Source organism: Calypte anna, chromosome 2 (assembly GCF_003957555.1).
Source record: "Calypte anna isolate BGI_N300 chromosome 2, bCalAnn1_v1.p, whole genome shotgun sequence".
Classification (NCBI taxonomy): domain Eukaryota; kingdom Metazoa; phylum Chordata; class Aves; order Apodiformes; family Trochilidae; genus Calypte; species Calypte anna.
The window spans coordinates 133596553-133668641 of NC_044245.1; the positions used below are offsets into that span (position 1 = coordinate 133596553).

A 72089-nucleotide genomic window follows, 5' to 3' on the forward strand; every position below is an offset into this window, starting at 1 on the left:
TTGTGCAATGACCGTCCTTATTTTCCCCCATCTCATAGCAAGTTGAAGGATGCTACCATTGTCACATTATTATATTAACCCAATGGTACTAAACTAAAATAGGTTCTTGATCCTAATAGGTGATGAGCCCAAATACCTCCATATGCCCCATATCTTATCCACAGGACGTGGACTTGCAGGCTTTGCTATATTGGCAAGATGTAAATTAAATTACTGTGTTCTTTTTCCTTGGTAGTATCACTTCACTGAACCACAATTCTGCCTGAATTATCATTGAACTGATTGATGTGTTTCATAATAAAAGTGAAAGGCTTTTTAAATAGGAGAGAGAAAAAGGTATGAGAGTTTTTGTTCGGTTTTGGTTTTTTTAAATTTATTTTGGTAGTATGTAGAACTAGCTGTGCCACCTACAAAAAGCTTATGAATTTTCTACACTTTAAAATAGTCCCCTGGATAGACCTTGCATTTGCCATTATTGTGTGGGCTTTGGGTCATTATCTTCCCAGTTGGTTCTTGCAGAAGTGGCACAAGAGTAGAACATGACAAATCCAGAAAAGAGATTTCACATGACTATCCCCTTTTCAGAGCATTTTAAGCTTTATTAGCAAAATGCTTTAAACCTGAATCAAGCGGTGGAGATCCTTGGCATTAGAAAAGAGCTTTCAAGACCACTGTTTTAGTTTCCAAGAAGAAAAAGCTTAGTACCAAAACCATTTCTGTTTCCAACTATAACAGTATCTGGCATACTGGGATATTGTAACAATAATTCCCATCTCTTGGTGAGTGTGGATGGTTTTCTCCTCCACTGTGAGAGCAGAGGAATGCAGTGGAAGGGTCAGTTTTGAGCCTGGCAGAACACAGTGTATGTGATTTTAGGCAAGTTGTTCACAACTAGGTCCAAAAAAGGCAGCAGGCAACACTTAATGTGCCTAATGCAGGATCCAGTCTCCTCTTACAGTGCAGGTGGAGGGCTGCATGTGGAGGTCTGTGTGTTTTTGGAAGCAATTCAGCATAGCTGGGGAGCTGACTAAACCTACCTAAGAGAGACATCAGAACTATCACTAAGAACAGTAAATGGATCGAGTGCCTGTGAGGTCCTGTCTCCCATCTCCTGCTGAGACAGAAAGTTGTGGGCAGGTGCAGAAGCACAGAGGTAGATGCCCAGAGAACTGCAAGTCTGAACCCCTCCCAAACACTTCAAAACCACATTTCTCAAATTTCAGTTCTTCAGCATTAGGTGGCAGCTGACAGGGTTTTTTAAAAGCATCAAAATTTTGAAATCACATGCTTAAAAGTTCTGTCTGTGTCCCACATCAGGCATTACTGCTAGTTCAGCAATCCAGCAGCACCAAACTCTGCAGGCCAGTATCTCATTCTATCTCAGCTATTTCAGTGTTACCCTGTAATGTACATGGCAGGCGTGTGCTAAATCCTTTATGTATCTGGCATGTAACCAATTTGTATTTAATCATTTACTTGTAAAGGAATAAAACAGGAATAAGTATTCTCTACTCAGAGGAATAATAGGAGAATAAGTATATCTTTGTTAGTGTTTAGCTAATACAAACATTGGCATAGTAAAATTCGCTGGAAGTACAGCTGTGCTATACAACATCTAAATTATTAAGTAATGTAAAACATAAAAAACCATTTTTGAGGGAAATAAAGTTAGGCATATAGCCTTTCTACACCAGCATTTGAATTCCAGTTGAGGCCTTCTAGCTGTTGAAGTAATTACATGTAATTACCCTGCAGATTGTATTAAGAATTAGTAGTTCATTCTAGTTCAGAGAAAGCAACACATTAAATGCAGAAAGAGTTTCTACTAAGGTGCACTTGCTGATGGACATAGGGGACTGAGTATGGAATCTGAAGCATTTTCCAGAAGAGATCCTGCAAGAGCTGGATGTCAGACGAATTCCTGGTAATATTTTCTGAAAACCAATTCCTTCAGTATACCTGAAGTTAAAAAGCGCACCATCAATTTTTGAAGACTTTAAACAGAAATACATTTATTTCTTAAAAGCTATAGTGTTGAAAATGGGAGCTTTTTTCAGAAAGCAACCCTCCTGGCAGCAGGCCCCTGCAGGGCTTTTCCAACTCATCACCAGGGATTTGTCACTCTTGGTGGTTCACTGAACATGTGGTCACAGGAGCAAACACAGAGAAAGGGAAGGTTCATCCTTGATGGACACCCTTGGCATACCCAGGGACACGACATACGATGGCAGTTTGCAAGCTGAAACTAAACCCAAGCAAGCGCCTCCTCATTCAAGATGTAAAACCTTCCACCACGCCAACAGGATGTGGAAGGTTTCTGTGGATTATAAAATCGGAGAAATTAACCTGCAGCCCTTTGTGCCCTCTCCAGTTTAGGCTCTGCTTGTTTTAACTCCGCTAAACCAGGCCCCTCCGGCCGCGGGCAGCACGAGCACAGGGTGCCCTGAAAAGGCGACCACACGAAGGTTTCGCCCTGGTCACTGCGCTCTCGAGGCAAACGCAGATTAAACAAAGCCCCCAAGCCAGGACGGCAGCTTCTTAATGCTCCAGCCCTGCCAGCACCGCTTCTCCGGCGATTTAGGCCGTCTCCTGCCGGCCTGCCATGTCAGGGCGGGGGTCGGCGAGACCCCAGGGTTGCCCGGGCAGCATTGCGCAGGCTGGGAGAGCCTCGGGTGGCAGAGCCCCAGGGGAACCCGCGCCCCCCGGGCCCCCTCCCCAGGGCAGCCCCGCCGCGGGACACCGCCCGCCCCCCGCCCGCTGCCGCCAATGAGGGCCGGGCCGTCACGGGGCCGCGTCACGCGGGCGGCCGCCAAGATGGCGAAGGTGTCCGAGATGTACGACGTGACTTGGGAAGGTAACGTCGCGCACAGCCGGCGGCTTCCCGGCCGGGTCCAGGTCCGGGCCCACACCCGGACCGACCCACCCACGCGCTCACCGCCAGACGCAGGGTGGGGGCGGAGGTGCCCAGACCGGCCTGGTGCTCCCGCAGCCCCGCTGCGCGGCAGGCCCCGGGCAGGCCGGCGCCCGTGCCCCGGCAGCCGATGCCGAGCGGTGGCGGTAGCCGGGCGGGGCCGGTGTGGGCACAGGAGGTTGGGGCGAGGGCCGGCGGTTCTGGCAGCTGCCGGGCTCCTCGGGCTGTGGGCGGCCGGCCGGCGGCAGCGGGGAGGCGTAGCTGGAGGAGCGGGGTCGGCGACCTGTGCTGAGCCCCCCGGGGACAGCCGAGTCCGGCGGCTGCTAACGCGGCCCTCTCCCAGGGAGCGGAGCGGGCCCCGCGGCTGCCCCCAGCCCCACGGCCTGAGCTTCTCTGCCGGGGACGCTCCCCAAGCCCCGTACGGGTGGGGCCCTCCAGCCGCTGCCTCCGCTTCGTGGAAACGGGCTCCCCGTTTCCTCCCATTTCGGCGGCGGGGCCTCTCTCTCAGCGGTGCTTCTCGACAACCCTCACCCCACCACTGAAACAGTAAACAGAAAAATGGGGCTCATGGCTGGGCCAGCAGTTTGTGTCCTAGTTCAGGTTTTGGTGTGCCTGAAGATTACTCGATGTTTTCTTGTAACTTGGCGTTTGTAGAGGAACAGCCAGAAGCTCAGAAGTGACATAGAAGTTTTTGAAAAGCCTCCTCCCCTGGTCTTTTTAGCTTTCATATCTTTTTTATCATGATTATTTATTTTTTGCATGGCAGGATTTTGTTGACACTGTCAGTGGTTCAAATATGAGTTCCCACAGCAGTCTAGCACATTACACTTCTCCTATCAGGAATAAATTAATGCTTCTCTATAATTATGTCCATTAAGGGGAATCTTTAGCTACAGTGGTCCCATACATTACAAACATACAGTAAAAATATAATGTGGAGGGAACCTGTGTACTGTTTGGGGTTTTATTTATTTACTGCTAATTTGAAAAGAAACTTTCAACAAAAAGAATAATTCCCTGATCGTAGATTATTGGTTTTGGGAATTATTGGATTATGGGAATAAGAGGAGGCATGTTGCATGGAATATATTTTAGCAGGTACCAGTAACTTGCCCATGAGAAATAGTGCCTCTACTGTCTTTCATGCACGTTTCTTCTTTAGGACTCTGAAGCAAAACAAAATGGACTTTGAAATATTCAAGTTTTCAGCTTGAATGGCGTTAATCTCAGAAAATATTTTAGCATATTTTGAAGTAAATAGGGCTTTAACTGAATGATTAAGGATGAAGAAGAGGATGATCTTGCTAGCATGTCTGGTGGTCAGTTTATAGATAGGTTTATTCTCATACTCGGTTGTATCACTGTGATGGCATTAGACTAATGTGGCACTTGGGGAAAAGCTTGGTTGCCAATTCTTCTGTATCTTGTGAGAAGGTCTAGTGGGTTGCAAACCTCAGCTTGGATAGAGAGCTGGCAAGCCACTGTATGGAAAGGGAAGTTGTCTGCAACATTACTGGTGGTGCTGTTAGGCTTTTCCCAGGCGTTGCTGTGAAACAATTTGTGTAAAGAACTTTTCCACAAAAAAATAACCAGGACAAAATAAATCAGGTTTTCTTTTCTTTCTCTACCTTGCACAGAAGCATAATAGCATTAACACCTCAGATCCAACTGAAATGAAGCAGTGACTTTCAGCTTGGAGATCTTTGAATGCTCTGATGGCAGCTCTTGTTTCAGTCAGTAATTCTTCACTGGGTATCAAAATCAAAACATGAAAAGGATGGCATATTCTCTGGGTTTTCTTTAATATAAATTGAAAACAAGTGAAAATAGTATATTTGAAGATTTTTAATAGAATAAGATGACTTGCTTAAGTTACTTGAGTTTTCTGGATCATTTCATTAATATATTTTCTATAATAAAAAATGTCTGTCTTACAAAGTGGTACATTAGGAATTTTTGTTACACGTTCATATAAGGCTCTTTGCAAGGAGTTCTTTATAATTTTTTTTTAAATAAAAAACGCTTTGTAAAATGAAATGTAACAGTCTGTTAAGTCCCAAGTCATTTTCATTCAAGGGTGTGTATCAGGGAACATGAAACACAGCAAAGACAATCCCAAACAAATTTAAAAATAAACACTTATCTTTAATGTCTCTAGTCATTAGAGTCCACTTTATATTACAACATTACTTCCTTCCTATGGCTTAGAAACTGTATTCATATTTAGTTTGTATTGAAAGACTCTGAAGAAATACAGTCTTAACATTTTATCTCTATCATCATCATGTGCAGCTAAGTCTTGGTGAGGTGGTTTTGTTGTGTTCCATGCTGTCTTTCCTTGCTTTTAGGTATTCTTGATTTTTCAGTTGTAGTCAAAGGGATGGATCAGTTTGTTCTGGATTTTACATATGAATCTGTGAGGTTTCAACAGACAAGGGTAACAACATGCTGGAATTTTAGTTGAGGTCACTTTTAAAGCTGAGTTCTTAAGGCTAGAGACAGGATCTGCACTGCTCAGCTGAGCTGCCTCTGCCTGCGCCACCAAAATACTGCTGAGGTGTCCAGGTAAGGTCGGAGAGCAGTTGCCAGGCCATTGCATGTCCTGTGCATTTGGGTAAGCTTCCTGAATTGCTGGATTTGGGAGTTTTGGCTTGATTCTTGGTCTGTAAAATAAGAGTGGGTGGAGCTGAGGTGTGGTGGAAGATACGGTGTCTGTAACAGAAGAACAGTATACAGATAAGGGTTGGATTTGATGATCTCAGAGGTCCTTTCCAACCTGGCTGATTCTGTGATTCTGTGAAATGAACTATTACAGTTATGGGGTCCCTGAGTGATTGCTAGCAGTAGCAGCAGGTATCTCAAGGTGACATTTAGGAGGATATAATGTATGTCTCTACTAATAGGAGTCACTTCATTTCATCAGGTGCTTTTAGTATAAAGTACTTGAAAGCTATGATTCAGCTGAACAATCTAAATAGTCATAATAGGATTACTTCATATCTGGCTGCTCAGGCCAGCCAACTTGACTGATCCCTCAAAAGACAAAAATAAAGCAGAGGTTATTGCTTTTGGCCTGATACTGACTGTTTTTAGGGAACAGCAAACATTGTGGCAAGTGCAACTGCTCCTTTGAACTTCTGTTGTTTTGATTTACATGTGCAAAGCTTGCTGATTTAAGATAATTTAAGACTAAAACAAATCTATCAGTTGCTCAGGACCAGCTGTGCATGTGTTAGGAATAACGGTAATTAAAACTAGACATTTCTCTAACTTCATTTTTTCTTCAGTACCTAATTTCTACTGCCCAACTTTGTGATACTTGCTGTATTTAGATTTGTCTCCAAAAACTGAATGTTACTGGCTGAATCTTGGTAGCTTTCTCAGGAAAAAATGCATTGCAATATCGTAAGAGTCCTTGTGTAAGTTTTACCCCACTTTTTAACATTTTTTTCTTCTGCCTGGTACTGTAAGTTCGGTGTTTCTAAAACTGATGAGCCTCGTGCACATTATTGAGAACATTTTTTTTTTTCCTTTGCTTTTTGATTATCAGCTGATACATTGTTCTCTGCACGTTTTTTTTCCACTGCTGAAATTCTGTACTTGAGTGATGAATGGTAGATGTGCATTGTGCTAGTACATAATTCAGACACTATTCCATTTGCAGTCACACTGGAATGGAGGCATTGATAATCTCCAAGTAAATGAGTGGGTAGAAATAGGACAGCTTATTTATTTTTATGCATTTAGCTTGTCAGCTTTTGTGAACGTTTGTATTCTCTCACATTCTTGCTGCCTAACTTTGAATTTCCAGGGACCATCATGTGTCTAGAACCATTTAACTTTATATGTGCATATGAAATGTAACCCTGTCGTGGTTTTGGTTGAATTTCAGAATGTAAAATATAGCACAAGAACAGCCTTATGAGCAATCTGAGAGCACTTCAGGTAGATGTAAGAAAGCTCAGTGGTTAATTTTTAACTGTCATATTAACTATGCAAGGAAAGCTGACAGTGTTTAGATCTGTTGTTGTGTTTGATTTTCTAGATGTTGTAAAGTTAAATTATTGGCAACAGCTATCGTGGTACCCCTGTATTAGTGAAGCCCCTAACTATTAATGAAAACTGTTTTTCATAAGTTTCCTCAAAATTTGTTTTTGTATATGGAGCATGTGTATGAATGTATATGTGGATATAAAATCACATTATTACCAATTGCCTGATCCAGAGGATAAATAAACCTAGGCTAGGTGTTGCTGCCTAACCTAACTGACTTCATGAGTGTGTCTGCTCTCTTGGGTATCTAATTCATAATAAATGTATTCTAAAAACAAAAATGCTATTGCTGAAATAAAATGTCTTTTCTATCCTACCTAGGTAAATAATTTTTATACCTTTGGCCACTTCCCTGACATAGAAAGCCTTCACTTCCATGTTTGCCTTTCTTGAGTCTCTCTGCTGGAGTTTGTAGATGCTTTTTAGTGTGGAATTTTAGAGTATTGTGCTTATACTGGTAAACTTGAAGTAGTGGTTGAGTTGTTACATTTCTGATACTTCAAGTATTGCAGAAATACAGTTTTAGGGTTGCTTTTCAATGCAAGGGTGGAACTCCTTAGGCAAAATCTTTTATACTCTATACATCCTAGCTGTGGGTAATATCTTAAATCTTACTTTTTCTTGGATAAGTAGCTAATAAGGCATTTTTACCTTAGAAACTGCAAATGCAGAAATTTAACTGAATACATTGGAGCATGAGCACAGTTTATGTGACACTGTTCCAGAGGTCTGCTACACTTATCTCTTCTCTAGTAGTTTTCTAATATTAGTAGAAGTCACTTTTTTAGATCTCATGCTCTCATAACTCATTCTTCAGTGCATATTTTCCAGAAATAAAATTAAAACTCCTTTACTGTCTGGAAATCTCGGTATTTTATTTTCTTTTTTTTCCTCCCTTTTCCCTCAGATATGCGTGATAAAATGAGGAAATGGAGGGAAGAAAACTACCGAAACAGTGAACAGATAGTGGATGTTGGAGAAGAGTTAATTAATGAGTATGCATCTAAACTTGGAGATGACAGTAAGGAAACAATCATTATTTTAAAAATTTCCATTGCCTGATTTTGTTTTCTCTTTTCAGCTTCTCTTTTGTACTTCAGTGTTGCCTTTTGTATCTGCTGATGTTGATGACATATTTATCACTTTCTTTGCCTAATAGGCTGCCAGAATTCCTAGATGTTATTTCTTTCCCAAATATGGGCTGTGGTGAAAATAGATGGAAATATTACCTAGTAGAACTGTTCGTTTACCGTATTAGTTGTTAGACTGTTAAGTGAAAACTTGGCATGATGCTGTTATCTAGCAGTTATTTGACTGATTTTCTGTTCTTCAGCACCATGGCAGAAATGGAAAAGTATCTTTTTGTAGCAGAGAATGCTGTTCCTTAATCAAGTCATATAAACTGCAGGAATCAATATTAAGGCTGTTTTAATTTTAACATTACATTTGTGGTATTATAGTTGAAGGTAAGCCTAAGTTTCCACTGCTGATGGAATTACTATTTTTTGGGAATTTTAACTACTTTTTGCTAATTGCAGTAGACAAAAGCTTGGCTCTAGCATTTCATAGCAAAAGAGAATTGCTTAGAAATATGTCAGACTAGAATAGCAGTCTTTACTATAAACATAAAATAAACCATAACTAAGTGCTATAAAGATTGTGTAGGTTTTCATATTAGTCTTAGTGAGGTTTTAGTTTTAATGTTCATTCTTCTTTTTCCCTTTTATATAATTCTGGTAATTTAACATAGACATTGTTTAACATATTTCAAATACATTTATCTTGTAGGTATTTCATTTTATTACCTGCTGTTATGTAGCCATGGTGTATTTCAGCAGTTACAGTAATGCATTGTATTTGCTAGTAAAAGTTGCAATATTCCATGTGATTAACTTTGTTCAATTACTGAACTTCTTCAGTTAGTTTAGTAAGCTAACTGATTTCAAATACCTAACTTCATACAGTGTTTCATGAATTCACATAGTTGTTTCAGGAAGACACTTTGCCTCCCTTTCTTGTCAGTACTGGGTTTGGGGTTCTGCAGATAGGATTTATTTCATATAGATGCTTTGCTCTGGTTCTTCCTTGCACCCTCTGGGCTTTAATTCTGTCATGGACTTCCTTCCATTGTAAGGGGATTGGCCACTGCAAATGTTGTAGTATTCAGGCTACATGTTTTCCTCTACCATAATCTTTCTTTTCTGCAGCTTTTGTACCTACACTGTTAAGTTCTTTACACTGAAGAACTAGGTGGGCCTTGGGTGGAAGTAGTGTAATGTGTTAATGATTTAGAGAAGTTGTTTGTCACCAGGAAGAAGAAAACACTTGTAGGACTTCCAGCAGTGAAACAGTTAAGGGAAGTTTGTTTTCTTTCTAGCCCAAATGGCTGTTCTCCAGGTCTGATCAGAGAGCAAGTCCTAATGGGGATCTGTTTAGAAGACTGCAGCTATAATGCTAGAAAAAGTAGAGAATTAGAGCTTTTTCGCCTTTCAAGATGTCAAAAGGTACTTTGTTTCTAAAAGCAATAAAATTGCTTAAATGTGTTTTTAATTAATTCCAGCAGTTTCTTAAACTGTTCCCTGCTTCAGTAGTGATCCACAGGAGTAGAAGGGGAAAAATATACAGACAGAATTAATTAATCTTACATTATATGTGTTTCCCATTACCTTAAAAAAATTAATTATCTTCATTTAATGTTTCTTTTGTGTCCAGTTTGGATAATATATGAACAGGTGATGATTGCTGCCCTGGACTGCAGTCGAGATGATTTGGCATTGGTAAGTATTCAAGCTGACTTTTTGCTCAAAACTTAAGTCTTATTCCTGGGTATCTCTTCCAGATAGTTCTTTGGACAGTTGCAAGATACTCTGAACTCCATATCTTGGATTTGTAGAATATCTATCAAGAAATACAATGCTGGGAAGAAACTGCCACCTTCTCTACTGTGTAACTTTTGTTTAGACAGATCATGTCTCTTCCAATAGCCATGAAAATATTTACAGCTACTCTGGTATGGGCTAAATGTCAAAAATAATATTGAAGTTGCCATATTGTACAGACAGGGTTTGTTTATTGAAAACCTCTCAAATTATGTTGTTTTTTTGAATGTTTTGAGGTAAAATCTCCCATCATGCATATCATATTATATGTCATGTTGGCTATCATCAAAGTCATTGACATACTGGAGCAAGTCTTCCAGATGGAAAAGGAGCTGGACTGCATAATGCATAAGGAAAGGCTGAGATCTGGGTTTGTTAGCTCTTGAGAAAGCTAAGGATGGATTTGGTTGCTACCTTTCAATATGTGCTGATGAGAAGGTATAAAGAAGGTAGAGACAGATTTTGTAGACATGCAGCAAGAGATGTGAGCTGCAACAAGGGAAGCTCTAATTACATGCAAGCAAGAAGTTGTTAACAAAGGGAGTAGTGAACACTTTGGGAAAAATGGCACAGAGAAGCTGTGGAATCTTCTTAGGAAATGCTCAGAAATGGATGGGGATATGACCCTGCAGTCTCTCGGAAGCTGGCTGTGTTTTGAGTTGGGGTTTAGAGCAGATTATCTCCAAAGATCCCTTGCAATTCAAGTTATTCAGTGATTCTTGACAAAAATACTGTTAATGGGTATTTGGGCTTAGTCAATTTGTATGCAAATGTATTTGAATTATATAAATAAAAATTCAGATAAAATGAGTTTATTTAGAACTTGCAGCACCTGTTTGCTAGATTAAAAGTAAATAAAGAAAGACAGAACAAACAAAAAAAACCTCAATTAAGTTTAGCTAATACTTTAAAAGCAGCAGTTGAAAAAAATAGCAAAATTGTATTTTGTAGTTTAAGGTTTGTTTTTTTTTAATCATTCCTTCACAAAATGCTGGGGAAAATACCTTCAATTATCTTGTGCCCTGAAAGGCAACAATCTTGAGCTTACTCTAAATAAAAAGAGATATTTTCAGGAAACCAAGTCTTTAATGGGCATTACTCTTCCAGTGACTTGTTCTCTGTCAGGTGGCAGAATGCCTCGTAAAGTCTTTGAGCTTCATGTGATGTCATTTGGGTGAAACTTAATGGTCTGTTATATACAAGGGGTCAGACTAGAGGATGTAGGTAGGAGAAGAGCAATTTCCAAAGAACTAGACAAGTTTATCTCACATCCCATATGTATATGGTAAAAAAGAGTATACTGGAAAATGCAGCACAGCACTCTGAACTTGTCATGAACCCACTGAACTTCCCTTTCTTTTATTCCTCAGAAGAAAATACCATTGTATTATATCTGTCTGGTTTTTAGAAAACCAACAAATAGATTTACTGTATACGTAAATGTATTTCTTTGTTCTTATTTATGTCTCAAACAGTTTTGGCCTTATTTTAAGGGTCTTTTTAGGAAGACTTTCACAAACTTGCAGGGAGCCAGTGCTGAAAGATCAGTTGTGAAGTTCTGTTTGTTTTTACTAACCCTGGCAGGGATTTTAAATTTTAGTTTCTGTGCCCTCTAAGGAATATTTCTTGAGAGGAGGGAGTGCAACGTTTTATATGCAGCTGAGCTTGAAAGCTTAGAGGAAAAGTTTGGGTTTTTTATTTCTTATTTTGAAGTTTGATAATTATTATTAATAATAATAATAAAGAAGTAGTTAATTTGAACAAATCGACATCATGTGGCTTTTTACTACAGCTGTAGCCCCAAAGTAGGCAAACAGTTTTGGAATTTCTGTTTTTTATAGTAAGCTTTTGATAGCTGTGATGTGTTTTACTTAGGGGGATAGGTCCAAATGAGGAGGATGATATGGTTTGCAGAGTCATTTATCTGACTCTCATTTTAAGTTTTTCTTTCCTCTTTTTTACATTTGTCCTCTGTCCTACACGAAATGGCTCTGCATAATGTGTGCCCTTAGTGCAGTCAGCCAGTTCTTTCACACACGCTTTAGTGCAGTCACCTACTGTTGGCACTTCGTTGCCTTTGTCAGACCTTTAAAATTAAAACCAAATGTGATTTAAAAAAATCAAGAGAGCAAATACTCTGCAAATTCAAGTCTCATATACAAATGGGATTTGCCATTGTAACTGCTGAGTTTCTGAGAGATCCTGGAAGGAGATTATTGACATAGTGCAGAACCAGCCCTCAATAACATAAATTATTACAAGGATTACAACTTAAATTTAAAAAGAGGACATTCAGTGCTGCTGGGTCCCAAACATTTTGAGGATACAGCTAGTGTAGTTTACTCATGCCCTTCTGTTTTTGAAAGCATTACAGTGAAGTTGCTCATGACTGTCTCAACCTTTCATGTCACTTTATTGTGTCTGGTGTCTTAATCTACAGGAGTTTATTTTGGCCTTGTGGCTGCTGTATTTGGTTAAAAAATTATTGCGTAGTTAGATCTAAGGTGAACAGTTCTGGTCTTGTACTACTCCTGCACTTGAGAGCTACTTCATCAGCTTTTTTATGCTAAAGGGTTTCTCCTTGGTATAAAGGTCCATGCAGAGATTGCAGAGTTTAGTATTCTTGCAAATATTATAATTTTTGACATTTCAGCATTTTATTGGAAAAAGTAGTGCATGCTTTTGTAGTGAAAATCACTGTCCTTCATGATTCCCAGAGCACTGGGGCCACAGGGTAGATTTATGTGTCTGCTAAAGTTCCTTCTAAAATTTAGAAGGTTGTTTGAGATGTAAAGGCTGGAGTCAAAACACTTTTTTGGTGTTTGATGTAAATTTTCCAGTCTGTTGAAATTGTTTACAGATTATTTTTGACATCATGTAATGTGTTGCTAAGCTTGTTGTCCAGAGCAGCAGCAATTTACTTAGGCACCACTCAAAGAGTCTGTAAACTGTTTCTGTACTTAATCTGGACCTTGCTATATGAAATGGCATTGTTCATTGGAAATTAAGATAATAATGATGAAAATAGCCCGTGCTTACTTGAGACTAAGCATTACTTCTTTGATTACTGTTCCCTTTCTTCCTTCTCTGTTTTTTGCATCTGGCAGAGATGTATTTCTCTTTGCTGTGCTCTAGCAACCCATTTACCTACAGAAACAGACAGACCCTACTAATTTTTACTGATTTGCTTCTGTGCTTTCCTTTGACCAATGAATGTGATGAGATGGAGCAAACAATGTAGTTAGAGCTCTGCTAGAACCTTAGGTCTGAAGAAAAAGTTTGTAAGATGTTATATAAATAAGTGCCTGGAACAGGAGGGTTCTTTGTGAAGCATTTAATGTGATTCAAAACCTCTGGTCTTCTTGAGAGCTTGGGGACTGTCCTGCCTCCCTTCATAATGTCTGAGCTACAAACTTCTACAAACTTTGTGGTGCTATTTAGCCACATTCATGAGATGGCTAGAATTATTTTGCCCCAGGGAAGTTGGGAGTCATCTCCATTTTACTAATTCAGTGGAATCTGCCTGTTATAAGTTCCTTTCATCCAGCCCAGGAGTCTCATTGATTTCAGTAGTTAGGAGCTATTCCTATTCTGCCAGGAGGCTCAGCCCAAGCCAGTGACAAACATTTTCTTTGGATTTCAAACTTCTATTTTAAAAATAAACACAGAGCACAGGATTAGCATAGTTTTTCCCATTGTGAGATATCCATTTATTGAAGAAGTATCACATAAGGTTTTACTGTCTTTATTTTGTTTTTGTTTTTGTTTTTTAGTGTCTTGTGTTATTATGAGGCAACCAAGTAAACTTCAAATTTTAACAGTATCAGACTGTTTTTGTAGTTGAGTTTAATTTTCTAGATAAATAAATATTTCCAGGAAGGTTTGATGATCTAATGACCTGTATGGAAGATGTTTCTTAGATTTAGTCTTCTCACAGGGAGTTTCAGTTTTTGAGCTTTTCTTTATCTATACATTTTATTGCTTATTTAAAAAAATTGGTACTTGTTTTTACTCAGGATTGCCATTTCAGATTGTTGAATTAACAGCCAAGGACTTTTTTTTTTTTTTTTTCAATTTTTGTGTAGATAATTACATTCACAATAGTATTTTTTGTTTTATTTGTATAGTTTTGTCTTCAGGAACTAAGGCGGCAGTTTCCTGGGAGCCACAGAGTTAAACGTTTAACTGGAATGCGATTTGAAGCTATGGAAAGGTAAAACCTGCATTTAAAAAAAATACTTTCTATGTGGAAAGGTGTTTATTATTTCTTTTAAGGCATTCAGGCACTTTAAAAGCATAGTAAAGCAATGCTGGGCTGTTTCTTTATAGAAAATATTGATGTGCATTATTACTTTATAATGTTTAGGCATTTTATTGTGTTTTTGCATAAACTATGCAGTGGGACAATTTTGCAGTTTTCCCATCAGACTTCTATATGACAAAGATCTCTTCCTCAACAGCATAAGACGTTATATAGTAAAACAATAAGCATTTTTGGTCAAGTTTGTAAGGTATACTTTACATTTCACATAGCTGGGACAGCATAGGAAAAACAGTGCCAGCATTTTTTGCCTTATTTTCTCTTCTGTGCTTGTATTTACTGAGGGATGTAGCTCTTTCCCTCTATTTTCAAAGTGTGGATAAATCCAGTACATCTTAATAATTATAGAGTTTGTTATAGACACAACTCAAAAAAACATACAGAATTGGATGGCAGAACCTAAATCAGACTGACTTTTCTAAATTTATCCTATAGGAGAACCTATCCTATAGAATGAATCTATCCTATATTCTATCCTATAGAAGGATTATAACATATTAAGCTTAACAGTAATTAAAATAATGAAGAGCTTAAAACTTCACAGCTTTCTAAGATGAATGACCTCAGGGCTTGAGGTCCCCCTTTATTGTCCCCCTTTCTCCTTGGATACATCTTCCATATCAACATTCTGTTCTAAAGCACTTGTCTTGGATGTTAGAAGGAATTCCAACTTCCTTTGAGTGGTAGCAAATTTGTTCCATGCCACATTTTGCATACAGGGTGTGTGGTATTTGAATTTGAAGCCTTTGGGCCAACTTGATACAAAGGAATTACAACTTAGAAGAAAACCCTAAATGCTTTTTAAAATTATTTGTGTAACAGATGTTCTTCTTCCATTACATTATTATTATTGTTGCAAAATTAACTTTGATACAAGTCACCAATGACTGTTTTGTATGGATTGAAGAGTGGTTAACTTGACTACACAACTGCAGGAGCATTGTCAAGGCAACTTGATGTTCCGTGTTTCACATTGACTTTATATCAAATACACGTTCATGAGGAATTAAACTTAAACTTAGCTTTGATAGAGAGTAGGGAGATAGAGAATGGCAACAGATTTTCCTCCTCCCCCTAACTCATTTGTAAGTGTAAAATACAATTCTGTTCAGGCTTATGTGACTACATTGGAGATGTTACTTCATAGGAACAGATCTTTGTGGGAGATGACTGTTGCCCAAACATTGTCTGTTGTTTTAGCAACTGAGTGCTATTGAGTCACAGTTTTCTGAAAGTGCTCATAAAAATTCTTGACAAAATGCCTCTGTCAGGTTAGATCCTTCAGATTGGAATATCAGGGTTGCAGAGGTATTAGTGAAAGCTGAGGTTTCATCTTCACAGATTTTATCCAGAAGTCGCAGAAGAAAGAGGCTTTGTCTCTGAGTTGTCTTGAACGCATCTGCAGGGGTTCTAAGCCAGGCCCTGGAGAAGCCTGTCTCTCTCCAGTGACTATAAAGGAAGCCTAGGGAGAATAAAGCTGGAGGCATCACATTTTCAAGTACAAAAAGTGAGCTTCATGTTAAGTTCAAAGTGACTTAGAGGGTCTAAGAAGGGTGCTGCCTTCACCAGCAAGAAGAGGAAACCATGAAGAGAACATTTCTGCAGACTGGGATGTCCCTGCAGATTGAGGCATCCCTGTCGACCTCTGCTAATCAAAATAGTATTGTTCTGGAACTAAACTTTGTAAAGCTGGGATTTTGGCCATCATGTTCACTCTTATTAAATGCTTTTGATAAAGCAGCAATTAACAGCGAACATAAGTACATCAGCATTTTACAGCACGTGTTCTCAAGTTTGTAGCAGTCACCTTCTACTCATTTCTGCTTTTGTGATTCCTTTCACATTTGTTATCATGCCTTACGGTAACTGATCAGCTGAGCTATGCAATGGCAGCTGTGCTTAGGGAGCAGAGAGTACATAAATGGGTGTTGAAGGTGAGAAAGGGATGTGTAGCATCAAAATCAATCAGCAGTACCTCTGAAAAGCTACATGTCAAACTATACATGAGGAAACAAAGTATGCCATAGTTAGGTGGTGATAGCACAACAGCTGTGAAGTCAAATGTGTTTTGAATTGAATTACTTCATTTGTCCAGTTCAGGTCAGGTACACAGCTGGCTGAACACACAGATCTATTTCCCATCTTTTCCAAGATTTATGGTACAGTCTAGGAGTGGACTCTTGTGTGAATCCCCCCAGTTTACTGTATTCTGCTGCTTATATATTTTAAAAATCATAACAATCTTACATGAAGTGAACAATGAAGTGAAAAGTAATTCATTTTGATGACCTTTCAAATTTGGGGGTTTCTTTTTCTGGGGAGAGGTCAAAGGGGAAGATAAGATGTGATGGTAGAGTCTACTGGGTACAGAAATAGAGAGGAGAGGAGAGGAGGGTAAGAAAATGAGTGAAAAGTACAGAACTTGCTTCTGAAACAGTGTTCCATGAAGCAATTACTGTGTATTTCTTTTTTTAACTTAGTGACATAAATCAGTCCTGTTCATATTTAATGTTCAAAAGAATTTTGTATTGTTATAGTTAGCTTAAATATATTCAGTTTAAAGTGTGTGGAAAGATTATTAGTTGTTGCAAGGACAGTCAAAAAATAATTTCTGTCTTAGCAGAAGTTAATTATAATTATTTCTTTGAACAGGTATGATGATGCTATCCAGTTATATGATAGAATTTTACAAGAAGATTCAACTAACACAGTAAGTTGAAAAGATGTTTCTGAACTGGAGTGGGTTCTTGTTTGAAATTATGATTGCATTTTGTGGGTTTCACTGTGTAAAAATGAATGTCTATATCACTGTGGTTTTTTCCTTTAGTTTCCAAAAGATCTCAAGCTAGTATGACTATAGGAAGTTTTTATGCTGCTTCTTTCAAACCAGGACTCCTACAATAATATTTATCACCTTTACTACAAGAAATGAAATATGATTCCTGATGGCAAGTTGCAATGTAATCTCCACTGAAATGCTGAATTTAGAAGATACGTTTTTAACTAGAAACCTTTCCAGCAGCCTTAGCAGGGCTTAGAGTGGGCCCGTTAGCTTTTCTTTTTTCCCTGAATATGCAGTATTTAAAGAACCATCATAGTCTCCTATGGGTCTTTCATCTTCCTATTTTTTAATCTTGCTTAAAGGTTAAGCATGAATTTCTTGACTCTTCTGTTTTGCTCTCCCTGGAGCAGTACTACTTGAACTATGTTCTGGGAGACAAACATAGGTGATCTGCACTTGTCCTTTGCAAGTCTATAGTGTTTCTCAGTTGAAGTTTGAGGATAAGGTGTTTAACTGTCTGCAGTGAATGTTGGTAGATTTTGTAAGGGTATGACCCAAAGAGTTTTAGGGACACTAGGTCTTCATAGTCATGTGAAAATGAGATGGAACCCATCTACAGGGAAGCCACAAGAATAGGTCTCCTAGGTCCCCACTGTATGACCTTTTGCTGAAGCCAGTGGAGAATGGAACATGATATTACAATGACTTCCATGGACTTTAGGCCTTAGAAGTGTGAGTTCTTGGCAGTTTTACTGTTCAGCTGTCACAACATGGCTAATGACATCTGAGGGGTGTGTTGGATGGTTTCATAAAAGAAAAGGATCTCTTTAAGTGAGTGATATGAAATACTATTACCTGATTTGGATTTCATCAGTAACAGAATCATAAAGATCCAAAAAATGGATCTGGAATTAGAGGCATAAGATGTATCATGCAGCTGTTCTAATATTTACATTTGATTTCTTAAGATCTGAGAACAGAAGTGGAGAGTGTTAAATGCAAAGGTTCTTTGGTATATAAGTGCAGACTAGGTTGGCTAAACCTTGTGTGGGAAGAGTGAAAGTTACAGAGAGAGTTTTGGTAATTGTAATGTGCAGATTTCTTTGTGACTTACTTGTTAATTATTTCCAGGCACATATGTGGCTGCTGTAGGAAAATAAATATTTCAAGTTTTTAAGAGAGAAACTGTTGCTGAGTTTGTCTTGGCACTCACCTTACCTTGTAGCAATGTCTTCTGCTCTGCTGACACATGGAGTTGCTTATATACATTAAACATTTTGGCAAGTGCAGTAAGTGAAACATAGACATTTGTTCACATGAATCATGAAAATCATACTTTGCATCCACTTACAGTTTCAAATAGAAGCATGGAAAAAGCTTTTTCAAAAATTAAAAAATTTATTTTACACACCTAACAAACTTTTCCATTATGGAAATTGAACTTTGAACTCAAATTATGTAATGGGCTTTTACACTTTTGTATTACATTTTGTTGCATGCAAACTTCTGCAATTAAGGTAATATTTTTTAAAATTTAATTTATTAGGATAGAAATCAAAATAGTCTTTGTTTTGGAAAGATTACAATCTCTCAGTGTTCTGTCTCACTCTGAGTTTACATGCTGAAAAAGATGACTCTTTGACAACGGGGCAATGTTAATGTTGTCACCTCAGAGATCCTGTTTCCTTTTTCAAGGCAAGTAGGTGTTGACTGAGGGTCTCTCCCCTCTCTGAAGAGTTTAACATTAATGAATGAAATGTGACTTCTGTGAAAAGCAGAACTTGTGTGCATTTTAATAGAATAAGAATGGGAACCTGTTCCATTCTTTTCCATTTTGGTTGAAATGCAAGCTTTGTAGATGTATAACACGTCTTACTTTAACAAATCTTAACAGATGACTCCATTAAGGCTGCATGAGATTTTCTGTTATAGGGTGTAGAGAAACAAGATAAACCAGGTGCCTCGAGTTGCCAAAGAGTGGGTGTGAGTCCACGTGTGCCTGGTTAGGACAGGCCCCTATTGGGCATGAGCAAGACCAGGGGGCCACTAAAGGTGGGACACACAGCCACAGAGAGAAGCCTAGCTAAGCTCACTCTGGTGTGAGGCAATGGAGAGGCCAGCAGCTCATTGAGCCTCAGGAGCAAGAAGGCTCTTCCCACTACATTTGGTGGAGAATGCGGGCAACGTACAGACGTCTAAAGAAGCAACATACAGACGTCTAAAGCAACATACAGACGTCTAAAGAAGCAGCAGTGTGAGGAGCTGGCAACAGGAACATTCTCCCTGATTTGAAAAAGTGCCTGGGCTAACACTCTCCCTGAAAGGTATGACCAGCAAGCTCTTTGGATTGGAAACCCCTGAGCAGAGGGAAGCTAAGATAAGGATTCTCTCTTTGGAAACCCCTGAGCAGAAGGAAGCCAAGAGAAGAGCAGATACAGGAGGGAGAAGAACAACTCAAGTCGGAAAGGCAGAGACTTTGTGAAAAGTGCCTGGGCTGACATTATGTTTGTAAGCTAGGGTTAAATCCTGTAAGCTATGTATGTTTGTGTCAGTCGAAAAAAAGTGTAAAAAGATGTGTAAAAATCTTGTGTATGTTTGTATGTTTGTAAGCTAGGGTTAAATCCCGTAAGCTATAAGTGTATGTTTGTATGTTTAAGTGTAATGTTCAGTGTTGTGTCAGTCTTAGAAGCTAGGGTTAAATCCCATAAGCTATAAGTGTAAAATGTTTGTAAAAATCCTGTAATCAGTGTTGTAAGCTATAAAAAAAAAAGGGGGGGGGGGAAATGTAGAGAAACAAGATAAACCAGGTGCCTTGAGTTGCCAAAGAGTGGGTGTGAGTCCACCTGTGCCTGGTTAGGACAGGCCCCCTATTGGGCATGAGCAAGACCAGGGGGCCACTAAAGGTGGGACACACAGCCACAGAGAGAAGCCTAGCTAAGCTCACTCTGGTGTGAGGCAATGGAGAGGCCAGCAGCTCATTGAGCCTCAGGAGCAAGAAGGCTCTTCCTGCTACAATAGGGCCTGTTTTTTATTATTAAATTTAATGTATCAAGTTGAAAATCTTTATACTGATGTGTAGCAGTGACCAACTTGCTTGTAGATGATCTGATAAAATGCTTAGTCTGTTTCTCAGAACAAAGTAAGAAGGGCATTGTTTTTTTTAGCAGGGTTGGTAGTAAGCACTTTTTGGTTTTGCTGTTACTGTGTTTCATTGAGAAATTCTTGTCCTGCTCTTTTGAAGGAAAGCCTTGGATACCAACAGGAAAAGGGTTCTTGATAGAGTACAGCTTTTATTTTACTATGAGAAAAACACACAAACTGGCTAAGTTACAGGCATTTGAAAATCTCTGTGTTCTCACTGCTGGAATTTTCATTAAATACATCTTAAAAACCCATTTCTATCAAGCATGATCTTTCCTAGGCTACAGAGACAAAGCAAGTCTTCCTTTAAGTTGCTTCTCATAGTTGTAGGGCTACAGGAAAGGTGCAGAAAGTAGGGAGGCTCCTTTTCTGAGTTGCACCCAAGCAATAAGTAGAAGGGAAAAAACATCCAGAAAGAGCTAAGTAAAAAAGAGGGAAGCAGAACTGTAAGGACCAAAAGAAGGAGGGACAGGTAATGGAAGTTTAGGTGGTTTGTTAACAGGAGAGGTCAGGGAGGCTGTAGGGAAACACGTGGCTTAAAGGGTGGGTGGGTGATTGGAACAGAGGGATGTGTAGTAACATTTAAATCTTTAACAATTTTTCTTTTGTGTGTGTGTGTAAAAAAAAAATTTAAAAATCACTTTTTGCCTGGAGGTTATTTCTGTCAATCATTATCTTAGCTCTAATAGTAGAATGCATATACTATTTGAATGCTACAAGTGACCAAACTTGTGGTTCTATAAGTTAGAATTTTACTGAAGAAAATGCAGATACAGGTCATACCTTGTAGAGATAAAGCTGAATGCTCAAGCATGCAGCTAAAAAAATACCAGAATCTTCCTACTCTTGAAATAATCAGTAGTCTTTTGAAGTAAGGAGCTATTGATCAGTGGTATCCTTTGTGACTTCAAATAATCCAGTGATTAAACTGTGATATAATTTTGTAATACGAAATGTCATGACACATTCACGCTCTAGGTATTTTCAAATAGCAAATTGCTTTTCACAGTGCTCTTGTATCCTTGTTGATGGTCTTTATACTACATTAGGGTTTATATTTTGGGTGGATTACTTGTGTAAAATTCAGTAGGAAATCTGCATGGCATTGATACATTGGTATTTTCTGTTTTAAACACAAGTTCTCATTTCTGGGAATGGGGCTCTTATAAAGGAATGTAGTGTCTTAAATGGCTTTTTTCCTCTTGTTTGTCCCACAGGAGCCATGTGAGATGAAACAGTACTGATGTTTTACATATAGAGAGAAGGTGAAAGCCCAGCTCTGCAGAATCATTTAGGACTCAGTTCCTATGCAGGCTGTTAGCTCTCTGACTTTTCTATTGATTTTAATTCTGTAAGGAGTATTAAATGAGGAATTCTGAAATTACATGTATGTGTGTGTATCAGATTAAGTTGAATACCTTTTTGTATTTTTTACCTTCCAAAAATTCTGCTTTCAGGAGCAATTTGAATGTAGACCCATCCATTTTGATTAGATATCTGAATATTCTGGGGAGTCAGGCCTCTCTCAAGGTAGCCTGTTCAGAATTGCAAATAAGACTGATGATAAGGAAGGAAATGGGGTTCCTGTGTTCAAGACTTACGTTTGTGTTTATTCTGTTCTGCCCCACTGTCATTGTAGCACATCTACAGTTTCTCCTGATTCTTCAACTCAGCCATCAACAAGATTGCTGAGCAATTGGTCAGCACCAGGGGGAAGTGGCATACAGCATAAGGCAAAGTTCTGCCTGAATTCTGATCCACAGAAAATCTGAGGTTTTTATTGGGATAGTTCTTCTGTTGGTTTTCTTGCTACTTTTTCAACTAAGCTTTTAATACTACACGATGCTGTATGTGCTTGCTTAGTTTAGGACACGTGGATAATCTCATTAACTTCATGAGTCCAGTGAAGAATGAAGAATGAAACATGGAATTTTCAGAACAAGATAGTGTTCTGGGTGAGGCTGTTGTCTTACAGGGTTTGTAAAATATTTCACTAACGACTCTATTGTTTATGGCAATGGGTAGGATCAAGTATATGGTCATATGAAGTTACACTTTCCTGTACTATTTTGAGATCCTTTTTCTAGCCAAGCTGAATGTTTTTCAAAAGAGGCTCAGGAGGTGGTTGAAGACACACAAGAATCCAGATACTAGAAAGATTCATAGCAAAATCGTAGTACTTAGTATCCTGTAAATAGGAGCAGTTATATGGCATGGATATCAAAGGTCATTCACCCTAGCATCTGTCTCTGTGCATTACTACCATCTTAACTGTCTAGGGAACATTTTTTTTTCCCTCCCAGCTCCTTGTCTGTATCAAGTAAGGTGTGAATAACGAGTGCTGGGTCTGGGTATTCGGTGTCTGTTTATCATTTGCAGTAATAGTTCTTCAAAACTCCCACAGTAGCTGTGCACTCATTTTGAACATTCAAGAGAGCTCTTCTTAACTTCTTGCAGAGTTGTAATTTATCTGCAGGACGCTTGTAAATTTCAAAAATGAGAATTGCTTGCCAAGTGAAGTATTTACTAACAGGGAATTTTCTGAGGTGATGTGTCTGTGTTTCATTAAACACATTGCTAGCACTGCCAGGAAAGACATGACTAATCCTAAACTTGAGTTTGTATGGTGGTAGTTTTAAAGGGAATTGAAAAAGATAGCTTGGCACTGTGTTGGATAAAGAGTGGAGTTGGTGAGAGGAGTGAAGAGCTGCAGTTACTGCTTCAGATAGTCCCCAAGGAGAAGGGATGATTAAGCTGGGGAATACAGTACCTGCATACTAAAAAAATATGTTTCTTATTTTTATAGAACATCATTTACCTCTGCTAGGTTCTTTTTTCATCTTGTTGAATTGTGATTGGTGGAGTGAGTGAGAGCAGAGTGCATTCCAGCATTTTTCCCATATCTTACTTCTGTGAGTGCAGCAATCTTAAATGTAGGAGGTATTGTCTCTTGAAATTAAGTGTTTGAATTTGTGTAAATTTGGTTTGCTGTCTACAGTGTCTTTTAGAAATGAGATTTCATCATTTATCCATGGTTGAGCAAATCTCACATTTTTTTTTCAAACCTTCAATCTAGCAATTTTATTTGATACCCCTAATTCATCTGTCACAGCAGTTATTTTCTGTTCACTTTGTGCATGATTTTAGGGATCTTTTGCATTTTTCTGCTGTTTAAACTGAGAACTCCTAACCTGTCTAGCAGTTTATTGTCATTGTGTGACCTGAAACCCTGCTGCTGTTCTGATTGTCTGTTCTGTTTTTTTTTCTGTATTTGAATGAGGAAAAGGACAGGACTGCAGTCAGTAGTAAAAATGCAAAAGCAGTATGGAATTATACAATGGCAAAATTATGCCCCTTATGTGTTCAGCTCTGTATTCTTTTCTTATAATTCCAGCATCACAGTGCTGTTGGTTTTGGATTGCTTTTTAAGGCTTCCCCTGAATATCAAATAGACATTTTAGAACTATGTATTGAACTCCAACCTCTCCTTCTGAACTGGGCAAATTCAGAGAACCTCACTGTGTACGTTAGATTAGCATTGTTTTACCTTTATCTAGGGTAATACATTTCAGGGGCTGTTTTATCATTCTGACATTCACTGTTACTTAATTCATGATCATCAATTAACTTTTAACACATCACCATTAATTCCCTTGTTAGTCTGGTTATAAATATGCTGAGCAATCATTTTTAGTGCAGGTGACTCCAGTATTCTCAGTGAAGAGAACTTACTGGTAGACTAGAACTCTCTTCCCCTCTATTTCATATCTTTTGGCTGATTTATTTATCTGTGTGAAGACCTTCCCCTCTTACCTTGTGGCAACTTAGTTTTCTTCAGAGCTTTTGGCTTCAGAGTGAGAGATCTTGTGGATCATTTAAGTGGATTTTTTATTTATCCACACTTAGTGACTCCTTCAAGGAACTCCAGGAGATTGGGGAGGCTTTACTTTCTTCTGTAAACTGGTCTTACACTTCTTTGATATACAGCATTTTTCATGTTTTCCGATGCCAGGCTTCAGTTTTTTAGCCTTTGTAATTCTACCAGTTTTGCTGTGTGCTGGTGTTAGAATTTTTGGGCTGCTGTTTATTGGATTCCCCTGAAGGACCCTTTAGCAAGTTATATTCACCATTGCTACTTATGCTTTGACATTATACATGGAGGAGCAGATTCAGCTCAGCAGCTCTGTGGCTGTATAGATTAATTTGCAAGACTTGGCCAGATTTAACTGTCTTCCATGGTTAAGTCCTAAGTCTGGTCAGAGTACATAAATTATTGTGGTTGTATTCAGTTTATGATTCCTTCCCTTGTATCTTGGTTGCAGTTGTTTACACTTGTGTTGTGATTTGCCTATTGCACTTTGAAGGAAGTTATTTTAATGTATTGAGCTCTGAGATCAAATCCACGTTTTGTGAAGTGCTAAGTTCTAAAAAAAACAGAAACCAAACAAATTTAAAAAAAAAAAAAGAAGTTAGTATTAGGATGCCAAATACAATTTGTTAAATGCTGCAACAATTACACAGATGCAAAATCGTTATTTCCTTAGAGGTATTAGTCCCTGGAAATTCTTCTTCTACTACTTTCTTTACAATCATGAAATTTAGAACAATTTTAGACTCTTTTTTTTTGGTATATTTTAATAATGAAGTGCAGAAGTTGATAAATGTTCAAATCTTCACTTGGAGTCTATTCAATACTAATTAAAAAGAATAATGATTAATGGAGGATTAGTTCTTGCTCCAGATCAGTGACGGCTTTTAAAAAAACACCCTTACATCCTCATTACATTCTTCTAGTAGTTTTAAACAGACATTAAAAAATACTATGCTACTATACAATGTTTTGTTCATCCCTTATCAGTGCTGTTTTCAGTGTCTGAGCCTTTTTTAAAAAAACAAACAAACAAACAAAAACACTCCACAACAACCTATAAGTTCTCTGTAAAAAAACTGACTTGTCCTGGCATTTTTTAAGGTTTATTTGAGACTGAAGAGGGTGCAGATATCAAGCCCAGATGCTGCTTTATTTTTGGTGGTAGAGAAGGTGGATAAAGAAGGAAATTTTAAATTTTGGTTCTCTCAAATAAGTGTAATTTTGAAGAAAAATTGTGGAATTCAGTGAATTTAGACTATTTGCAACTTGACTATTTCTCATTGACTGTATGTTCAATTAATTTTACGCCTAAGTGCTACCATCAGAACATGTTATTTATGCCTCATCTTTTAATCCTCATTATTTGATTGCACTAGATGTGTTTGTTATAGGTAAATATCAGTTCTAAATATAGTTGTAGCTTTTCATAAATGTATGCCTAGAGGTTATAGTGATTTATGTTACTTGTGAGTGCTGTAGTTAAGAAATAAACCAGTCATGGAAAAAATGTTTCTGAACTCTTTTAGAGGACTTCCTTGAATGCAATTGAGGGAGTTGCATTAGAAATTAAAAAGGAGGCTGACTTTTGTATGCTGTTCCTGATTGCCATTGCAAATGAAGTTGTCACTTGCTTGCTTGGTTTTAAATTTTAAACAGATTGTTTCAATTCTCAAGAAATTTAAATTGATCAGTCTCAATTCGTTTTTCTCTACATTTTGAAAATAAGACCTGAATTTTAAATGCAAAATCTACGTTGTAAAGTAGTCTATCACTTGTAAAAAAGCTGTAATGGTGTGCGGTGCCCCTTTGGCTGTGCAGGCTGCTACCCTCACTTTCCATGCTTACGTGTTTGGGGCTCAGCAGGAAGGTCACTGGGCTCTGTAAAGGATCAGTCTTGGGTAGTGAGTTTAACAGTGCCCTGGTGTTCCCACCATAGCAAGGGAAATGCTTTGAGACCTCTTCATAAAATGCAATAGAGAGCAATGGTTTTGGGTTAACGTTTTGTTTAGTAATAGTAACAATATAATAAGCATGTAATATTATTGGTTTTATATTAAAAAAACCCCAAAACTTCAGTTGCACTGCTATCTTTATTTTAAAACCTCAAAAATAACATAAAGCAGTGTGTGTTATTGTTATAATGATAAATGTATTCAGCATTTAAAATTTCCAGAGTCAATTATGGCTTTTAGCCAAATGGCTCCCAGTAAAAGTGGAATGATAAATGTAACGTCACAGGATGCAGTTTGACAAAGAAGCAGTGGGAAACAAAATGACTGTGGGTAAACCCAACACACTGCTTGTGTCCTAATTTTTCTCTTGATTGTTCTGATAAGTTTTCTCTCTGCCTGTGCCTTGTGTTTAAGCAGAACAGTGAAATATTTTTTCCTCACACGAGTCATTTTCACTGAGTTTTCATAGATTATATGTTTGTGCAAGAGGTGAAGGGCATGAACTCAGGGGAAAGAATAAACCAGCAGTTATAATGTTAAAAAATCTTTCATATAATTGCTTTTGTAGCTTGTACTAGTTTACTGAAATGCTGCACTCTGCTCTTCTTCCTAGCACAATAAATCGGTTGAAATGATGATAAAAGGGTAACAAATTATTAAAGACAAATGTTACTTGGAAGTACTGTAAAAATACCAGAACTCTTCGCTGTATACACACCTGTGATCTTAGGGAAGGTACATAATGAAGAAACTAAATTATTTCAATAGTTGTATTTAAGATAGTTCTGAAATTATAGTTTTGTTGAATAATTTTCCATTCCTTTGCTTTTAAGGCTTCTGTAAGGTGATGCCCAACTGTATAACCTCTTTGTAAGACATGAAATGGAATGAATGCTATGAGGGGAACGAGCAGTGGGATTTCATTACTGGAGAAGTGTGCTGCTTTATTTATTTATTTTCATTAATACTATCTCATGGGGAAATAACATGTAAATGTGTGCCTACATCCAGACAGATCACATGCACCAGACTGTCTGTCTTCTCCTATCTGGCTTCAGTGGTTTTGTTCCCCCAAGAGAGCAGGGGTTACAGGCAAGGCTGATGGTGTTTGTTCTTTGAGGCATGTTATGCTGAAATTTGGTTTTACTTTCATTCTGTCAGATTCCTGATGTGATGACTTTCAGACTGGCTGAGGTGTGGTGCTGTTTACTCCAATCTCTTGTCAGACTGCTGGGAAAATGTCTCTTGTGTTAAATTACACCTCGAGTGTGTCTTGATTCGCAATTCCTAGAGGTCTGAGAACTGTTTTTAGAGACCTATAACCTGTTTTCTGAATACTTCAGAAACTCAGATGTTGGATTGAAGTGCAAAATAGTCAACTTTAAAAATTCTGTGTATCTTTTCTCCTGGTGATCTGTGACAACTTCTACGGAATGCAAAATTTAAATACAATGATAATTATTATAACTTCTTTTTATATTGTTTACATTGAGATACTTTCCACCCGCATGTTGAAGTAGTGCTCAGTTTTGCTATCAGAATATCTGTTTTGTATTCCTTTTACACTGTAGAGCCCACTCTGTGCCCCAGGAATGATAAGAAATGAAATTTTTATTAAATTGATGTGTATTCAATGTTAATTAAAGATACCATTAAGCATTCCAGCAAGAGTGTTTATAAGTGGGTGAAAACCGTATAAGTGGCAACCAAATGTATCTGTGGGATTCTCTAAGACTTAGTCACCATCTCTCCTCTGTAGTCATGAATCTTGTGAATGACAAGGGGGGGGTCTTTGGAATGACTGAAGATTAGCATCCCCTGCTGGTTTGTAATTATCAGAATCTGGACAGTCATTTATTTGAATGAAATAATGCATACAGTTTGTGCCTCCAAAGAAAAGCATACATAATGTGATTGCAAGAAGAGGCTTTCAGTCTCTCAGTGGGATGTCATAGGGTATGTTTATAAACTTGAACCTAGCAGTTGCTCTGCAGTGGAATTTCACTGGTATTGAGATAATAATTTGCACAGTCAAATTGCTTTCTTTACAAAAACCCAGGGAGTTATGAGACCCTAATCCTTTATTAATGTCAATCCATAGGCAGCAAGAAAGCGTAAGATTGCCATTCGAAAAGCTCAAGGGAAAAATCTTGAGGCCATCCGAGAGCTGAATGAGTATCTGGAACAGTGAGTGTCTTACAAGAATACAGATTGTGTTTTGCTATTCTGATAAATCTTTTTAATTAAAATGGAATTTGCATTTGATTTACGCTTTTGCTTCCATGCGGGTCATTTACAGACTCCCTTGCACTTTCTTTCTTTTTTTCTCATTTTCCTCTTTTTTGTTTTCTCCACACAGATTTGTTGGAGACCAAGAAGCTTGGCATGAACTTGCAGAACTTTACATCAATGAACATGAGTAAGTTGTTTGCTAAGTTCACATAAAATCTGTTACATTGAAACCCACTCTTTATAAGTCATAGACCTCAGTAATTTTTTGAAAATAATTTTTTTAGAAACTAGTGTTAGAAAGTATGCTGTCTCATTTCTAGTATAACAAGCATCAATAGGAAGTAATTACCAGCCTTCTTGGACTACCAAATGCTTTAAGAAGGCATTTGATTTTAAAACAGAAGCAGTTTACTTCTTACATCTATGTTTTAGTCATTTTTTAAAATTCAGTATTTTAAAAGTGCTTAAAGTGTAGTGGGAAACAGTACTTATTTCCCATGAATTTCTTACTGGTAAGATTTTAAATTCTTTACTTTTAAAATCTGTATATCATAGCAACTTATATATTTTAGCCTACATCTGCAAGAACTTTTAGTAACCTTTAAAAAAAAGCAAAAAAAACAACCCCCATGGATCCAGAGTTAAAGGCATCTGGTCGCCTGGGTACAAAACTCGATGCAATCAAGAATGTCGAATGTTGTAGTAACTTGCTTAATGGATATTTAATGTTTTTGTTGGCTTTTTTTATTGCTGTAGTGACAGGAGGAAATCCCAGTGTGAGAGGATTAGCCAAAGACTTAATGCAAGTTTTCTAATATCACAGCATTAATTCTAACCCCCACCCAAAGGCGTATCTTCCCCCCCCTTTAGTTCTTTAGCCCGCCTGAATTATATCATATTGTTTCCTTCCTTTCTAGAGAGTAGTAAAAGAATGAAATTCTCAAGGGAGAAATAGCCATTCTCACCTCATTTTCAAAGAAAATAATTGTTGGACTCTTTCAAATGCTGAATTAAGGACTACTTTAGAATTTTGATATCCAGATATCCACTTGAAGGGGGGGGAATTCAGCACCCACTTTTCAAAGAAAACAGCTATTTTTGAAAAAAGGTTAGAAAGATATTTAAGCTTGTCAAACCTGTCAGTACAAAAGTGATTGATGGTATGATGCGAACAAACATTATTGGGTTTGGTTTGGGTTTTTTGTTACAGTCTTTACTACAAAATTGTGTAATAAAAACTGAGAAAGAAATTGCTTTTGCTTGTATTTGTCTTGGTCTGTAATTCCAATAAAAAATAATAAGTACAACTTTCTTCAGTTCATTGAAAAAATTACTGTGCTCACTGTAATTTTATGAGCGTTGTTGTTATTATTGTTATTATTATTATTTTATTATTATTATAAAAGGGGAAATGGCAGTCTTGGCTAAAAGCACCTCAAAATTAATTTTTAAAGGAAACAATCAGCTTATTTGTTTTATCATTTTAAAAAATTCAGTCTTGCATCTGAAATCACCATGCTGCTTTAACAGTACATTAACACACTTACAAGTTTTATATAGTCCTCAGTTGTACCCTGTGTTATGTTATGAGTACTGTGGCTTCTGCTTTTGTAGAATGAGGTGGCTGTCCTCTTGTTTCAAATTAATATTTGAAATATATACCCAACACTCATACTATGCATAGGAGAAGACCACAATACATTCATTTTAGAAATAAGATTTTACAGATTATGTAATTTAATAATGTCTCAGTATTGCTAAATTGCTTTTACTCTGGTATTAACTGTGTGCCCACACTGTCACTGTAAACATTGTATTTCTTAAGTTTTTGAAGCCTATTCTGTAAAGTGGGCAACAGTGCTTTCACAAACCTGTAGAAGATACATATTCTACAGGAAACTATTACTTGAAAGATTATAAAGCTAAGATTTTTGTAGTTAAATAAACCTACATTTTGAGCTTGACTTCTTAAAGACCAAGTACTAACATTTTCTTTTGCAATGATAAATTGTTGCCTGTTTGAACTGGTGTGATGCTGTTTTCATACATAAATTTGCACTGCTTGATTTTTAGAACTCTTCTCTAGTATGTTTTTTCGATCTTCTATGTTTGACAGGTGAAGTTAACTGACCATGTAAGTGCTCTGATCTATAACTTTGTGAATCCTCAGGCAGCTGAGTTTTCTTGTACAAAAAATATCACTCGTTTTGTAGTCAAGTGCAGTGTCTTAGAGTACCTAGTGCCTGGTTCTAATAATTGCTTTTGTTGATCAGAAATGGCACTTTTGTTAATAAAAAATGGGTAGGTTAAATTCTTTCCACGATTTCTTCCATATATACCTAGACTATCAAATTTTGTATATTTTTCTGGATCTATGATGTAAAAATAGTAACTTGAGGTTTCAAACATGATTTAAAACCAAAAAACTTAATTGTGTATCACGTGAAGTTATTAGGGGAAAAGTAAGACCTTCTATTGTGCTGTGAAGAATCCAAAGTAAAGAAGTGTATACTCTTATTTAATTTTCTTCACTTTCTTTTTTTATAATCTTCAGATATGCAAAGGCAGCCTTCTGCTTAGAGGAGCTTATGATGACTAATCCACACAACCACTTATACTGTCAGCAATATGCTGAAGTAAGTATTTTCAGAGAAATCAGTTATGTTTAAATACATATTCTGTTTTTATGTTACTTTAGTGGTGAAAATGGAATAAAAATAATTTCTTTCATTTTTCCCTAGAAGATTTAAGAGAATACTCAGAGAACGTTAACCTCTTGTAGAACTTAACGTGTTAAGAATATTAGTTTTTCTTACTCAGTGTGACTAGCTAAATATAGAAAGGCAAGAATTATTGAAGATAAAAACTCACTAAAAATGAGCTAATGTTGAAGTGTTTATGCACTTTTCAATTAGGTGCATGAGAACTTAAACTTTTCCACAGCAATGCTGCCTAGGAGGTAATGCTATAATGCCTGTTATTGTGGAGCTTGATTTCAAAATCCACATAGGAGATTTTGCCTAAAAGAGCACTGGAGGGAGAGAGGACTTTTATAAATTTAAGCTTGATGTTTTTAGACATTTGCATTCTCCTGTTTCAGATGCATATTATTTTTTCTTAGATTATACTAATAGCTACTTAGAATGGATTTAATTTGTTGTGCTAATATGGATATAATTGAAGTAACATTGAAACTTGAAAATCATAAATAGCTTTAGGTAAAAAGGCTATGAAGCATATCTTCTAGTATTTTTCCTTTTTTTGTTGATCTAAAATAAGTAAAGAAACAAAAGCAAAATGAGCAGAGAAACAATAGAGTAATCTAAACCTTGTACTGTGTTTTGCAGTTGAGTAGATAGTGAAAGGCAGTGGGGTGTTTTGTGTACTGGTATGCTGAAGGAATATAGGGGTAGTGCAGTTTTACAGCAGCCAGAATTTATCTTTAAAGTTTGTCTTACTTTTCATAAGAGACTCTGCCAAGGTTCTAAGTATGTATAGGTGCAAAAGAATGACTTTTTATTGCTATAGCAATAAATCATTTCAATTAATGCTGGCTTTTTTCTCCCTTAGTTAAAGATTTTAGATTTTGTATATTGAAAAGAGCTCAGGTTTCTCCCAAGCCATTATTTGTCCTTTAAGAGGACTCATCTGATTTGAAATACCATGTAAAACAAACCTGAAGTGAAGTTTCATAATATCTTTACTTCAAGACTGAATTCCTGAGGTATGGATGACATGTGCAAGTTTCAGGAGTTTGTAATTTTTACAGGTTAAATACACTCAAGGGGGGCTTGAAAACCTTGAGCTATCAAGAAAGTATTTTGCACAAGCACTGAAGCTTAACAACAGAAATATGAGAGCTTTGTTTGGACTTTACATGGTAAGAACAATTATATGTTTTCCATGTTAAAATTTTGAATCTCCTTTTATGCATATATATTATCCTTTACCATTTTCTGTTGTGGTTTTTGTTTGGGTTTTTTTTTCCCTTTTAGTTTAATTTAGTAGCTCAGATAATTAAAACTGTTTTTAAATAGTATATACAGATTTTTGCCAGTTAGTACTCCTTACATAAGGTACTCTTAACCTTTAAGTCTTGCCCATTTTTTTCCAAAAATTATAATTATTGGCACATAATTCCACCCCTCTTCCATTTCTGGAGGTAGTTTCAGGAAAATAGCTGTAAGGAAATGTTTTTTGAGTTTGAATTGTAGTATTTGTGTAGAAACTTGCTTCTGTACTTTTAAAATCTCTGGAGGCTCTTCCTTGGTGGGTGAGAATAGTGTTCTGTGAGTCTTTTGCATTCAGGTACTTTTGCACTTAGAAGGATGTTCTGGGAAGAGAGGGAGTGGGTTTATTTATGTCAGTGGAAGTGTCTCCAAAATTACTTCAGCTGTTAAGTAATCTTTTAAAATCTTTTCATGTGAAGATGGGCATAGTTTATATATAAAGTTTTACTTGCTTATGAAATACGCTTTCTGATGCCACAGGGAAAAATGTTATCTTCTTACTAGCAGTTTGAGCACACAAATGATGTATTTTAGATCATCTCTGGTAATAAATTGGATAGGGAAAACTAATTTTCTCACTTCAGGGGAAGTAAATTGAATTAACTGCTCATTTCCAGGTTTGGTTCCTTATTGGCTACACAACTGAAGCCTAGTTTAGCTTTAATTAGAAAAAGCAATTGATTTAAAAGTTTAGCTTTAGTTAATTGAATGCAGTTTACCAATAACTATTTTTTTCCTTTTTTTGATATCACTGGGGTGGTCTGAATGCTCTCCATTTATTTCATGCACATATCTTTTATAGTTACACTGCTGTTTGTTCGGGTTTTTTTCTTAGTCTTCCAGCCATATTGCTTCCAATCCAAAAGCAAGTGCAAAAATGAAAAAAGATAATATGAAATATGCCAGCTGGGCAGCTAATCAAATAAATAGAGCATACCAGGTTAGTACATCATTGTTTTATCATACTCTTAATGTGCTCTGTGGTTCTTTTCTGCACTTTTATCAGCTGCTCTCCAAGAGGTTAGATAAAACGTGTAAATCAGCATAATTTGCTTGGATTTTTTGCATTCTACTTCTCTTTGATTCCACTGATTAGTGTAAGATTGGTGTTTTACATTTATTAATTACTATTGTTTATATACTAATTGTAAACAGACTTTTTCTACCAATATTAACTGAATGTTCACAAGTGTACTGTTCAACTCCAAGACTGAAATTCTACAGGTGAGTATTTTAATAAAGCTTAGTATGTCTTTAATTCTAAGAATCACTTGGTCATCCACCTCTGCTGCACTAGAAAACAAATTAAAAAAACTAGAATTTTATTTTCCTTCAATTTATTCTGACCTTTCAAACTCATATTTAATGGTCTTCCTAAGAATTTCCTTAGAAATTGTGCTTGATGCTGGTTTTGCATAGTTTTATAGAAAAAAATGCCCGTGGAATTGTGAAAATGTAGACTTCATAGGCCACAATGAAGTCTTAAGGATTCTTTTCAGATATTTGAAAAGTTGTGTATAAACATTTATATTTGCTTTTGTATTTTAAACCTTTAAATTTTTTCTGTAACTATGAATGAAAAGCTTTAGCTTACAGGTTCTGCTGTCTGTGTATCTCAAACATAGGTTGTCTATTTGACTCCCTTTACAGCTCTTCTTAATAATCTGCCAATCAAAGTTTATGTCTAAGTAACTCAAACATCAGCATCACACTGTCCAGATTCTCCTCAGGACATCTGAGCAAAAATGTTTGTATTAAAAACAAAGGCTTTATGTATATGTAGCACCCCTTCCTCTCTGTAGTGTTTTGGTATCAGAACTCAATGTTTAATTTTTTTCTTGCTGCTATTGTTTCAAAATTAATACTACCAAATAACCTTTTGACCAAGTCCATCTCTTGTGGAATTAAATTCTTCTATGGCAAATGCAGTTTTCTTCATGCACTATATGTTAATTTATTGCCAAGAGTGCAGCTACTTGTGGCTGACATTTTCATGTATTACAACTTTGAAGTATTTTCCATTTCCCCTGATTGGCTCTGTAGCTCCTGACTAACTCACTTTACAGTGAAAAATATTGTATCCCTGAGGACATCATTAAGCATTTTATACTTGTGTGCTTAAAGTTTTGTTTTGCTGTTTCAATTACTCCTTGTTTCTGATTTATGAATCATTTACCTGCTTATGACAGTAAGGTGTCTATGAACTACTAACTTTGATTGCCCATAAATAAGCAGGATTTCTTTTGATTACAATATGTCTTACACAGTGTTACTTACATACAATATGTTAGCACAGTGATGACAGAAAACCCAAGTCTTGCAGGACTTAAAGCAAACAAAGAAAAAAACCCACAAAAAACCCCCTTGAAGAACAGAACACACAGTGGATTCACCATAGATAGGATAGAACAGGTTTTAAAATGTGAATTTTGAGAGAAAAATATTATACCATGTTTTACATCTCAATAACATGAAGTGCTTACTTTAGAGCGGTTTTTAAGACAGGTTTTATGTAAGTATTACAACTGAAGTTTCCAGTTCAGAGCACCACTAGAGACCAGTTAGCAGTTCTGGGAAACAGACTCAGGATGGAAATGTAAAACCTGAGTTTTCTGTGAAGTGGTGCAATACCACGATTTAAGACCTAGAAATGGGCATCTCTTCGTTCTACATAGAACAAAAGTTTCATTATCACAGTTTGTATTTGCTTGACTCACAGCCAGAAAACCTTGCCTTTTTCCCTTTCCACGTGGCTTTTTGTGAACATTGCAACATATCTAACAAAATATGACTTGTATTGGGTGCAGTGGTAGTGTTGGGAAGGTTTCTGTGTATAGGGGGTGCTTTTGGATTTTTGTTTGGTTTTGTCTTTTTTTTTTTTATCAACTGGAAAGTGCAGTTCCACTGTTTTTGTGAAGTTATTTTGGATCCTACATATTAAGTATTTTTGGTTGATATTTACCAGAACAGATCACGTTAACACAACTAACTTAGATCTAAAACATGTTGTAACTACTTTGTGACTTACACTTTTGTGGTATGTTGCATACTTCAGCTGCTCTTTTTAGTTGTTGGAGATGTAAAGTGACGAATGCCCAATCTGACTGGAATCATAGGCCAAATGTAGCTATACAGAAAATCTAAAGTGCTCAGGCAGGGATTTGGCAAGCATATGGTGTGGACTTCCCCTTCCCCTGTACAGAAGTACCACAAGAAGCTCTGATGATTACAGCTGGGCAGGACTGCCCCAGCCCAACCTTGTTGAGCTCCTCACGTGACTGCAGAAGGTTTTTGGCCCCTTCCGTGTGTATGTCAGAGACTCAGAGCATCCAACAGCAAGTGGTGTTCAGGGATGGAGTAGGTGGCAATTTTCCCTCTGAGTCACTATTGATTTGTTGCTCCTTTAGTGTGCTGAGTGGTTGGAAATTGTCATCTTTTGGACCTAAGGATGAAACCTTGATTGCTTGTGCCAGTGGAAGCCCTTACAGGATTCCTTCATTAGAGGAGGGTTGTCTGGCCAGGCTTTAAGCTAGATACTTAAAATATCTCTATAAATCCTCCCCACTTTCCTTGCGTTATCCAAAGTACTTTGGAGCATGTAATAAGAGCCTTAAGAGCTTGTTGAGTTTGGAATTGTCTTATTATTTCAACCTTCTCATACTGTTAAATGCAACTTTTCCTGTAGTCATGATCTAGAAAATAATATACATTTAGATCCCCAACTTGGGTGCCTGGACAAATTACATGAATTTGTAACTGATATATTATTAATTCAAAAAGTTACTTTCAAGCAGTTGTCTTACAATGAGATCTTTCCTCATTTTCAGTCTGGATTTAAACTTCAATTACCAGCACTTTGATCAGTAATTTTGGAAAACCCTTTATTTTTCCAAATTCAGCATTAACTGTAGTTGCATTTTTTATTTTACATGCAGTTTACTTGAAATATTTTTACTGGTGCCCTTTTTTTGATTTTCTTATTCAGGGAGTTTGCTTTGGCACTTGATTTTGCTTTTCCTGTATGAAATCAGATGAACTTTTTAGTTTATTGGTTTTTTTAAAGAAAACAAACTTTGGGTGTAAAAAGAAATCCTTACTTTCACCAGTGTTGGTTATACTGTACAGCAGTTACTTTATAAGAAAATGTAATGATATAGGATAGTTGAATGAAATAATTTTCTGAGAAATACAGATACTTATGTTCCATCCGGTGAATATACTTATTTTCATGCTAAATATTTAATGCTCTGTGCTGATTAGTACTTCTCATCTGTGCCTAATCTAGGAAAAATATAAACTTTTCAAAGGAAGACGGAAAGGTTTTGTAGCTAGGGCTGCTGCATGGAGCTGGAATTTCTGGCTCATTATTCTCTAGGCCACTTACCTTTAATTGGCTGGGCTAAAAGAAACAGCAAACAAACAAGATATAATTTTAGTATTTTATTTCAGATGTTAGAGGAGTACTCATTATTCATAGGATGACTCTTAAGTTTATTATTGTTGTAAGCTTAGTTTTGTTTTATCATTGGGAAACTGGATTATTCTCTTTGCTGGTCCTGGTCCTGTGAGGGACGTGCTGTCTGTTCTGACTGAGGACTTAAGTCTCAGTTACTTTAACATTGCAACAAAATGTGGCTACCTAATGCTCTTCAATTAGGTAATTGGTTTAGCATGTCCTCTGGTAGAAATGTTTCAGCAGAGGCAGGCAAGTTTGATTAATGCTCACAAAAATCTTTAATGTGATCCCACTCGTAGTAATTTTCCAGATCCATGCTTCTTGGGTACATTGCTAAATTCTTCTGTGTTAGCAATCCACATGTTGTTTATGGTTGGAGAGGTGATTCTGTTACAAACCATTTGGGAAACAGAAAATTAAATCATGATTTTAAGAAATGGATTCCGGCTCAATCAGTCAAATTGCTGTGTAATGGCAGAATAGACAAAATAATTGTTCGTCAGGGCAAATTTGAAGTGATTAAATTTCCAAGTATACTTCTGTTTGTTATGACGCAGAGTTTGGTTTTATTTGTTCAGCTTAAAGTAGACGTCAGTGTCATGAAGGCACGCACTCTTGAAACTAGCAAGTAACATTTTTTTTAAAGTAATGTCTAATGTCAGCTTTGCTTTCAGTGCCCTTGATGAGAGGTAAAATGACTAAAAATATTCTGGTTTTGAATCTTTCTCTGCGTGCTTTCTGTGGATCTTGCCAAACATTTTTTGACCACAATGTATTCAGGCTTCTGTGCTTTTTATTGAAATCTCTGAATGATTTGAATCACAAACATTTTTCAGTCTAGGATTTTGATTTACGTTTTTTTCATTTGTTTTTATGAAAGGATTTTGACTCCCCAGGTATCTGCTTGTGACTGTTGTTTAGTGTGACCAAAAAGCAGATATATTTAGTCTGATCCATGCAAAAGTTGCTTCTTTTAGCTGGGAGAGTGTTAAGAAATCTTTGATTTTCCTCTCTAGTTGACTATTGCAGTTCACTGTGGAAACTGCACAATCTGAAGAATGGGTCTCTATGTACTACTACAATCAAAACCTGGCTTCTGTTTGTCATCTGGAAATACGAAATAGGAAGAGTGTTTTCAGTGTGTCTCTTAACTCTAAAGTGTTGCCACAATAACAACATTTAATTCTCCTAACAATTAAATTGGAAATAGCATTTCACTTACAGCTCAGTACTGATTGGGAATCCCAATGTTAGATTGTAGCCTGGGGGTCAAAAGCAGGTTAACAAGTCCTGCAGCTTGTTGCTGGTGTGATATTACCTGGGTTTGATGACTTAATCTTTCTTAACAGGTCATGAAGAGTTTGCTAAATTAAGTTAATTACAAGAGAGAAGGGACACATTATAAATCAAGGGCTAACTATGCAAGACACCAGTGGTATTTGAAATAAAAAACTTCAAATTGAAAATTTATTGAGTGTTCAGATGTTAGGTAAAGAATAGCCTATTTTACTAGCAGCAAGTTATAGTTACTGCTTCCATAATTTACTTACCACCTGTCCCAACCCCAAATGCAGAACTTTTTATTGCAGGTGTATTAAAAATGGTTTGAGAGTTTAGTTTGATGGAAGACCAACCTGGTCAATAAATCCATGGGTTAGACATGGCTGACGAGTGATGGGAATCATCAATACAGTTAGAAAAACCTTGCTGAGGTCAGTGTGGGGTGGTGAACATGTCATTCCCTTCTACTCCTTCCTTTCCCAAACTTGGCTCCATGTGTCTCAGGGAATCTAAAGCCATAAGCAATACTTATTAAACTGTATCTTTCTTTGTTATAACAACGAATTTTATTTCAAATACTTTCTGAAATTCCTCTTATAATAGTTATAATCAAATACCAGGTCATTATTCACAGTTATTTCAAACCATAAAATATAATAATATGATGACTGGATCATCTTATTGTAGATGTTCTCTGTCTTGCTGTAACAAAAATAGAAAATTGATTAGCTTAAATAACAAGTCCAAGTCTTGCTACTATTTAAATTATTAATATAATCTAATTTAATTTGCATTGCATAAAAATTCAAGCCAGAAACAAAAATTATGTTAAACTTTATGGAGCAAACAATACAACAGGAAGATCTTTATTCAGGTAAATTAAATTTCAAAGTAGAATACGTGTGCTGAATATGCAAATTCAGAGCAAATAGTGAATGTATGGAGTTCTGTTGTAATTTTCATTGCTTACTAGAGGAAGGCTGATGTAGTTTTTATTCTAGTAAAAATGCAAAATTTTAGTGAAACAATGAAGAGGCCGTGCTTTTGGGTTTGTAATAATTAGAATAATTGTTGGTATTTTGTGTTTAGGGCTGGTATATGGAGAGGATCTATGCACAGAATTTCTGATATAAAGACAAATTATGATCTTTTTTTTGTTGTTTTTTAGTTTGCAGGTCGCAGTAAGAAAGAAACTAAATACTCTTTGAAGGCAGTGGAAGACATGTTGGAGACTCTGCAAATAACTCAGTCTTAGGTTGGGGGAGAGATTCAATATTAAACTTTAAAACCTATGATCAACCTGTAATGAACAACCTGTGGGTTATGTTAATCTAGTGTTGTTAAAAGATAATTTTGTACTAATTATCACACTATCTAAAATAATGTTTTATGAAAAATAAAATTCTTATTTATTGCTTGTACAAGAAATGTGATGAATACCAACTGAAGTAACTTATCCATGAAGACAACATAAAGAACTTACATGCTGCACACCAGACTCTTTGGATTTTTGTATCTACAGTAGCTGCTTTTAAGCCATAATTTGTAGAAATAAACTTGTTAAATTATTTTTTAAAAAGTCAGTGATTTATTTGACTTGCAAATGGAAATAATGAATTTATATACATAAACAATTAACGTACTTTAGAAATTTTTATCTTATATGCATAATTAAGAGCAAAGTCATGCTACAGATGTACATTTTCTGGTAAATATTTACCATAAGAGGAGTGATGATGAATGAACTTTATTGGAGAAAAATGATTGTCATAATTTTTTTTAATGAGTTGATATCCAGTACTGTAGAAATTGTGTAAAGTTACACCTGTAGTTTGCTTCAGAGGAGCTCTTGTACTGGCTTAAGGCCAGAGACATTCTTCTCTGTGGCTTTGTGGCAAAAGCTTCCATGTCCACTCGGTAGTTCTCCAATCAGTATATTCGTGTGCACTTTTTTATTCCTCCTGTGTGTCCTCTGTGGTCCATATATTACAGTTCATGAATTAAAAAAACACCTGAATGCAGGGCTGCCTGCTGGTCTCTACTAATGTAGTACCTACAGCACACATAGCCCTTCACTGTGGTGTGAGTTATGGTGTTTTGGCTTCTCCAGGGTAACCAGGAGTTACAGGAATGTACAGATGAGAGAGCTCCTTCAACTGCCTTGTATTTAACTGGAGGGTAGAAGTGTAAATACACATCATTAGCATGAAGCACCTAATACACTGTTAGTCTATATTGTCTTCAGGCACTTGGTTTATTCAGGTAATTAGTCAAATGCCTTATTTCATTAATTTTGCACATTCTGATCATTCTGGATGTTGTATGGGTGCGTCCTGTGGCAATTCAGTTGAACAGCTATCACTTCCTTTACAGCTTGTAATAAAAATACTGTGGTGTCATTTTCATGACTATTGCCACCATCCAAGCTGATATGAGTTTCTCATTTTATACTGCCTACTCTATCTAGATGGGAAGGTTAAAGCCTGTGTATTAAAATGTCCTTTTTTATGACCCTGAACCTGATGTAATAAAACAGAGCTGAGCTCTTGCTAGAAAACAAAGCAGCAACAAAAACTTTCGCTGTGACTTTCGCAGCGCTACAGGCTGAGGACAGAGTGGCTGGAGAGCAGCCAGGCAGAAAGGGACCTGGGAGTCTGCATCGACAAGAAACTGAACATGAGCCAGCAGTGTGCCCAGGTGGCCAAGAAGGCCAATGGCATCCTGGCCTGTATCAAAAACAGCGTCACCAGCAGGTCCAGGGAGGTGATTCTTCCCCTGTACTCAGCGCTGGTTAGGCCACACCTTGAGTACTGTGTCCAGTTCTGGGCCCCTCAGTTTAAGAAGGATGTAGAGGTCCTGGAACAGGTCCAAAGGAGGGCAACCAGGCTGGTGAAGGGACTCGAGCACAGGCCCTATGAGGAGAGGCTGAGAGAGCTGGGGCTGTTCAGCCTGAAGAAGAGGAGGCTCAGGGGAGACCTCATTGCTGTCTACAACTACCTGAAAGGAGGCTGTAGCGAGGTGGGAACTGGACTCTTTTCACAGACAACCTTCAACAAGACAAGAGGACACAGTCTTAAGTTGTGCCAGGGGAGGTTTAGGTTAGATATTAGAAAGAATTTCTTCACGGAGAGGGTGATTAGGCTATGGAATGGACTGCCCGGTGAGGTGGTAGATTCTCCATCCCTGGAGACATTTAAAAAAAGACTGGATGTGGCACTCAGTGCCATGGTCTAGCAACTGCTCCAGTGGGTCAAGGGTTGGACTAGATGATCTCTGAGGTCCCTTCCAACCCGGCTAATTCTATGATTCTATGATTCTATGATTCAAAGCTTGAAAACTATCACTGAGCTGATTGCTGCATGAGATTCTGCCTTTAAGAAACATATAAGGTGTCATTCCCATTATTCATGAAGTAGGTTGAAATATAATAATGAGACAGGATGCTGTGCCATGAGAATGTGGAGTCTTAAATTAACTTAGAAAACTGTAAATACTGACAGATCATCTAATTCTAACAGGAGAATAGGACAGATCCATTTATGATAGCAAGTGACAAGCTGGTCTTGGAATAGTATTTGCAGATAGATATGTATGTTCAGGTGTAAAATCCACCAAGAAAATCTCATAGGGGAACCTATATTTCAGATTTTTAGTCTTTTACTGTATGAGTGTGCCATCTAGAGTTTTAAACCCTTATTAGTCTTTTTTTTTTTTTTTTTTTTACCTACATCTCAAATAATTTGGTTGCATTCTTAAATTAAAAATAGTGGGAAGCTGGACTATAGACTAAAATTACTTAGCAGTGCAAAACATTTTACCTCCAAGGTACTGAAAACCAATAGTGCAGTATTCTTGTGCAGCAGGCATCTATATGTAATTCATTCAGAGGCAACTTTTAACCTAACTGTGGCAGATGGGCTTAGAATGTATCAGTTTCTCTGTAAGGAAGTTTGTTCTGTTTCTTGTTTAAGTGATTTGATGACAAATCTCATATGGTTGCTTAGAACCTTCTAGTTTTCACTGCTGCTTTGTATCTTTTTGAAATTCTAATTTAGCGCTCTGATTTGTGCTTGGATTTTGGCCTTATAGTAGAGCTTACAAACTGACCTAGCAAATATTTCCAACAAATCTGTTTGTACTTGATAAAATAAATTACTGCTAATGAAAATGCAAGGACAGTCCTTGGTAAACTATTTCATTGCAGGAATGGAAACTCAGGGGTTTTTCTGTATTAAAATGAAAAAAAAAAACCCACGATGTCTGCAGGGGAGGTAGCTGTGTGAAATGCCTTGCATGCTCAGCAAGCAAAGGCTACAGAAGAGAAGCTGTGATATAATGTGATCTTTATCAAAGTAGTTTTCCAGTTCTAGTAAATGATTTTGTTATATTTCACTGATGTTGTCTTGCATTAAACAATGGTTCTCAAATAGTGGGTTACTTAGTTCATGAGTGAACTTCATTATGTTCTGTATTGTGCTCTGACAGTCACAAGTGCTGCACAAAATTATTACAAAGCATGCAATCTCCTCCTCTCCAAATAAAAAGCTATGTTTTCATATTGTTTCAGTTGACAGCAAGAACTTGAGACCTGTGCAGTGGCAGGCTGTGTAGGGATGAATTGTCTTTCCTTTGGTCAGCTGTGCTTTGATAAGAGGCTTGATAAGGAGAGCTTTGTGTTACCTGATGAAGTAAAGGTCATTGAAGAGCCAGGAAAACATCCGATTCTGCCTTTGTAATACAAGTCACTGGTGACTTCCCAAAAAACTTTTGTCCAGATGTTATACAATTCCTATTCTGTAGCTGCAGAAAGTACATCTTGTTTAGAATATATCCCTAAATCTCTTCAGTTCAGTGCCCAGAATATCTTGCAGTTGCCATTGGAAACTCTGTTATTAGTCAACGGAGGACTTCCTCCTGGCAGCAGTGTATTTGTGATGGCATCCATGTTTGCTGGGCGCTGCATTTACAGTGGAACTTGTGTTTCAGCCAGCTTTAGGAGGGAGGGGAAAAGGAAAGCAAATTAAACTTGACTTACTGGCATGAATTTGTTAGCTTCTTGTTACTTGCACCCTCATCTTCCAGGAACACTAACTGTAGCTGTAGTCAGGTTTGCAATAATAATTCGTGTAACTCGAGAGCTTCCATATATTCAGCTGTAAAACCAGCACCCCATTAAAGTCTGAACCATACATTCCAGTGAAACAGCACCATGCAGTGTGCACGTACCCTGGTATGCAGGCAGAGAACAGTTCTCCCACCCTCACTCAAGTTGGTACCGGAGTGGAGGAGCATTAGAACAGTTCTTGAATGTGGTTGTGTCTAGAAAACTAGCACAGCTTAATGTCTCAAAACACTTCTTTTTAACTCAGTATTTGAATAGAATGTTAGAACTGTTAAACAACTCCAGATACTTAAGTCTACACAAATGGTGAAGTACTTGAAATCAGTCCTTAATCTTACCTGGACTGACACTGCACCCTTAGGCATGTGTGTCCCTTTGAAAGTCACCAGCTCGAAGTTGGACTCAATCCAGAGACCAGTTTTCAGAAATAAATGCTCATTAATTTACTTGCCTTTTAAAAACTGAGAAAAAAAAAAGCCAAAAAAATCAAAACCAACCAAAAAAATCAAACACCACCCCAAACCTGTTAGAAAAAGTTGTTTTTCAGCAACTGGATGTGAAATTGAAAACCTTTATCTGTGCACCTTTCTCTTTCTTAAATGCATTTTGTTCTGTGATCCTCTATAAAGCAGCACAAACGTTTGTCTCTCCAGAAGGAAGAAAGGCTGGAGAGTAGTGCAAAGGCTTGTTCAGCCCTTATGCCCTTATAACGAGATTCCCTATGGCATCTTGCAGAGCAAACACCATTTGTCTGCACCTGGGGTCCCATTGCTGAGGGGTCCTGGGGTGCAGGCACCACTGCAATGGAAATGGGACCGGCACAGCCCAGAGCCTGCCAAGCAGTGCTCAGATACCTGTGCTGAGAGACCCAGCACAGGACAGGAGTATCCACGAGTTGGCTTCACATCAACATGAATCTGCCTGGAGGTTTCTGCCCCTACTACAGATGTCTTCTCAGTTTTAATTTTCTCCCCTTGGCCATGCACAGCAGGAACCTTGCAGAGGGCGTGAGCCTTTGTGGTACCCAAGAGTTCCACTGGTGCCAGGCATGGAGGTGAGGATACAAGTGGATCCGTTGCTGGATTGTTCTGGATCTGTGAAGGCTTTGTACATTCTTACTTACCAGTGCACACCCAAAAGTACAAGCCTTTGCTTTGGACTGAAAGGGCATCAGGCAATAGACCTGTCCTGTTGAACAGCTGCGCTTAGCTTAGCTGGGTTGTGGGTGCTTGACAATGAGTGTGAGAGGGTGGACTTGATCCAGGCTGAACAATATGCAAACGTATAGAAAAATCTATTATTCCTGCTGTCATGGTGACTGCAGTTTAATTCTCATAGTCGCTGTGCGGTGGGGATTTTGTGTGTGGGGGGGAAAGAGCATGGAGTGAATAGCTTAGGGAAAACACTTCCAGATGGGAGGCCCTTTATCCAAGGTCAAAGGGATGTCTGGAGGGAAGAAGAGCCACCTTTTCAGCTTGCCTGAATCAGTGTAGGTCTGGTAGTTCTCTTCCCTGTAGAGGATGACAAAATATGCTGCATTTTGCACTGTGTAAAAAAGAGATGTGTAAGACTGTTTAAAAAAGCCCCTGAAATGGTAGTGTAAACATTATTTTCTTCTCATCCCTGTATATTTTAACTGCTTTCAGTGTGACCTTGTTGATGGGAGGGTTCCTTATGTTGTTTATCTAGCACATGGGCATCTGCCTCAGGGCTAGCAGTGGAGAAAGGCACATTTAGAGTGACCACTGCTTGGGAAACCTTCCTGATGGGCTTCCATCTTGGCAGGTCATGACCTATTTACATCAGCAATAGAAGCACTACTTGTCTCATAGATGGGGCTTGCTCAAATAAGATTCCTTTTAGAATCAAGACTAATTTTCCAGAAAAAAAAGAAGGTTCTTCTCCCAAATGTATACAGTTTTTCTGTAACAAGTTTTTAGGTTTTGGAAGTGGTGTTTGGAGGTGAAACTTTAAACCAGGCAGATGTAATCCTCTAGGGAAGAGACTGCAGAAATCAACACTGAAACAGTTTCAAAAAAGTAAGCAGCAAGTAAAATTAACCATTACTTGTGTTTATTTAGGTAATTGAGCTTGACACAGTGGTGTGCCTGACAAGTTGGTTTGTGTTTTTTATTCCATTAAACACAGATAAGACACTCAAAGCTGTGATTGGCCACCTGAGAGTATTTGTTTCAGTTTAGATTTTGGAAATCTTGTAAATGTGGATAGATCAGGATAGGGGCAGCAGCATAAGAAAACTACCCAGTAAACCAGTATCTCCCTGGACAGCTGCTGTAGTTTGTTCTGCTTAATGTGGAATCAGGAGTGAAAACCATTTTAAATTATTAGTACATCTACTGAAAGTCAATAGCTGCTGGATCCTTTTAATTCTCTAATCAACATTATTCCTTTGCTTTTTTTTTTTTTTTTTTTTTTTTTTTTTTTTTTTGAATGGTTATTATATGGGATGCTTGGGCATTATTGGAAGGCTTTATTGTAAACTAGAAATGCATTCGAAAAATTCAGAGGGGAAGAAAATTTAAAAAAATATATAAGCAGCTCAGTCTTGCAAACCACAGTTGAGATAGATTGCATATAAAATGAAAACAACATTTTTGTTTTAAATGTATCAATACCATTTAATGACTTGTAACAATATTGTAGTTGTAGTAATGCCAAGCTTTTTGATCAAAACTTCCCAGAAATGTGATGTCTGTATGGAGCCAAAAGCTCTAACAAGCTTTTAAGTAAACTTTGATTTAGTTATGTGTAGGCACTCCCTAGACCAAGAAAGAAGCCTTTGCTAATACAGATCATTTACTCCTCCTGGGAAGCTCCAGTTTTCAGGTAACTTTGAGCCTGATTAGCCATGTGAAAGAAACAGCTACACCTATTATCCAAGTAGTTTCAAGGAACATAAAGGCTTTTCCACATTGAAATCATCTTCTCAGTAGAGCAGAGATGTAGATGCAGCCATTTGGGAGCAAACTTTTGAGAACAAATCAATAGCGATACCATCACTTTGAGAGGGAATTGGATGAAGAAGCATAGTAAGAGATTGACTTTTTTTTTTTCTTTTTTTTTTTTAATGTAAAGCTTGCTGAAGAAAAAAACCAAAACCCTCTGCAAAGAAAGTTCATTTAGGTTGGCTGGTGTTGTGGTGTCTAGGGGTAGGAGTCTGGTAGGAGCCCAGTGGGTGTCTGAGGTCAGATCAAGAGGCAGGATCTTAATGCAGTTGACAGCACCTGGGCCTTCTGTGCCAAGGTGGGAGGACATGTTACCATACTCTAACACCTCTCTTCAGGGTGACAACAACCTTTCTTGTGTCCTTTCAGTGCCCAAATGTCATATTCAATCTTCTGAATGCTTTTATAATAGGAATAGTGCTTTTTTAAAAATTCCAGTGATTTTCCAGTTCAGAGGGGATCAATGATCTGATTTATTCCCTCCAGCCCTAGCCAGTGTACATATGAATATTTTTCTTAAAATGAGCTCCTGGGCCCTATTCCTGGATTTCTCTTCAGGCAACAAAATACGGGATAGAATTCTCCAAGTCATTGGTTCCCATTTGGCCTTGCTGGCACTTTTTTTTATTCCAGTGTTTGTTTTTTTCCTTAAATCGAGGCACATATATAAGTGCCTAAGTGCTTAGATGTGGATTTGATTCTTAAATTTAAGCATCAACTTTTTTTCTTTTTTTTATGTTCTCCATTTGCCAGACTCCTAAGTAGAAGCAGAATAGATGGTTGTCAAAATCACCCTGTCTGTGTATTTGTAAGCAACTGAAAGGTGCCTTTTCATAGGTGGTCTTTGTATAAAACCATAGGAAGAAAGCAACAAAAGTGTCTGCTGACTCATACAGTAATAACATTTTAAATCAAATCAGTGCAAGAAAGGCTGCAGAGACCAAAAATTGTAGAAGTTATTGAGGTAAAATGTCTTCTTCAAATAGAGATTTAAGAAACCCTGTGTTTTGCTGGGCTCTGGAGCCACGTGGTCTTTTTTCTTCACATCTTCAAGTCCATTCCTTCAGCCTCTTGCCTGTAACCTCCTACCAGCTACATCTTTTGCAGTGTTTCTTTAGGGCAGGGTTTCTGTCCATGTGCTGTGGCCAACCATGACACAGATGAGAACTGAGGGATGATGACATTTGTCACACCAGGGTGGTGGCTTTTCTCTTGTTCTGTCCTCTTTCCTTTTCAGTTGTGGGTGAGAACTGCAGGCATGTTCTTTGGCAGTGAACAACAAACACCAGAAGGCTGCCAGATACTGAGAGTGCCAGCTTATTCCTGATCACTTCAGCTAAATGGGACAGAGGAATTGAAGGAGCAGTCAGGAGGATGCCTGACAGCTCTCAGTGACTTGAAAAAAGTTGTGGAACCAACGATTCAGTGGCAACCTGGTAGCAGGGGTGGAGGGAGGGGAGCAGATACTCTTTCAGATGCCCTGAATGAGGAAGACAATTTCAATGGGAAGTGATATGAATGAGCACTGGCCAGAATGCATGAGTATGCTTTACAATAAAATTGAGGTTTGACTTTGATTTTGTACCATATTAGAAAAAACCAGAAACCTTTTCATTGCTGAAAGAGCCATACCCACAAGTTTGAATACACATTGGATCATCAGTAACCTAATGGCTGAGTCATTTCCCTGGGTTGTAGGAGATGGAGCTTTATGTTGTCTACCTGATTAAGAGAGAGACTTTGAGCTTGAGGTCCTCGTGTTCTCAGCAAGTGACCAAATCATCATGTGGCTGTGTCAGCCTCTGGCCCATGAACAGCTGGAAAAATGGAAGAACTCAATTGGAGAGATTAGCCACTTAGCTTCGATAGGTTGAGTTTCTCTTTCACTAAAATTCTCTGAAATGTATCCAACCCTCAGAAAGCTCCATTGAAACAAATGCTTTTCTGTGGATAGCACCTGACTTTTACAGGTCCTAATGACTACACTATTAATTGTGATCTGCCACATCCAGGACATGGACTTTACCATTTTATTTAATATGCAGTGTCTGAGGGGAAATTAAAATAATCTTGAAGTTTTTCAGAGAACAAATCTGAAACATTACAGGGAAAGGAAAACATAAATCTCAGTGTTTGCTTGCTTTTTTTTTTTTTTTGGTAATGCACTTCGTGTGGTATGGAGGCAAATAGTTTCTCTGAGCTTCAAGGCAGCTCAGGACTGCAGGTAGCACAGTCAGCTGCACAGAAGAGGCAATTTTAGGGAGCTTTGCCTGTGTCTGAAAAGGTGAAGGTGGGCTCTTTTTACTCTGAACAGCCTGTCTGCCTTCTCTGTGCACGTCTTTCTGTTCCAACAGGATTAGAAAGGGAAGGGTCAGGATTTGTGTGTGGATTTGGCCAGCTGGGTTTCCTACAGCCTTCCCCCTTCTCCTTTCAAACTCACTGTAAGAGCAGCACCCAGCTGCTTGTCCTGACTGTCTTGTCCTCCCTGGAGAAAGAAATATTGCCTGAGCTGTGGCTGGGATGAGGCATGAGGGAAAGCATCCCTTCTTTGTTCAGAGTGTAGCCAAAGTGGAGGCAGGAGGGAGTGGTGGCTGGTCAGAAGGAGCTGGTGTAAAACTGGGGCTGTCCTTAAGAGCAAGTGAAGGAGAGAGCCCTAGGTGAAAACCTTAGAGAAGGCAGGAAGTAGAGCTTGAGCTACCTACAGGGATCAAATACAGCCCAGGCTCCTCAAGTGAAGAGACTTCTGAAATCCTTGCTGTCTCTACAGAGCCTGGTTCCCAGCTTTATCCACTAATGCTCACCCAAAAAAGTTGCTGCATGTGTGGCTATTTGCAGGGGCAGGCTGCACCTCAGGCAATGGCCATGATAAAAGAGAAAAGCCAGGAAATACTTTGGCTTGGCAAAGGCTTATTTTTAAGTAGGAATATAGATAGAATATCTTACATTATTTTGGTGTTTCTGGTGATTTAAGTTCTGTGTTGTATAAACAATATATGAAAAATTACTTCTAAGGACTGTAAAGGAAGAGAAAGGGGAGAGGAGAGGTCTCCTTGCTTCTGTGAGAGTCAGTGGGAGCTGGAGCATGGGACAGCCAAGTTTGCCTTCCTTCTCTTGCCAGTTCGAAAGGAGCAGAAATATTGCTTAGACACTTTGCCTTTCATTCATGGAGAACTTCATATGTCAGCAAAATACTGAAGTGAGAACTGAGCTTGAATAAACTGAATTGTCTTCCAGGCACGTGGAGCATCTCCACTTCTTTCCCATCAGTTAACTTAGCACCTTGCTGCTAGCAATGGTCTTTGGCTTAGAGGGCAAATATATGTAGCTTGTGCTGGTAAGAAAGATGCACACTATTTCAGCAATGACAGATCATAAAACATTTGTTTATTTTTCTTGCCTGCGTAAGGCTGTTGGATCTTGGGTTTTGTGTGTCATTCTAGCTGGGTTGAGTTTTCCTTTTTATGCTGATCTTTGTTATTGGTAACATGTCAACTCCCATATCAGGATATTACTTTTTTTCCCCCCTTAAGTAGGTTAAGACCTCTTTGATGAAATATGTACACATAAAATAGGTAAGTCTGCTGGAAACTATCTCTGATTGGTCAATTTTCCCCTTGTGGAGTGGAAGGGAAGTCAGTCTGCTACGATGAGAGAAATCTTGCTGAAATATGGACAATGGTATCATTTTGTGACTAGCATGAAGCAGCTTGGCACATTGTCAGTGTTATTATTAATTTGGCTGTGGAACATGATACAATTCAGTAATTTAGGCTTTTTCTGCTTCAGATTTCTGAAATGTAAAATAAAATCAATGGAATCTGCAGTGCCCCCAGAATTACTGCTCATAGGTGTCACCATAAAATGAATACAGCACTAATCAGTTTTATCCTGATTAACTTCATAAATATTATATTACTGTTAGGGTGATCAACCAGCTACATCTGTCTGAGAAAATAAGTAATTTCTGTGACCAGACATTCCTTATAGGTGACAAGAAAATAATGTCATGTGGGCCACACCAGTCAGTGCCTTAGGTGACAGGAAATTGTAGGGTACATTTGGCAGAATCCATGTACATTTTGTTCAGGCTCTAGGTGTTTTAAGTATTCTCTGTGTTCGGTTTAAAAAATGGTCTTTTAATATATAAGGTCATTGTTATTGGTTTTGCTCAAACTGAACTTTAATACAAAGTTGATGGATATGTTAGTTTTAATTATTCATGGTTTATTTTCTATAGGTGTCAAGAGATTTTCATCCTGTAGTCTTCATTGTACTTGTAGAGGATAAACTGCCATTTAGATTAAGAAATGTAATTCAGTAATATTGCATGCAGAATTTTTATATCAACAACTGCAAAATGATAGACAACACAGTAAGGGAATTCAGAATGAAGTATAAAAAGTATAAAAAGTGCTTGATGGAAAAATTGAGAAGTGTTTCTGAATGTTAGAAACATCACAGCTAATCCTGAGATAGATTATTGTGTATACTGAGAGTTGGTTTGAGCTCTGATTTAAGTCAGCAGGAGGTTTTATTTTATTTTGATCTAAATGTGAATCAATTATTAAATGTGAGGTCAATTATTACATTCCTTTAAAATGTTATTTTGAATTTTATAAATCTATTTTAGACCATTTTCATTGACAACAACAGTTTTCTATATTTTTAAAGTGCTGTATTGCAAAGTACTTTGCAATAAATCAGACACTTAACAATTCACGTGTTTAAAGTGCAAGACAAAATAAGAAACTGATTTTCAGTTTTCTCTTATTTTTAAACTATTCTTCCATCTCAAGTCTGTAAAATAAGCGACTGAATTTTTTAAATTATCATTAGGCAGCTCTAGTATAATTTATGTTAAGAGGTTTTGGCCTGTTTATGTGCGCTGGAATTTGCCAAAATTAGTAATGTGATATTCTATCTTTAGCAAGCCTATAGAGCAATAAATAATGACACATGACTGTATGGGAGTGTTGTTAGTTTAATTTTTTCTGTGGTGTTCATGAAATGCAACCAACTTCCAGCCCAAATTCTGCAGTATTAGGCAGCAAGTTGTGCTCTGAACTAAACCAGATGCTGATCAGCTCCATTCCTATTATCGACTTGGGGCAGAGATGGTAACCAGACCTGATTTGCAATGTTAACATTTGGAACAGATTAACAGCAGTTAGGCTGAAATGAGAAACCTCCACTTCACTGAAAAGGTTCAAAACATGTAATGCTGTAAAAATCAGGACGTCTGTAATATGTTAGATAGGAATAAATAAGTTAAGTGTAGGCCACACTTTCCCCTTTGCAGGATGTGTTGCTTCCAGTTTATGAGTGGCCCTTTGAAAGGACATGTTTATGAGGTATAGTGAGCTTTAAGTCCTGATAAACCATCTACTGGGTGACGTGTAGTACATCCAAACTGGCTGTGCTTGTTCCTTTGGAGAGGGCCCTCCCCAGAGCCACACTCCACAGAATTATTTTTGTCTGGGGCACAAACTCCACGTGCACTCCTGAAGCTCAGAGACCCAGGATGCTCCTAAATACCAGAGGAATGGGCCCTGGAGGAGTATGTGGAATGTGGGGTGGCCCTTCCAGTGCATGCTGGGCTGGAGAGGTTTCTCTGTGTCTGCTTGTGCTACCTCAGGGGATTCAGTGGGAGTGGAAGGGTTCACTGGGAGTGTAGTGAAAGGTCTAACACATCTTAGGCTAAGAGTGGGCTAAGAGTCCTCACCTGTTCATTAGGGTTGCACAGTTATGGCTGCAGTCATAAACTTGTACAGTGCTTTATTTCTGGTGCTATATTACCTTCCTGCTTGTATTCTATACTTTTTTTATCAGGAATATTGCTTTAGCAGGAACAAAATAGGGCTTCAGGTCTAAGGAGAGAGTCTTTCTGCAAAAGTCATTCAGAGATGTTGCTGGTTCTCATTGCTTCTATGTAAATGTAGTTATTAACTACTACATGTGTGGATGTTGAGAGAGGTGAAGCTAGGACATTAATTACCCTGGTAATCTGGTCAGATTGTTCATGTAGCAGCCAGGTTAGCCAAAGAAATCACCAAGCACAGCTGTGCACATGGAGAACTAAGCTGGGAAAGAAACAGCAAAGTGCTTTGTTCATGAATGGAGGCTGCTGTGGTGGTGCTGAGTGCTCACCACAGTAACCTATATGGGAAATTAAACCTAATCTTCTGTAATTACTTTGGGTAAGCTACTGCATGGATCTCAGTTTAGTTTATGCTGACCTGAAACAGGTTTTGGTTCATTGTATAGTGTGGCTGGAGGCATGTACTGGAGCAGTAGCTGTGGTTCAGCTATGATGAGTTGTTACATGTGAGTATAAATTTTTCCAGGTGAAAGTTATAATCCTTTTTTGGGGAATGGTAAAATTTGTAGTGATGCACTGCTCTGGCCAGGTGAGCAGCCAGGAGAGATGGGTTTGGCCTTCTCTGTTTGATGGTGAGAGGAGCCAAGGTGTGACCAGGCAGAGCAAGGACACACCTGGGTTGCAAAGCACTGTCAGGAAGGTAGTTTGGAAAGATACCAAGACATGGAAACCTTTTATGCAGGCAAGCTAGTTAGAGACATGATCTAAAAACTACCTAACCATGGGCAGTAAATGAAGGGATCCTGGGAGCATTCAGTGACTCAGTCTGCAGTGCTGTGTCCATGTGTGGGGGGTACACACAGGTCTGTGTCCTGACCCACACCACTGAGAGCCTGGGTTGTCCTCCTTGACATCCAGTCACAAAAAAGAGAAGTTGTCTCTGAGGGAGGGCTTGCTTGTGTCCACCCAGCATGGATGTGAGGCAAGTTCTGGTTTTGAGTGGGTTTGGAACATGGATGTAGTTCTGTAGAAACAGACTGCATTTTTCCCTCTAGTAGCCCATAGCTGCAGCTTACAGCCCCTGAATGAATCTCATTACAGGTTGCTCTGGGATGTGGTTTTATGTCATTATTTTTACTCCTTCCATGATTTGTTATAGAAACTTTGTTTGCCTTTTTCTTAACCTTCATATGTGAGCCTTATGAAAATGGATCAACCTTTTATTGAACTAAAGATCAGTGAGAAGCCACCTCTGGCTGTGGTGTTACTTAGAAGCTGATCTAAATTTCAGGTTGCAGCTGGACCTCCTCCATGCTCCCTGTATTTCAAATCAGGAATAACATTTTCAGATTGAGAAGAAAAGCTGAAAGACTTTGCAAGTAATAGAATTTTCCAAGTAAAAGTGAAAAAGTAGTTAAATAACTGTTATTGTTTGAAAACATAGCCTTCTTTTGAGCTCCCCACATACACCATGTAAATGAGGGATGGATTTCTCCCCAGGTAAGATCCCACTGCAGAGGAGGCTTGGAGGAAAGCATCTTACAGCACTGGCACCACAGAAAGAGGCAGAAAAGCAACTCTGAGTCACAGTGGATGGAGATGTCTTTGTTTAGGGAAGATTTTGTTCTGAATCTGAATTTCAAGTATCCAGCAGAAGTGCAAGATGTTTAAGCAAGAGCATAATAGCAAATAGTCTGTGTCTCAGGATGTTGCTGCACAGTGCTGCGTGGCTGTGGCCTTAATGTCTCCCACACCAAAATGTCTGCAACCATCCCATGAAGCCAGGCCATTGATCCAAGCCACTGGGTCAGGGTTTTGAAGAGACAGCCTGCAATGACACTGCTGCACAGAAGGTTTTGTGTGCTCAGCCTTTCAGCTTTTCAGTCCTTCACCTATCTGCATTTTTTCATCTCTAAGAGAGATGGCAGGTGTAAGGTAGTGCTGCTTGGCTGTCATGTCAGCATCTGATGGAACTACACAAGTCTCATTTCTTGCCAGTGACATTTTAGTGACATTTTTGCTTATCCTTGACCTTGGCCACTTGAAAATTTTTGCTGGGCAAGACATATTTCCATAGGCAATCTTTTTCTCTGAAGAGAAAATCATACTATTTCTAGTTCCTGCATTGTAAGTTCCTCTTGCTTTACCTTTGCAATGAGCGAGTTCCTTAAACCTCTTTAAGCCATTTTAAATATAAGGCATTGCTGTTTAAAAGACCATTTGGTAAGAAATCTGCTGTATTGGAATTTGTGACTGAGGTTTTAAACAGGGAGTTGATATGCTATAAAATCTCAGTCGCAGTTTGCCACTAGATTTAGATTTAAAACCAACAAAATGTAATTGCGGGCTAAAAACTGGCGATTGTTCACAGCCTAGGAATTATGTTTCAGACTTTGGAAGGAAAATGGTTTGGCTTATTTTTTTCCACATTCAGGAACACTATTATTTGCTGACTTAATGGTTTCAGATGCCATTAAATGAAAAAAAGCAATTGTGTAGTAAGTGTGTTTTGCAGGTGCTTTGTCCTGGGTGTCTCTGGGAGTTTTTGCAGCATGACTCTTTGTGAAAGCAACAGGTCACAAACCTTCATAAAGTGGCTTCCATCCAGCCAGGAGCAGCCGTGGTGTGCACATGGACTGCTGCCCTGCAGGTGCCACTGGCCCAGCCCAGTGCTTGCCTTCCGGGGAGAGCAGATGTAGCAGGAGAGAGTGCAGCCATTCCTTTGGGAAAAAATGTAGTGTATTCCATGCAAAGCGGAAGAATAAAGATTCGGCTCTTGGTAGTCTCAAGGATGAATGATTTGGCACATTGCACATGTCTGTCCCAGTCTTAACTGAGGTATTGATTGAGTGTAATTTCCACAACTGGAACTTGGCTGGGCACCCAAACCAGTAACTGGGAGAGGTTTGCTTTGGGAAGCAGCCCGTGGGCCTCTCAGGTGACGAGTAAGAGATAATGTTTTACGTTTCATAGGATTAAAAAAAAAAACACGCCAAAAAACCCCAAAAAAACTTCTTACTACCTCAGATATTTTTTATTTTTTATATATATAACAAAAAAATTATTGTTACTGTCCCAGACATGCATTTAGATCAGCTATGACCCTCATGAAAATTAATCCTTCTCATGGTGTTTCTTGTTAAACAGAAACTCCCCTACTTTCTTTTCCCTCTCTCTCCAAATGAAGAGGCAGAGCCCTCAGTGTGAGCTGTGCTGGAAATCACTAAAACACAGAAATTCTGTGGAAGGAGAGCTCCTCTGTCAGAGACTGATGATGGTTTTCTGGCACTGATGGTTTTCCTGGTGCTCCATTCTGTCTTGGTACAGACAAGACAGTTTTATTTTAATTTGATTAATAAACATTTTAATCAAGAAAACCGAGAACATACTGCTCAGTCATGTGCTCTGAAGTTTCAGTACATGGAGCTGCAAGGTGGGAGCTGTCTTGGAAAGCTGAAGTTTGGGCTGTCCCTTACCACTGCCTGCTGCTTGTAGTCACTCCTAGGAACCACTGAATCTCCTTGAGGAGTGACATAACCATACACACATCTGGAGTGACCCAAGTAAATAACTCTCTTTTTTTTTTTAAGAGAAGTTTTGGGGTTTGAGGTGTAAGGGGTTCTTTTTTTGGGGGTGGGCTTTTGTTTGTGTTTTTGTTGTGTTTTGTTTTGTTGTTTGGGGTTTTGTTGGGTTTTTTTTCTGGAAAAGATAAGATAAGGGGTATTCGAGACACTTTTTTTCTGCCCAAATATTTTTCTCTCACCAGAAACACCATTTCAAACCACAGAATATTACTGTAGATTTTTTTGTTGAAATTATGAAAAAGTAATTTAGAATTTTTTTTTTCCTAAAAAGGTTCTGATTTATGGTCAAACACATTAGCTTAATTTTCTAGATGCATCCATTTTCTTCCCTCCATCTCTTTCCAAATGGAGAAATATTTTTAGGGAGTTTTCCTTATGCCAGGTCAGATGCTCTTTCCTGCCAATATAGTCTCATTGCAATAGAGACCTGAGGCACTGGGTTGCAAAGGTGCTCTGCGGATTTGTTTGGTGATATGTGACCTGCCCCAGGGGCATTTCTATTTAAGCCAGTATGCAGCAGGGAAATGCCACAAAAATTTAGGAGACAGGAAAGAAGAGCAGGTGGACCATGATGGACATAAAGAGGCATTGGCCATGTTTCCAGGAGTGATTATAATCACTTATGAGCTCTTCTGCTTTTTAGAAAATACTCAAATATACATTTTTACGCTGAAACTGGCCAGAAACAGATGGTGATAAACTTTAACCTCCACTGTCTCTTTTCCTATACAGTACATGCCCAGAGCAGAGCTTGGGAGACCATCTCTTTTCTCTGCTTTTCTTCTAATCCATAGGAAAGCAATTTTTATTGAATTCATAGGGGAATGGTATGGAGCCAACTTATGGGAAATGTTGTTTGTATCTTGTAATTTACAGAAAAGTCTTTCTTATCTGAAAACTTTGTGTAAAAATGCAACTCTTTAAATTCAGTAATGACTAGATTGATGGTATCAGCACTTTGTACCATGGTACCAGTTTCTGAAGTCATTGTGTCGCACCTGTGTCAGTAACATCATGGGGTCAGACCGTGGTCTAAGAAAATATTTTGAGGTTGTTGTTTGGTTTGGGTTTTTTTAAACTTTTTAAATATGAAAGAGAGGAGGGGAAAATGCCAGTCAAAGATGCAGGTTTAGAACCTGCATGAAGAATTTCTCATTCACTTGATGTAAAATAAATGCTTACAGTGTAACTGGAATGTCTTTGCACAAGTTCCAGGGTGGTGGTAGGCAGCTTTGAGACCAGAACAATGCCTTTCCACATAATATACAAGTAACTTGCTGCCAACATTATGTACAGCCTTTAGTAAGAGATGTATGTAATTTCTGTTTTACAGTTGTCCAGACACACTTTAAAAAAACCCAAGCCCTATGCACCAGATGTTACTTAGCCCGGTGTGGTCTACATTGGACCCATTCCAAACCTGCCTGCATATAATTTTCAAGTCCCAACAGCTCTGCAGTGCTAGAAGATAAAAACTGACCATAACCTTTCATATTACTCAGAGCTCAGTTTAATTATCTGAAACACTACCAGATAAATTGTTCAATCAGAAGAATTCCACCTTAACGTTAACTACTACCACATCTATTTTTTCTAATTTGAGGCAGTTTTGGGTTACTAGCTCTGAGGTCTGCAAAGTTCCAATCAATTATTAATATAACTATCTAGAGCGTGCTTTTTTCTTAAATCATGAATAATGGACTCTGTTCATATGGCGTTGTTGGGCAAGGCACTCCATGAATTTGCATGATTTAGTTTTATGTACAGATGGGTGGGTACATGTGTGTGACTTGGACTTGATATTTTAAAAATCTCATGTCTTTAATTTGAAATAGGGTCACCTCCAGAAAAATGATTAACAGAGCTGCTAAGTAACCAGTTAGTGCTGATAGTACCCTCTTATAAAACCATGGTTTTTCAGCCAGCAGAATTCAAGCATTAGCTTGCAGTCAAGTGAATGTTTAGGTGGTTCCTTGCAGAAGATGTCAGTAACCCAAAGATGTTTTTTAGCAGAACATTGGGTGCCTTTAAAGTCTCTTCAGAGACCCAAACTCTGACTGTAGTCTGGGTCTGAAGAGATATTTAGGTTTCTAGCCCTCCTTGAATAGCTTCGTGGACCTGAACTCTACCCTGAAAGCATAAGGATTAGGAATGCTCTGAAGTCATGTGGAGTGCTCTATTTTATTTAGACAGCCTTTTCAATGTGTCCCATTTTTATATTGTATCACATCTGTATTTTAATGTTAAAATATTAGAAAAGCAGTTGGATGGGTTATTTTGTAATCATTACTGCTTTTCTATTTACCTTTATTGGTATATGTGTTTCTGCATGTATTGGCTGTGATGAATTTTTTTAACTTGTCTTTGATGAAAATTTTTATTTGCATTATAAAAGTGTGCCTTTAGGTTTGGAGCATAAAAATGTTCAGAGAAACAGCAAACTGAGGAAAAGATTGATGAGCTTTTGTAAGAAGTGATGACTGATGCTCAAAACATGTAATTGATGAAAGCAGAAGCCAACCACTTGGTTATGTATTAATTTTGTCAGCACACAGAAGCTAGTTCATGATCCATGTGATGAATTAAAATGAAGAAACAAGTTTGATTTTGGATATTAAATATTAACTACGTTGCTTTTATGAGCAATCTACGAGTTGGCTGTTATTGCCCTGAATGACTCATTACATTTCAAGTAGTGGCACTTCAGGGTAAACCTAAATCAGATAAAACTGTTTGATGGAGAATATGGATATTTGTAGGTCTGTGAATATCTGTTCTTCTTTAAGATTTTTAAAACAGAAAAAGCAGCAGTGATAGGAAATATTTCCAGCTGATGTATTCCAGCTAATGGAATTCTTTTAACTTAGTTTATTGAATTAAACCTTTCGCTTTACACATTTCTATTTTTTATTTAGATTTTCTTCTCTTTCAGCTTTCTTTTCAAGTTCCAATTTTGTGGTCTCCTTTATGAGTCAGAACTACAGAGTATTGCAGATTTTTGCTCCTTTACCTTATATTTCAAGAATACTTCCATTTGCCAAACTTCCTCCACATTTGTGGCTACAGCTCCCTGCTCCACTTTCTCAGTGCTCCATTTGAGCTCCTGCTAAAACTGAAAGCTTTGAGGAAAATAAATCTAAGATGTCAGTGACTTAAAGCCCAGTGCTGTAAGTTTAAGATGTTTGCCTAATATCACATCACCGAAATGGAACAGATAAAGATGAAGTGTAAAGTATATGTAACGTGGCTTGCAGTTAAGTGCAGTAATTGGAGAATGCAAGCAGCAGATCTGGGAAGGTGATAAGGTAAGCAAAAGCTTCTTGGGAAAGGTAAACTATCTGAAGAGCTGACAGTGATATGCACTGACTGGAAGGAACCCAAAATTGTTTTAGCCTTTAAGCATCCAACAGACATTGGAGTAATTGAGTAATCATACACTCTGGGTCCAGTATTCCTGTCACTGATACCCCATGCATCTCAGTTATTGGTGTAATTTAAATCTGATAACCACATAATGGACCAAATTCTCTTCTCTACTTTTCATAAGTTGTCCTATTGGATTCACTATGAAGAATGTTTACTTAAGTGCAGTGAGCAGGATTTGTGTCATGAGGCTTATTTTCTTTCTCAAAATTGGTATTCTCTGCTGTATGTACTGTTCAGCACCATGTAAGACAGGATACTTATTCTAAAAAAAAATATCCTAAAGCACCATAGGTTAGTTTAACTTCTCTAAAAAGTGTAAACTTTTTTGTTTCTTCCAGTGTTTAGGCAGTTTCCTTAAGGTTTAAAGCCAAAAAATTGTCCCCCAAGTCTCTCTTACTTTTGGTGCCAGTGCACTGAAACTGTGTCAGATTCTGCATCGTAAATGTGATGCCTGCCCCTACACATTTTTCAGAATGACAGCTTCTACCTTTCAAGGGTCATTTGGGTCAGAAAGTTTCATTAAAAAATATTTGAGTACACACCACATGCCTTGTCTGCTTATTCAGTCTTAATATTCAACAAAACATTTTGGTATTGCCAGGCAGCCAGATCAGAATAAACTCACTGGAGCACAGGAACGTCTTTTTGTTCTTGTTTTATAAGTAGCACCTCATACACTGAAGCTTGGGGTACATAGGCTGTGCTGTAATGCACATAATAAATACTTAAAATCAAGAGAGTTTTAAGGTGTGACTTTTTTTTGAACAACATCATGAAAAAATCTGGCCCTAATTTTCCTGGTAAAACGGGGCAGTGGGATTGCTCATGTCTCCCTTGTGCTAGGGTGATTGATTACTGTGTATGAAGTGCTATGTAACAGGTAAAAATGTTACAGTCCCACAGCCTGCAGTGGACAGAAAGGCAGCCTGTAGCTTAGTGCAGAAAATTGCCCCTTGCAGATTTTTTCCAAGTAGTAGTAAAAATGCATTAAAATGGCTTTTAATAATGTTGTTTCTTGAGATTATGTTAGATAAGCTTGGGATTTGTTCAGGCTGCAAATTGTGCTCACACACACATTTTCTTCTGCCTCTCCACTCCACATACCCAAGAACAGGGATGCTTTCAGGTTGGCTTTAGTAAAGTAAGACCAGTCTGGCAAACTAAGTTAGTCTTTTACAACTTCTAGTCATATGGCATAAGTAGTACTATACTTTCTAGCATGGTCTTTCAGCAGTGACAACCAGCATTTCTCCATGGAAGGATGCCATGGAAAGGCACTCCAATACTTTGGGGAAGAGGATGGCCAAGAGTCTATTCCAAGAGCCAGCACAGACAAGAACAACCCTCTTGGAGAAGAGATAAGGAGGGTGGAGCTGCATGACATTGAGCTGTGCTTTGCAAAAGCCCTAAACCAGTCTGGCACATTTCATGTAATGAAAGAGCAATGAGTAAGTGTGCATCTTGTGAAGGGAGCAAAAAATTGTTCTCTGATTCTAACACAGTTCTGTTCAGTGAAGGTTCCATATGTAGCTGAGATAACTTGTTTCCTCATACTAGCAAGTGACCTGCTAGTCTCTTAGCCTCTGTCCTTCCTTCTATTCCATCATTATCCTGCAGTTATCATTATGTGTCTGTCACACCACCTAACCAACAAATCACCTTCCTGCATCTTTCAAAGTTTTCACAGCTGGAAAGAGGAGAAAAAAAGGGGTTGAAGTCCACCTAACATTGCTAAGGTAGCAATTGCTAAGCCTTTCCTATCTAACTGCCCACACCTAAAGCCTACCTTCAGCAGTTTCATTGGGTCGTATCTTGATTCTCTACACACTTTGTCCTAGCTTTGATAAATGCAGTCTTGGAATCGAGCTATTGGCTTGCATGGGTCATCTTTCTGCCTTGTTGTTTGCTGTAATTCTCACTTGGTTCCTTCTTCACCATTTCAAAAATAAACTCCTTCCATCTCAGTTCTTGAAAATTTTTTAAAACTTTAGCGTCATCCTGCCCCATTTAGTTGCTATAAAGGATTGCCTCCAGCTTCTCTGACCCACATTGTAGATGTTGCCAGAGGATGCCAAGCTCTCTCCCTTGCCATCCTGCAGCGTGGGCAGGACCTCCATCTATGTCCCCACTTCCTAAAGCTGTACATGGAGACATTTTACCCTGCCTGTGGGAAACAAGAAAAATACAAAGCTCATATTAATTTCTTCTGTCTTGCTGATCTTTATCATCCACTGTATTTTGTTTTAAATTTATTGAAAACCTGAGATTGCAAATACATTTCATCTTTGTCACACCTCTGAATTTCAACAGGACATGCTTGAAAAAAATGCCTTAAACTGCTCCTTTTCTGCAGGAAATATACCCTGGGTTTTGCTGCCTCACAGTGTCTGTTTCCATATGACTGTTACACTCGTATTTGTCTGGAATGGTAGCTGGCTACTGTTTTGATTTCAAAGTAGGTGTTGATTCCAGCAATTTCCCGAGATGGCTTTTTTTACGTTAAGTCAAAACAGAATCTGGTTTGAGGATATGGCTGAAAAGAAATGGTACATATTTGCCCCTGCTTAATGCTGAGCACTACTAGAAAAAAAAATAATTAGAAAAAGTTACCTATAAAAAAATTTTAAAATCAAGGAATTTTTTGACAGTTTTCTTGCTGCTTGCTTCCTTCCCTTTAAAAAACCACAATTAATTTCTCAATGCAAATATGGACCTCAAGTCATACAATATTATGATTTATTCTTAAAAATGGGATCCAGCTGCTTAGAGATTTTAAATGCTAGAATATATATGAGATGTCTTTCCCACTGCCCATAAATTTAGGCTTTTCATTGAGAGATGTCAGCTAAGGTGATTATCTGTAAGCAGACTAAGCCTTGGGATTTCACCTACGGATCTCAAATGTATTTAGTAAGACTAATTAGTTCATTTTACGCAGGAATTTGCTATTTTGTTAAAGAAGAGCACATTTGATTCTTTATGGGTATTTCTATAGGACCAGTTCAGGTAATTAATGGAAAAACAATGTATAAATCTTGGGAAACAATCCCCTATAAATATTGGGTTTATATTTGGCATTCTCCTCTCATTTCCACCGGATACCAGTGGGGATTTGTGTATCCGCTTCCTTTATGTTTCTAATTAAGAAACCACGTCAGATTTGTGGAAAACCTACACAATCTGTCACTTTGACTGCTGAGGAACGAGCACACGTCCTGACCCCTATCCCCATCAATCTGAATAGATCCAATTCATTGATTTATATCGAATAGAATTTCATTGGTGGCTACTGCATAAATTGCAGTGACTTTCACATTTTTTTTTTCACCCAAATGATGTTCAGGTGGAAATATGTCTGTTACAAGCCAAAGTTCAAAAATTAGAGCGAGGTCATTTTTAAACAGAGGAAAAAAAGGTTTTAGTTTTAGTATTTTCATTCCCAAAGAGTAATAAAAGCCATCACTAGATTCTGCTACGTATTTGCTTCATTCGAACAGGGTTTTTTCCCTGCAGTCTGACATTTCATCATGCTTAAAGTGCAATTTATCAGAAAGTGACTTTAATAAATGTAAGATGACTAATTAGGATAGGGTTATTTCTATTTTTAAAAAGATGTTTCTTTGTAAAAGCATATACCTCATGCCAACTCTGCACAGCAAAAAACCCAAGTTGAAGACTTTTTTTTTGCATCCATATAAATGTTGAGGTAAGCTTTTTTCTCTTCTTTGGGACAGACTTGCAAGAGGCTAGTGGGATGGAAGTAGCAGGGCTACAATTCTCCCTCTCTTGCTAACAGTGCCCTGCACGTTGCATTCCCATTCCCACATGGAAATTCTCATTCTCATCCTTGGCTGGCACTCATGAACCAAAGAGCAGGCGCCTGGGTTCTGCCCATGGAGCTCAGCACCTCTCATCCCCCAGACTGCTGCCTACTGGGAAGAGTCCTTGGTGAGTGCTGCTCCTCTGGGGTGCCTGAGCATTGTCTGGGGTGGATGCAGCCTCTTAAGTTTAGTTATGAGACAACTGTGTGCTGATGCTTGAGCCTGGTCCCTGGCTTGGTTTGATTTCCCCATACAGGCTGTGATCAGTGTTGCTGAATCATGTCCCGAGGGAGACAGAACACAGTACTGAGGAGAAAAGAGTGGGGCTGATGCACCTCCCTTCTCTTCTCCTTGGCCAGTCCTGTGTTTCTGACATGTGTTTTGAAATGGTACTTCACATCCTTTACTCCAAATTAACACTCATTGGCTTAGGCAAAGGATGAAGGCACCCAGGGTGTGGTGTGATGCTGAGACCCTGATGTGATGCTGGTTTAATCCTGTACCCTGGGTACATCTGCAATGGGGCTGAAAGGTGAGCAGGGATGGTTGGGCTGCCCAGCACTGAGTGCCTGTGGATGCCCCCATTGCTGCAAGGTGAAGCATGTAACATTTTCAGAGCAGAGTACTGCATGTAGGGTTCACGCTCTATGCAACTAAACCAGCAGTAGCCAAGGGCCTCTCTGTATTAGGAAAATTTTCTGAGGGGTCTCTTCAACTGGTGCAGTTTAGGGTTGTCACAGGCAGGTACCAGCACAGCACAGATGAAGCCCATGGTGCTTGGGGTGAGGGTGTGGGAGACTCTGATTATGCAAGGAGGACTGTCCAGGGTCACAGTGCCAGAGAGCACACCCAGGCACATCTGTATCCTCAGCTGTCACATTGCATACAGTGTTCACAGACAACAAAAACAACAAAGCTGATGTATATACCTTTATCCTCTGCCTGCCTCCACCCAGGGAGCACATTTATCATCAGGAGAGGGAAGTAGGGCTCCTCTTCCAGTTTCAGAACAAAACCTGTGCTGATTTATTCCAGCTCAACCTCACATTGCAGAAGTAGCTGGGGAGTTTGCCTGCTGGGCAATAAGTCACTGCACAGGCAATCTGCTGAACACCAAGACCAGGCAAATCAAGCTACAGATAGGTTTATGAGAATTGAATCTAATCTGCATGAATTTGAATAGCACAGTAGAATCCAGCTTGCCATGAAGCATGCTTGGTGAAGTCTAAGAAAGCACTTCTTTTTGCTTCTAGAAGAGAATATTTAGGTCAGTCTTTGATATGTCTGTTGATTACTTTTTTCCTTGGTGGTTGATTAAAATAATTTTTTTTTTTGTATATTCGCATACTTTCCTCCCAGTGAGTGTCGTGCTAATTCCTGTTCCAAAGCACTGACAAATGTGATCTTTGTTAGTGCAGGGTGTGCTGCAGAAAACATTTTTGTAGTGCAAGATTTCATTACAAGAATCTGGAAAAGTAAAGCCTTCTTTTATTGTTTTAAAAGCATGTGGGAGATGGATCACCACTGGGTTCCTCAGGTTCCAGGGCCAGACTTCCCTGCCAGAGATATTTAGCATGCTGTCACTCTCCTTAGTTATGGGTAATTCAAAATTCCTCATCTAGGTTAGCATATTACATGCAATTGCTTTCTGTTCTGGAGTTCTGCATCATGAACTCCTCACTTTAGGATGCCTGAAGTGACAAATAAAAAATTTTACTCCAAAGTTGTAAATAGCATATCCATCCACTAAACTATCATGTAATTTTAACCCTGATCTTTCTTTAACGCCTCATCATTTTTTTGGTGTCCATCTACATTGGTCTAAATGTCTTCTTTAAATTGTAGTGTTTCTTTGCAAGCATACCAATTATTGAATTTTGACCAGTAGCAGATCCCAGGCTTTAACCTGATGGCTGCATGAACATGCCTTGATGTTATAAACTTAATTCTTATATTTTAATCTTTGCATTCAGAAGAGAAAGCAGTGATGACGAGAGGTAGATATTTCTTTGAATATGCTCGTCTGCAACATATGAAGAAAGATCCTGAGCAGCCCACTGAGGGCAACACAGCAACAGCTGGAATATGGTGTAGAAACTCTTGCACGTGCTTTGGAAATGGTGTTTGAATTTTCTCAGGAATGCACTATAATCATGATCTGCATGACAGATGCACCACCTCTGCCTGTGCCTGGTGCTACTGAGAACAAGGATAAGGGAGAGGAACTATTGTACAAGACAGAAATACGTTGATGGAAATGGAGTCTGAAGCAGGTACAGCTGAGTGGTGCTGAAGAATTTTAAGCCCAAAACATATTGCTGAATTTGTTGTTGCATACACTGCCTATGTATCCTTGGCCCTAGCAACACCTGTGATGGTTTAGTCACACTGGAAGCTACAGATGAGCCAGAGTGCAACTTTCCACAGTTTTGGAGCTCAGGTTGCCCTGCCAGTTCCTCCTGTTGGAGTGCTGTATCGAAGTCCTGGGACAGACATGGTGAGGGAATGTGTTCTTCTAGGACTGTGGGGTGCAGGTGTCCCCTGAGCTGTTTCATGTTCCTTAGGCCCAGCCACAGGGACAACCTTTCAGGTGAAATCTGCAGACACCTAGAGGGAGATCCAGGGAAAACCCCATGAATATGTTTGATCCTAAAGCTCTGCCACTCAAGGTAATTTGGTTAATACCATTGGGCTAGATGCTGGGCCTGTGAAGATTTACTCTTTCTTTGCTTACAGAGCTCTGAAATATCGGATAAGAATGGAGACTATTTTTATCAAGCTGAAAAAGTCCAGGCTGTGCAATATGTTCATGCTCTTGAGACTGAGGAATTACCTCTGATGGAAAGATATCTCACACGCAAGACAGTGCAAATGCTGCTCTGGAGACTTAGATTTAAATGTGTGCAGAAGTGATAAAATAGGGAAGTTTGTATAAGGAATACAAAAATTATTTATTTTTAGTCTCTATTTAAGAGAGGGGGAAAGGCCTCCAGCTTACCCCAGCTCTGCTCAGCCTTGGCCAGAGGGAGCTATGCCAAGGGGCAGAGAACACCATTGAGGTTTCACATGAAAAACATGGCACTTCTTCTTTGCTCACTATAGAGATAACAACAGTTAACCTCCAAACTGAAATGTTTCCAACTCTTATGTTTATTAAAAATTAAGCCAGAAGGAAATAAACAGAAAATGTTAATTCTGATCATAAAATCTTTGCCACAAAACCAGCCATATGTAAACTGACTTCTGTGGTTTCTCTGGCTGCCAACATGGTATACTCAAGAGCACCAACCAATTCAAATATCCTCAACCGAGGTGTGTGTCTGCGCAGATGGCTCTTTGTGGTCTGCTTTAGTTTGGGGTTGGGACAAGTGGCATTCCAGAGCTCTCCCCTTCTACCTCAGAATACGCTGATGCGGTGGGAAGGCTGGGATTGGGAGGATAGGGGACAGGAGCATGTGGGGTACAGGATGTGTGGGGAATGGGATAGGGAAAGGGAAGGGAAGGGAAGGGAAGGAAGGAAGGGAAGGGAAGGGAAGGAAGGGAAGGGAAGGGAAGGGAAGGAAAGGGAAGGGAAGGGAAGGGAAGGGAACGGAAGGCGTAAGAGAGAAGGGAAGGGAAGGGAGAGGGTAAGGGAAGGGAAGGGAAGGGAAGGGGAAGGTGAAGGAAGGGGAAGGGAAGGGAAGGGAAGGAGGGAGTTTGTGGTGCCAGGCTGCCTGCAGCGGGTGGGCCCCTCCTGAGATCTAGGCAGCCATGGAACAGCACCTGGCAGTGGGTGAGAGGGCGGCCCCAGCCAGGCCTCCGGGAAGCTGCTGTAGCACAAGTAGCACAAGTAGCAGCTCACTGTTTAGTCCTGCAATTCCCTGTGCCTGTAATTACAGATGGCAATGACACATGGAAAACAAGTATTACATGTGTTCCTTTATCTTAAAACTAATAGACGCAGAGTAGTTATCTGTGGTGAGCGCTTCGTGGCGCACAGAAGCTCGAGCACCATATGGGTTGGATTAGGCCCCGCGCCTTCCCGCTTGGAACAGGCGGGATGAGGATGAAGGCAGGATCCAGCCACTCCTGCCATGGCAGGATTTTCCCTCTGAAGCTTATCTGCTGCTTCTCTCTTTCTCTAGAAGAGATCTTCTTGGAAGGTTTAGCAGAAGACTTCAATTTACTTTGGGATAAAACATTTCACAAGGGGTTTAGAAGAGACCAATAAATTTATCTTCCTGAAAGTGTTTTGACTCCATGTTATTCAATAAAGAAAAATTGAGACATTTTTCAGCTTTAATACATTCTAAGAACAGAATTTGAGCTCCTGCCAAGTAATTTGTTCTTAATTATCTCTAGGCCTGGGGGGACTAATGTAAAAACAATGAAGTAATGTCAGTACGTGAAAGAAAGGATCAGAGTCAGACTTCATACAGGATGCAAGCAAGAGAATGAGAATTAGGCCATTTCAGAATAAAAAATATGTTAAAATATACAAATTTATTCTCCTACGATACCTGTAAATGGCAGACTGCACGTGGTGGACCAAGTGACCACGGGTACATTCAGCTCCTGATTCTTTCCTGCATTATCCTGTACTTATGCAGGATTCCCTAAGGTCAGATAACATGTACATCAGTAAAACTGAAATACTGCACATTGCCCTGTCAGCATTGTACTTATAAATACATTTTTGTTATGGATGATACTGCTTTACAATCTGTTTTTGAAGCTACCTTTTAAAAATGTGATATGATGTAAAAAGAAAGGAATGCTTGCCTGTGATTATTTCATGTATCAGTTACCTGTGTGATCTCATTAATGCAGAGCCAGTTGCAAATCACTCTGTGCTCTTGGGGCCACTAGAAATCCAGGAAAAAAATTTTTGAAGCCAATCTGAATTATAGGATCATGCAAGTAATAAGAACTTTCCAAAATCAGTACTCAAGATGTGCAGCAGGAGAGACAAATCCAGTGGCATCAACTTAAAAGTCATCTCAAGACAATTCTCTTGACATTTACCTACAACACCTACTGGGCCTGTTTAGACATGTAGCATATTAGTTTCAGAGGGGTGGCAAATATTTCACCCTTGTGTTTCACTTTCCTTATATATAGTTGCTCACTCTCCCTCTAAGTATTCATTGCTCAATATGTTTGTGACTGTTGTGGATAGATTTTGAATATTTGAGGGTTTGTCACTTTTTTTATCACTGACTGTCAAATCTGGAGGCTTGGTTTCCTGCATCAATTGAAGAACTTGGTTAAGCATCAATTAAAGTTTTGTTTTCCTATAGGCCTCCATTTGATTTAGAAAAGTACTTCCTACTAATTTGTCCAGTTGGGCTAGTTAAAGATAACTGCTCTATTTTTTTTCTCTGAAAAGCCTTCTTCAAAAACTACTTGAACATATTTGGCATTGTTTTTTTTAACAAAATGGCTAATGGATAAAAACTAGAATGTAAAATCACTGGAAAACAGGTGATTAACAGAAGTAAAGTGGATCAGTTTGGAAAAGCAATACCAAATTCTTTTTCTGTAGAACTGAAGAACCGGACCCTCCTAGTAGTATTTTATTATTTTATTAATCAGCTTTAAATATTCATCTTCCCTAACCATGAAAGGTGTTCCCCATTGCATAATCCCAGGTTGAGAAGAGTTTGGATAAGTTGACTCACAGATCCTTCCAACCTTTGTTATAAAAAAACACTAGTCAGTAACTGTGAAATGGAGAAATAAGACTTTATTAAATCTTTCTTTTAGTTAAATTATTTTCATTTTATATTTGATATTTTAATTCAATGTATATAAACATATCCATGAAGTGCACCCACCTCTGCTTTCTCCTTTTCTTGACTGATCGTAAGTATACAATCCAAGGTGGGACATACTTTTAATTGCTCTGCTATTTTTTCCAGTTTTTCTCACCTTAATCTCTGAGCTTGGGGACACAGGAGACATGGAGAGACCATGGGGACAAATATGCTCTAGGCAGGGTACTCTCCATCCTTGCTCCCCGCTCATGTATATAAAAGGCCATCTGGGTATTTGTTATGGGTATTTACCAGCACTCTTCTGTGGCATTTGGGAGAGGAATGCTGAAGGTTCAGGAAAGCTGCTGTTCATGACTCTCTTGGGATCTGTGGGGTCTATGACCTTAAGATACCTTGGAAAGGGGGGTCAGGAAGGACCTTGTCATCTACAACAATGAATATATTAGTCTTGTGGTTGATTTTCCCAGCAGCAAAAGTTGCAAGGTCCAGGAAGTCCCAGAGATGTCTTAGCCTCACTTAGTATTTTGAGAAATTGAGCAGTCCCAGATCTTGGTATGGCCATGGAAGCAGGGCAGTATTCTGCCCAGGCCCCAGCCCCAAGCTTGGAGGAAGATAAGCCAGCAGAATCTGCTGTTCCTGAAGTCACCACTTGTTCTGCAGCCTAACCCAGCCTGCAATCAGGAGGCTTGTTTCTCTGAGGAGCAATATACTATGCTTACATGGGAAATAATGTGGCATATCTCCACATGTATATATATACAAATACATGTGAAAACATGTAGTTCCAGGCATGCATTCTGGCAGCATGACAGCCCCTTATCAGGGTAAGACCCAGGCATGTACCTGTGCCTCTCCTGTACCCACTCTGCTGGGAGGAAAGCTGGTTCTGGGATGAAATGCAAACATCATGTTATCTGGATCCTCCTTACTCTGAGGCCCCAAGTGGGCTGTGTTTAGCCCTCAGTGAAAATCATGTGTTTAAGCTGTCCTGGAGCTCAGAACTGTTCAGCACTCCATGGGCTGCAGAATGGAACATAAAGAGATTATTATATTCGTTCCTGCAAGGTCAAGAAGTCTGTTTACCTCTCCTAGTGTGTAACAGCATAAAAACAGAATTGATGAAGGTCTTGACGCTGGCTGTCCATCCCATGAACTTGATGAGTGTGAGAGTATAATATTTGAGTTTGAAAGTGTTACTCTAAGGTTTGGTACGTGGCAGAGTGGCCCAGCCAGGAGGAGCAGTAGGGCAAAGAGACCCCCAAGGATTTTAAAAGTCTCTGAGTCTTTCGAATGGGAACTTTGGCTCAATGTCTCTCTGCACATGGTACTGCAGCAGAGATTACAGCATCCTTCAGTAAATGCTGCCATCTCTGAATTTCATTTGGCAGCTGAAAGTGTTAGTAAAGACAATGAAAAACACCTACTGTTCTATAATTAAAAAGAACAACAGTTGGACTTGAGTAATTATATAAAGCAGAGAATGTAATGTTTGCTTGAAATATTTTATGTTCTCCTACTCTTTACTAACTAAAGCAACTAAATTTCTGCTGTCAGCTCATGTGGCTTGTTTACTCTTCACTCTACTCTAGCACACACTTGTAACTTTTCAAAGAAATTTTTAATAGTGGTTTTCTTAAAAAAATAATCTCTAGAAATATTCTGCACTAATCCAAGTCCTCATCTGATGCAAATTACTCCAGTTCCATGACTTAATCAGGGAAATTATGATTTACACCAGATGGCCCACCATGTTTTGATATTATTATATTGAGGTATTAGCATATGTATAATTTGCTTTGTACTTTTCTTTATCAGTTATATTTGCTTTCTATCATTTCAGGGCACTTTTGCAACCTTCACTCAGGGAATAAAATCCATTCCATGTGAGTAATCATGTACCGTAAAGGATAAATACCAAACTATTGCCTACTAATACAGCTAAAACTTATTTGTTAGTCTGAAAGCCATATTTTAAGAGATTTGTTATAGTAGGGAGTTGTGACTGTGGCTGGAGTGTTTTCATGTAGGAATATTTCTTTGTTTTATAAAGAGTGTGTGTAATTTGAAAAGGACATGCTCTATAGTAAAATGCAGGTTATGTAAAATACCTGCATTTTCTATTCAGCAGGAGCTTTTTTTTTAAATTAATAGATATAAAAATCATAACTAGGTTTTTGTAGACTACAGATAAGGAATTCTGCCTGTTGTAGTAAAGAGAAATACAGCTAAAGTGCCTTCATAAATATCTATAGCTCTCCAAAGATGGGGTTTGGTTTGGCATATTGACTTTGCATTTATGAGACAATGTAGGGAAACATTGGTTTGTTTATCATTATCTGGGAATGCCATTAATAATGCATTTTGGGATTGTTTTTGGTTTATTCCTGGAGAGCACTGTAATGAACAATCGATGCTTGTGCTGTCGGGAGACACATTTCAGTTTAGAGCTTGTTTGCAGACTTAATTACAATTAGTTGCTATCTCCTTTTTATTGCCAGAAAGTGTGCACTATTAAAATGAACGCTGAGAAAGCTGCCAGCCGGCCATTGTGAAAAACTAAACTTCCTAGTAGTTTGCAGAGAAGAGGCACTTAGGTTTTTTTTTTCCTTCCAAAATGAAATTAAAAGATATTTTTTTCCCCCAGTAATTCTGGCCTGTATTCACACAACCTTAGGAAAAACACAGTATTAGTAATACACACCTTTTCTGTTCCGCAGTTATCAGACTAGCTTTGAAACAGTTATGAGTGGATAAATTGTTCTTTCTGTTGGCAGGAAAATGAGACATCAAACACCTCAATGTTCTTCTAGAATTCCTAGCTCTGGTGTAAGCTGGATCACATAACTTCATAAATTGAAGCAAGATTTTTCAGGTCTGTAGACAAGCAGTGGTACATTCTGGTTGGATTGAGGCCCCACCTATGGCAGTTTAGCATGGGTAAGCAAATCTGGAACTCCCACCAAATACCTAGGTGAAGGAACTATGGGACTGGAAAAACTGTCTGGAGGTTTGGAGTAGAGTAAGGAAGCAAAGAGTCTGCTCCCACATCTGAATGTCTGATCTATGGAAAAGGGTGTCTATTTTATTTATAGCATTTCAATATTGACTCTAGTGTGAAACTAATCAAAGTAACATAAGATTCTTCCCTTCAACTTCCTGGCCAAGACACACACAAACACACACCTGGGGATTTCTTCCTCATTTCTGTTTTTGGGTAAACACCAAATCTTTATCCCCTTTTTTCCTGTTTTCCATTCTGTTTATTTTACATCAGAGAGAACCTTCTGTGGATACCAACTGAGCAGCAAGGGCGGGGGTGCAAGTGGTGACATTGATTGCAGCAGCCAAGGTCTTTATGCACCATGGCAAACAACAACACAATGCAAGCTAAACTACCATGAGTCACACCTGGACTCAGAAACAGTCACAAGGGTCAGATCCAGACAATTCAAACATCAACTTGTTAAAGAACCAGAGATATTTAAAAATTTTTAAATTATTACTGTTTTTTTAAACCCAGACTCAGATCAGCAGCCTTCTCTTTAATGTGTTTTTCCTAGAAAAGAGGTGAAGTTTCTTTACTTGCTTATGCATTCTAACCAGCCCAGCAATGTATATGGCATCACTACTGCACTGATTTTGTATTTTTCCAGACCAAGTATAGCAGCCTCTGAAGAGATCAGCAGCTGGGGAACATTTTGAATATC

The 72089-nt window shown here is 38.5% G+C and overlaps 1 protein-coding gene across 1 annotated transcript; it reads left to right on the plus strand.

Annotated features, from left to right (window-relative positions):
- The first annotated feature begins 2780 nt into the window (after nt 1-2780).
- EMC2 (ER membrane protein complex subunit 2) lies at nt 2781-39459 on the plus strand. Its single transcript, XM_030446047.1, has 11 exons — nt 2781-2854; nt 7872-7985; nt 9677-9741; nt 13971-14056; nt 16817-16874; nt 28012-28097; nt 28270-28329; nt 30697-30778; nt 31912-32022; nt 32988-33092; nt 39058-39459. Exons 1-11 carry the CDS (start codon nt 2815-2817, stop codon nt 39142-39144), a joined length of 894 nt encoding a protein of 297 aa, XP_030301907.1. The 5' UTR covers nt 2781-2814; the 3' UTR covers nt 39145-39459.
- Nucleotides 39460-72089: the final 32630 nt, after the last annotated feature.

What these genes read in the sequence shown, in the direction of transcription:
- EMC2 (XM_030446047.1), top strand. Translation starts at nt 2,815, where the DNA reads ATGGCGAAGGTGTCCGAGATGTACGACGTGACTTGGGAAG. An exon ending in CTGAATGAGTATCTGGAACA is followed by an intron (nt 28,098 to 28,269) that starts GTGAGTGTCTTA and finishes TTCTCCACACAG; the next exon opens with ATTTGTTGGAGACCAAGAAG. An exon ending in AAATAAATAGAGCATACCAG is followed by an intron (nt 33,093 to 39,057) that starts GTTAGTACATCA and finishes GTTGTTTTTTAG; the next exon opens with TTTGCAGGTCGCAGTAAGAA.